The sequence below is a fragment of the Melospiza georgiana genome, chromosome 14 (genome assembly GCF_028018845.1).
Source record: "Melospiza georgiana isolate bMelGeo1 chromosome 14, bMelGeo1.pri, whole genome shotgun sequence".
NCBI classification, from domain to species: Eukaryota; Metazoa; Chordata; class Aves; order Passeriformes; family Passerellidae; genus Melospiza; species Melospiza georgiana.
Genome location: NC_080443.1, coordinates 2094500 through 2163977, shown reverse-complemented (window position 1 = coordinate 2163977; position 69478 = coordinate 2094500). Strand labels below are relative to the sequence as shown.

General features: G+C 46.4%; 5 protein-coding genes and 1 long non-coding RNA gene across 7 annotated transcripts in view; 1 reads left to right on the top strand and 5 right to left on the bottom strand.

Annotated features, from left to right (window-relative positions):
* Positions 1-7151, bottom strand: part of WTIP (WT1 interacting protein) — an 87114-nt gene extending 79963 nt beyond the window's left edge. The window contains exon 1 of the mRNA XM_058033901.1: positions 5648-7151. Within this exon, the coding sequence (XP_057889884.1) occupies positions 5648-7097 (1450 nt within the window). The 5' untranslated portion in view covers positions 7098-7151. The remainder of the gene's footprint in view (positions 1-5647) is intronic.
* An 8763-nt stretch (positions 7152-15914) lies between these two features.
* Positions 15915-32689, bottom strand: UBA2 (ubiquitin like modifier activating enzyme 2). The gene is made up of 17 exons (XM_058033903.1): positions 32545-32689; positions 29103-29186; positions 28770-28840; positions 27582-27646; positions 27071-27171; positions 26806-26927; positions 26080-26147; positions 23724-23845; positions 23022-23121; positions 22321-22481; positions 21359-21452; positions 21155-21267; positions 20646-20801; positions 19989-20085; positions 19335-19440; positions 18433-18569; positions 15915-17226 (listed from the first exon to the last, which is right to left on the bottom strand). Exons 1-17 carry the CDS (start codon positions 32686-32688, stop codon positions 16943-16945), a joined length of 2025 nt encoding a protein of 674 aa, XP_057889886.1. The 5' UTR covers position 32689; the 3' UTR covers positions 15915-16942.
* A 1636-nt stretch (positions 32690-34325) lies between these two features.
* PDCD2L (programmed cell death 2 like) lies at positions 34326-39763 on the bottom strand. Its single transcript, XM_058033950.1, has 7 exons — positions 39653-39763; positions 39383-39546; positions 39145-39214; positions 37771-38162; positions 36646-36759; positions 34961-35109; positions 34326-34476 (listed from the first exon to the last, which is right to left on the bottom strand). The coding sequence occupies exons 1-7, from the start codon at positions 39761-39763 to the stop codon at positions 34346-34348; spliced, it is 1131 nt and encodes a 376-aa protein (XP_057889933.1). The 3' UTR covers positions 34326-34345.
* A 2520-nt stretch (positions 39764-42283) lies between these two features.
* Positions 42284-51382, bottom strand: LOC131089258 (fatty acyl-CoA hydrolase precursor, medium chain-like). Of its 2 annotated transcripts, XM_058033904.1 has the most exons (14): positions 51296-51382; positions 50022-50214; positions 49205-49349; positions 48628-48761; positions 48139-48292; positions 47164-47265; positions 46238-46342; positions 46053-46106; positions 45438-45578; positions 45268-45354; positions 44145-44292; positions 43828-43959; positions 43426-43498; positions 42284-43011 (listed from the first exon to the last, which is right to left on the bottom strand). In XM_058033904.1, exons 1-14 carry the CDS (start codon positions 51366-51368, stop codon positions 42837-42839), a joined length of 1716 nt encoding a protein of 571 aa, XP_057889887.1. In that variant the 5' UTR covers positions 51369-51382; the 3' UTR covers positions 42284-42836. The 2 variants fall into 2 exon arrangements, with proteins under 2 accessions (XP_057889887.1, XP_057889889.1); XM_058033906.1 differs by lacking the exon at positions 46053-46106.
* LOC131089285 (uncharacterized) lies at positions 43500-48294 on the top strand. The gene is made up of 2 exons (XR_009115230.1): positions 43500-43697; positions 48074-48294. It is a non-coding gene; the product is annotated as an uncharacterized LOC131089285 (long non-coding RNA).
* A 7066-nt stretch (positions 51383-58448) lies between the features above and the next one.
* LOC131089280 (fatty acyl-CoA hydrolase precursor, medium chain-like) lies at positions 58449-67423 on the bottom strand. The gene is made up of 14 exons (XM_058033949.1): positions 67343-67423; positions 66184-66376; positions 65364-65508; positions 64787-64920; positions 64298-64451; positions 63326-63424; positions 62400-62504; positions 62215-62268; positions 61616-61756; positions 61445-61531; positions 60323-60470; positions 60006-60137; positions 59604-59676; positions 58449-59189 (listed from the first exon to the last, which is right to left on the bottom strand). The coding sequence occupies exons 1-14, from the start codon at positions 67413-67415 to the stop codon at positions 59015-59017; spliced, it is 1713 nt and encodes a 570-aa protein (XP_057889932.1). The 5' UTR covers positions 67416-67423; the 3' UTR covers positions 58449-59014.
* Positions 67424-69478: the final 2055 nt, after the last annotated feature.

Below are 69478 nucleotides of genomic sequence, written 5' to 3'. Positions count from 1 at the left end.
AATCCTATCACACACCTGAAAACTACTTTGCCAAGTTTGAGACATTTTTTTAATAATAATTTTAGCATTTTTTAAAAATATTCACTTTGGGATTAGGCAAAGTCTCTTCCTTTGAGAGTGTTTTCTAGCACCCAATATCCACACAGCCAAGAGCCATTTACATCCTAATTCATTAACTGTGGATATTAAGGATTTCAGCCTAGACCTGCTGCCATGAAGCCATCAGTGGCAGCACACAAACTTGTACCATTCACACATTTTAGATGTAAAAACTAGACAACTTCAGGGACAAACCAGCACAGCAATGCTCACACCTGCACCAGCCCTTGTCCTGCAGGCACAAACCTCTGTTCTGGAACCTCACCTCAATCAAACACGTGCCAGTTCTTTGGAAGAAGGGTTTTCTCCTTGCCCTCTTACACACAGTGCTTTTAACACTACTTTAACGCTACTTTTATCAGAGTAAAAGCATGAGAAACAAAAAGAAACAGAAAGACCATTTGCTATGAAACAATGTCCCATCCACAGCCAAGTGTCCTGCAACTGAAGACAAGAAAATGTTTGTCCCCATTCATAGCACAGGCTGCCATCCAAGTTACAGCCATCCAAATTCCCATTTCACATTAATTGTACATGTTACATTATCTAGTATACCTAATAAAACAAAACCACACATGCACTCCACAACTCTCCCCTGCTGTTATTATATCAATTCCCAACTTCAAGGAGAGTCACAAGGACTCTCTTCATAGCACATTCAATGCCACAGACAAAATTTCCTTTTCCCAGCTCTGTACACTTGTGTTACCCCATGCATTTTCCATGTAATTCCTTCTACTTTCTGTCCCCCCACCTTCCAACTCCTTCCTCCCTTTGGATGATGTTCCAGCTACACATTTTATCACTCTGACCATGATTTCCTTGCCCCATTCAGGGACAGGCTCACGAGGATGCTGCCACCCCGCAGGGACCCCAGCAGCTCCAGGGCAGCTCCTCTGCCCCTTCCCCCTGAGCACAAACCTCCTTGGAGCCTTTCCTGCCCTTTGGCCAGAAAAGCCTGACCACTCTCAAATCAGCTTCAGCAATGCATTTTCCAGCTGTAGTGGGGAGATTATAAAAAAGCAGAACTCTGAGGTACACAGCCTGTTTGAGCACTGCAGGGACCCCACCGTGGGAGTTCATTTCTGTTTAAGTGTTTGCCTATCAAAGGTTATTTTTTGTCTGGGCAGCCCCAACTGCAAATGCTGAAGGACATCAACTGCTTGCCAACACTGGGTGAATTTCTAAGCCCAGCAAAAGAGAAATAGAAAGTAATTCCCGGACAGTAAACTGCTTATCCCCCCAAAGGATATGATGTATCAATCATTACACCTTTACTTGATGGAAACGGGATGGAAAGAACAGATATTTCACAGAGAAACCTTCAGGAATTCCTAAGACTGGAAACAACTCCATAGCAAATCTCTCAAGTGTTCTGCTCACCAACTGCAAGCTCATCTAAATTTCATTCAAATTTTCAAATTTAATCTCTGTGCCATACAGCTTTTAGAGACTTACCACTGTTACCTGTCTTAATTTTGATCTCACTTGCATAAACACCCTTCCATCACATCAACCTGCACACACAGAACAAGCACAAACATACAGCTCTGAATTCATGAGCATATTGCAGGGCTCAAATTCAGATTTACATGGATGACTATGCACAAAAAGGGCACAGAGGGCCTGGATGGGCCTAGAGATTTATTTCCTCCCTTCACCCAGTCTTCCCTTCCCTCCCCTGCCAAGCCAGAGGCTTTTCAGCACCATGTTATCAGCACTGCTTCTTGGTGCTGCTCCAGCAAACATGTGCTGGTTCTGCTGGATGGCTTTCTGGGAAGAGAGAGCTCCCAAAAGTCAAGGCCACTCACCAGGGCTGTGCCAAGCTGAGGAGTGCATTATTAACAGAATTAATCCAGGCTTTGTGTCCCCCCTGAGACACCCCTGCTTCTGGGGCTGGATTCCATCCCCATGGCCAAGGTGAGCAGAGCCCTGCCTGGGGATGGCTGCAGCACAGCAGGGGCTGCCAGCAGGGACTGCACCCCTGCAGCAGAGTCTGACTGCACCCCTGCAGCCCCCCTGCACTGCTGGCACCACCCCAGCACGGAGATCTGCTGCAGAAATAGCCGCCAAACAGCCCAAGTGCTCAACGTGGGCCTTTCCCTGCCTGGCAGGTGACAAGCCACAGGTTTACAATCATATTGTCATACAGTCCCACAGGGATGCATGATTTGGATGGGTGTGCCAAAATACAACTTTAACTTCACACTTTTTTCCAACACCTAGACATCAGACAAGTATTCTGCAAAGAAACCAGACTTTAAGGCAGTGCTTGAGCTTATGACTTTCCAACACCCACAAATGTCCTGCTGACACCTCAGGATGAACATTCCATTTAAAAAACATGCCTGAAACAACTTTTATCTCACCTCATACCAATGTTCAGCTCAAAAGAGTTATGAAAATGAGTGAAAGTATTTTTTTATTACCTTACTTCCCAGCATCTGCCACTAAACCAAGCACATTTCCCAAACTGCCATACAGGGGGTCTCAGAGGGTTGAGGAGGAAGAGGTTAGGACAGGGAATGCATAGGAAGCAGCTACAAGGGAACAAAGTCTCACAGCTTCACCCAATTCAGCTGCTGCCAAAGGAAGGGTTTGTCTGCACCCTTGGGTCAGCCCCAGCCATCTCTTTGACAAGGATGAGCTGGAGCAACTCGCCAGTCCAGCCCCAAACAACCTTCCCTCTTCTCCCTCCTCCTCTGCAGGCTTGGTTTCTGTCAGATCAGTGAGTGCAGGTGGCTGCAAGGTGTTGGTGGGAGCCCGGGGAGCTGGAATGGTGCTGTGCTCACCTGTGCAACTGGGCAGATGCAGAGCCCTGCTTTTGGCAGCACTGGCATCTCTACTCAGATTAAACCAAGGGTAGGAGGGGGCACCTTCCTTCTCTCTCCAGATGCACTGCAGCCTGGCAGAGGGAAGGGGAGGGTGGAGAAGCTGGAGCAGTAAAACAAAGCTCCCGACACAGCACTGCCAGCCTGCAGAGCAGCACAGGCAGACAGCTGGGAGTGCACCACACCTGAGGGCTGCACCCTGCCTGGCCTGGCTCCCCCAGAGCCCCTCTGCAGATCAGACCCTGCATTTCTCCCCATCTCATGTCTATCTGTCCCAAACTATGGCTCCCTCCCAAAGCAGAGACGGAGGGGTGGGAAAGCAGCCGGGGCCTGCCAGCACCACACTCACACAAAGTGACCCACAGCCAGCATGGATAGGGCAGGGTAGGGCTGCTCCTGCTCCAAGCAGAGCTGGCCGGTCCCTTCACCTCCGTTCCAAAATAGCACACGGCTCCATTTTTAATTTTACTGGGGGTGTGGGGGCAGGCAACGACAACATGATGACAGGACACAGAGCACAGCAAATACCTGGTGTCCTCATATCAGCATTTACTCATAAGACAATTGAATTCATCTAATTAAGAAGCAGTAAAACATCGCTGTCCCCTCTACCTTGCTGGACCATTGGCTCAACACTTCTGCTCTCCACAGGCACCAAAGAACACCCACCACTGCCTCAGGAGTGCCACTCACCAGTGCCATGCAGACGCTTCACAGCTGCAGCATGTGCAAACTGCAGTGAAAGCAAGGCATTTTCCTTGCTTCCTTTTATTATGGCACCCTCAAAGTCAAACTAAAACCAGACTTCTCCCTGTTCTGTTCTCACTCTCACCCGGGGCTGTGGTCAGCCCTGTCAGCCTCTCACGCACTGGCTCAGTCAAAACCCAGCATTCACCCACATGGATCATCCGAGCCAAAAAGATGGGCTCAAATCCACCAGGATTTATCAAAACCTCAGCAGCTCACAGAAATCAACTTTCTCTTCCAAAGCAGCCCAGTTTTCTGGGTTTCATCTGCTTCCAGGGTGGAAGTCACAGCAGTGCTCCTCGGTGCTGCCACAGCAGGAGCCTCCAGAGCAGCACCGAGGCTGCCCAGGCACTGCTCATCCTGCACTGGGAGCATCCCCCCGAGGCTGAGAGCATCTCCAACAGCCAAACTCTGAGAAACACAAAAATCTATCCCCAATCTGCTCCTGGAGCCCCTGATGGCACCCTCAGCTTTCCCAGGCCACTGGAAACCCCTCCCAGAGGCTCAGCACAGGTAACTTGTTCTTACTCTTACATTTTGTTCCTGACCCTGGGAATGTCGAGGGTAACATTTCCTGCCGCAGTTCGTGTGCTACAAGCCCCACACACCTCCTGCACCCTCCGAAGGGAGCCACAGCTGCCCCCAGCACCGAGCCAGGTGCCAGCACTGCAAACATCCCTCGGTGATCCATCAGCTTCCTTATCGGCCCAGGACGGATGAGGGAAGGCAGTAAGCGCTGCATTCAGCCTCCTTTGTCTGGGCACAAAAGCCTGGAGAAACTCTGGCGCTGCAGTTTACAGAGAGGTTTTCCTGCTAGAGAGGCTGCTGCTCACTTAGCTACCTGCACCGGCCGGCCCAGGTCTCTCTCCCAGACAATGAAGGCAGCCCTGGAGCTCCTTCCCTCCCTGCAGAGCACCCGGTGCTGTGCTAAAGCACCGGCCGAGCCAGGGACGGTGACACACGGCTCCGTCCTCACCAGGAACGCACACAAAGCACGGAGATCACCATTCCCTCAAAGGCCTCGGATGGGGCTGGCTCATCCCCACCTTCCCAGGCCTCTCCCTCCCTGCCCTGCAGGAGCTCCGACATCCCCACGCTCCGGCAGGGAACGATCGAGCTGCTCCCGAGGCTGCCCGACCTGTGCAGGAGAGCCAGGGCAGCATCTGCACACCCCGAGATCAGCATCTCACAGGGGTTTTTAGCCTTTGCCATCCAGTACAAAGTAAAGGCAGAGGAGCCTAATCCTAGCTACTGTGGCTATAAAACAAGTGCACTCATTCACATTTCAAGAACATGCACATTTCAAGTTACTTTTCTTTCATAAAAAAAGCAACAAAAATTCAGGTGACCAACAGGCCGACTTAACCTCAGCAAGGGCCGAGGGCTCCTCTGCTCCAAACTTCCCTGCGGTCCCAGGGATGCCCCTGTGTGCTGAGCAGACCCTGCGAGGCCTCACGGGGCAGGGACAATGCTGGGCTGCCACAGGTACTCTAAATTCACACAAAGATTTCATTGAACCAGGCACTAAGAACTGCTCCTCCAGCCATACTCATCATTTACAAAAGTTACCACAGACTGAGGATCGCAAACACCACATCCTCTGGGATGCTGGAGGCTAGCAGAGAAGCTTCAGCAGCCCGTGAGGAAGGGAGACAAACGAGAGTCACTGCAAGCCCCGGCGCACAAGCAGCTCTCCCACACTTCAGGCACTCATCTCCCAGCCGCACGTGGAAAGGGAGGCAGCACACATCCCGGCACGGCGCGTTAGGAACAGACGGGATAGAGTTCACATACCGGGAGTGAACTACGCTGCAAGCGCTTCGGACAGCACACAGGGTCTGTGGCCATGTGAGACTCCAGCAGGCACCTGGTCCAGAGCAGCCCCGGGCACGGCGCTCCCGCCTTCTCCCGGCTCGGCAGGCCCCGCGCACCGCCGCCCTCCAGCCGCCCGCTCCCCCCGCCCCACTCACCGAAGTACTCCTTCTTCATGTGCATCTCCAGCTCCTTCTCCAGCTCCAGCGTCAGCGCCTCCAGCCGCCTCTCCGCCTGGCTGGGGCCGCTCTCCCGGCACGGCGTCACCTGGTAGGGGAGCTTGAATTTGGGAGCCGAAGCGGAGCCTTTGGTGGGGCTGTAGGCGTAGGGGGGCGGCGGCTCGGGGGCGCCGCCCGGGTGCTGCGGGTCGTGCCGCGGCGGGGACTGGGCATGGATGCGGTGGTACACGTCCCCCAGCTCGGGCACGGCGCCGTCCTCGGGCAGGCCGGGCCCCAGCAGGGACGAGCGGGGCGACGGCAGCTGCAGCTCGGGGTAGGCGCTCATGGAGCCGCGGGAGCTCCGCGAGCTCTGGCTGGAGATGCTGGAGCGGGGGCTGACCACGGCGGGGCCGGCCGAGCCGCGGCCCTCGGGGCCGCACAGGCTGGAGCGGGGGCTGGCCAGGGCGAGCCCGGTGCCGCCCGCCCCCTCGGGCTCGGCGCTGCCCGGCGGGCCGTACCTGGAGTCCGAGTAGCTGGAGCGGGGGCTGGCGGTGCAGGAGTGCTGGCTGGCGGTGCTGGAGCGGGGACTGGCGTGGCGCTGGTCGTAGCCCATGCTGATGCCGCTGGTGCGGTTGCTGCTGGGCTTGCTGCCGCCTCCGTCGTAGCCGGTGAGGCTGGCGCGGGGGCTGGAGTGTTTGCTGGTGTCGCTGGCCGTGCTGGCGTAGCTGGAGCGGGGGCTGAGGGCGGCTCCGTCGTACTGCACCAGGCTGGCGCGGGGGCTGCCGTACTTGTCCTGCCCGGGCACCACCAGGCTGGAGCGGGGGCTGGAGAACTTCTCGTAGGGCAGCGCGACCGCGCCGCCCAGGCTGGAGCGCGGGCTGGAGAACTTGCCGTGCTCGGCCGCGGGGCCCGGCGAGGCGGCGGCCAGGCTGGCCCGGGGACTGGCGGCGCCGAACTTGCCGTCCGGGCCGCCGGGCGCCCGCCCGCCGCCCTTGGCCACGTAGCCGCCCTCGTAGGCGCTGCCCGCGGCGTAGCGGTAGCCCTCGGCCGAGTAGCGCTTGCCCTTGTCGGCGAAGCCGCTGTAGCAGGGCAGCGCCACCTCGGAGCGGGTGCACAGCCCCTCCTCGCAGCACGGCGGGCCCGCTCCCGGCGGCGGCTCGGCGGCGGCGCGGCCGTTGGCGCGGAGCGGGGCGGCTTTGCCGCAGGGGGCGGCGGCGGGGAAGCCTTCGGCGGGCGGCGGCGGCGCGGCGGTGCCGTTCATCTTCCGGCCCCGCTGCTCCGCCGTCATGTGGGCGGCGATGACCCGCTTGGTCTCCTCCAGGTCGGGGTGCAGCACCAGGTCCCGGCGGCCGCCCCGGCCGTACGGACCCTCCGGGCAGGGATCGTACAGGGACAGGTCCTCCATGAACTTGGTGGCCTTCAGTGCCATGTCCTCCTCGTACTTCTCCATGCTCTGCCGGAGCCCGGCGACGCGGGGCGGGGAAGGGCGGTGAACTCTCCGCGAAAGCGCAGCCCGGAGCGGGGAAAGAAGAGTTAAAAAAAAAAAAAAAAAAAGCCAAAAACCAAAAAGAAGAAAATTCCCAAATCCGGCAACACAAAAAGCACCCCAAAAGAAAGCCCCTTCCCGCGGTCCTGGCGGGGTAGCGGCGGACGCGGCTCCTCGTCCGGAGAGCGGCGAGGCGGCGGCCGGGCTCGGGCTCGGGGCGGTCACCCGGGCGGCATCCCCGCCGCGGCGCTGGGCTCGGTGCGGCCGGGCTGCCCGGCGGAGCGCGGCCGGCGCAGACGAGGCGCCCCTGTGTCACTTTCCAGCCTTAAATAAGTTGCTCGGTCCAGTCAATGGCGCGCTGCGCGGAGGAATTTGCGCTCGGCGGGTCCCTGCCCCCGCCGCCCCCGGCGGCCGCCCCGCGTTGGGACCGCGGCCCGCCCGCACCCCCGGGCGGGGGCGAAGGCGGCGGCCGGGCCGGAGGGGCTCTGCGGAGCGGCGAGCGCGGCGCGGGGCGCGGCGAGGCAGGGACTCCTTTGTGTGGGGCAGGAATGCGAGGAAGGAGACTGGGCGCTGCGTCCCGCTGGAATGTAGCTAATGCCGGAGCCAAACAATGATTTTCCCCGAGTCAGTCAGGGAGAGGGCGGCCGCGGCGCTGCTCGGCGGCGGGGTCGGCAGCTCCCTCCTCGGCTGGGCCGGCCGCGCCCGGCCCGGGGCTGGCGGCGGGCGGTGCCGCGGGGCTGTCACCGAGCCGGGGGTCCCCGCCGGGGCTCGCAGCGCTCGGGATCCCGGCACGGGGGGGCTCCGCCGCCCGCGCCCCTCGCTGGAAGTTCCCGGCAGGAGCCGCGGCCTCGTCCCGCGTGGGGAAGGGGCGGCTCTGCCCCACCTGCGGCCGGGACTGCCCTCACCAACACCGGCATCCTGCGGGGGCCGAGGGCGGGAGCAGCCCCGCACCTGTGCGGAGTCCCCAGCGCCGGCCAGGTGCCTCCGCTGAAAGGACTTGTGTTTGTAGCACGGCAGCTGAGGGTTGTTGCCAGTTATTTATTAAGTCTTAAAAAAAAAAAAAAAAGGCAGCGCTAAGACATATGATAAACATATTGTGGCCTAAAGCAATCTGTGAGCTGACGGGAGTGTAAAAAAGCAGCTACTGTGCGTGTGACTGCAAGAGCTTCATCTGTTGATCGGTGACGAACACCCCGGCGCCGCTTGCGATTTACATCTGTGTGCTCACGGGGAGGGATGTCAGAAAACAACCCCTCAAAACGGCAAGTGAACGAGACCCCCGGTGCTAAACCGTAGCCTACAGTTTTGTGGGGTTTTTTGGGGTTTTGTTTGTTTGTTTGGTTTGTTTGTTTGTTTTTTGGGGTTTTTTTGCAACTGAGCTGCAGCTCCCTGGCAATCATTTGTGTTGATGGCAGAAATGCTAACAAAGCCCTAACAACAGGTATCTGACGGGTGTCCTTACACTGCTGGGTGCTGACCACCCTGCGAGGAGAGAAATATGGCTCAGGTTTGAGCTATAGGCACTGTGCTGTGCCAAGAACATTTTATTCTGTTATCAGACCTAATTAAACGTTAAAAGTAACTGTGTACTCAAAAAGGTCCCCAGCAGTGGAGGGCAATTCACTGGCAATCTGTTTTCTTGTGTGTGCAGGGGTGGCAGAAAAAAAAATACAACAAACCGTGTAAATGTGCAGGGCAAGACCTGAAAAACAAACCTGTTAGGCATGACAAAGGCAGTCCACGTCCCTGTGGACATACACAAGCAAACACCACCACTCTTGGGAATCAAGTGCCCTTTTCTGCGTTCACGTCTTTCATTGCACTTTTTGCCCATCTCCTAAACAAGCTGTTACCACGTGTGGTACTTGTGGAACAAGTTGCATTTCAGCTGCAGCCCGCAGGTGTGTGATGGTGGAAGGCACCTGTGCAGCAGGGTGTCCTGTGCACTCCCTCGCTGCTCCTGCTCCCGGGATGAGCAGCAAACACTGCCCGGGGAATGTGCCCCAGCTGTGAGGGAATCACAGCAGCAGCTCCAGTCCCTGGAGCACTCAAGCCACAGACCCCGGTGAAGTGGTCAGCACAGACACTGAGCTGTCAGCCGTGGCACACGGACACATCCCTGCCACACGGACACGTCCCTTCCACACGGACACATCCCTTCTACATGGGACACATCCCTTCCACACGGACACATCCCTTCCACACGGACACATCCCTTCTACATGGGACACATCCCTTCCACACGGACACATCCCTCCCACACAGAAACATCCCTTCCACATGGACACATCCCTCCCACACGGACACATACCTTCTACATGGACACGTCCCTTCCACACGGACACATCCCTTCCACAAACAAAGAGAGCTCCCTCCCACTGAGCGCATGGAGACCACCTTTACCTTGAGGCTTCACCTGCCCCACCTGGGATGAAGTTTGTTTGTGGCAGTGGGCACCTCATGACCTGCTGCCCTCCAGTACTGCTGCAGAGCTCCTTCAGTCGTTCCTGGGGCCTGTGTGAGGCTGTTCTCTCCTGTTACCGACTTAGCACCACTTAGTGTCCTTTTTTGTAAGGCTGTCTTCCTGGGAAACTGGGAGAGGCTCATGCACAGCTTGGGAGGTTGGCCCATCAGAGCACATGTCAAGAAAATGTACTCTGTTTTAAGGGCATCTTTCTTATTTGGGGTTTTTGTTTGTTTTTTGTTGTTTTGTTCTCCATTTGTTTGTCTGGTTGGTTTTTTATTTAACCTTACAACATTTGCTAGCTTTATTACTAATCTGACAGAGCGGGTAGGACATGCTGGGAAGCCCTGACCATGTGCTTATGTGAGGAAGCATTTTGGGCAGGTATCCTTACAGCAGGAGCTGCAGAGCTGAAGCTGCAGCTCACACTTAGAGCAATAGTGTCCTTCTGTAGCTCTGTCCTTCTGAGCCACAAATCTGCCCTTGCTCTGCCTTTTGAGGCCGCTCAGCTTCTGTGCTGCTTCTGCTGCCAGCAGGTTTCTGCACTAAGTCTATTGGTACTTGAGTCATGAAAGCATGGAATTTGTTGGGTATGAACTCATGGAAAAACACACTGGGGAGTCTAAGGAAAGAGCCCTTTTTAGTAAGCAGTGTGCATCAAATGGTAAAAATCACTCACTTTTACTGTTAGAAAGCTTACGCTTGGTGAGTAACATCCTGGTCCCGTGTTCCCATCTTGTACCTGCTGCAGGGGCAATGCTCCTGGCCCCTCTTCACCAGGGAGCTGTTCTTGTGTCACACACAGGAGGAAACTCACATTTATGTGCAGCACAGCCCCAGGTGTGGGCCATACAGGTGGAGTAAACGTGCCTGCAGTGGTACACAGCACACAGAGCACTGCTGCATTGCTCACAGAGGACCATCTGTACCAGGCTGTGCAAACAAAGAGTGGAGTTACAGCTGCTGTTGCTGTACTGATTACCCCTATCATTCTCTTCACTGTTAGATATGTGAAAATCCAAAATACTGGGTAGTTACAGCTCAACAATCCTGATGTGGTTTTCTCCCTACCTAATTTTCAAAATACTTGCTCAATTATAGCAACCAGCAGTAACATGTATATACTGCAAAAAGACTGACACTTCTGCAACTAAGAGCACAAGAGTTGTGGGAGTGTTATTAAAGCTGAACCTCATGTCATGGTTTGGTGTGGTTATCCTTATGCCTGATTTTAGGTTATCTCAGTAAATCAGACATTAAGGAAAGCCAGCTGCTTCTGTTAAATAAACTCCATTGTCTAAGACCTAAAAAGGGAGCAAAACAGCCAGGTGGAGTTATTGATCTGTGAATATCAGCCGGCCAGGGCTCCCAGGCAGAGCTCTCCTGGTCCTTGTGATTGCCAGGGTCTGCAAGGGAGCACCACCCGGGCCAGGGGCAGGGAGAGCCACTGCTGGGCCTTTGCTCCCCCAGCTGCAAACAGTGCATTGCCAGCAGGGCAGGGAAGCTGTCAGTGTGAGAACTCCCCGAGGAAACTTTAGCTCGGGCGAAGACAATGGCAAAAATCCCCCGACTTGTGTTGTGGTGTGTGTGTGTTATATCAGACCTGACACAATGCAGGAGGGAGTTCTTTGTCTCACTTCATCAACTGAGCAATCTGAAGCTGCTCTGCAGATTTGCCTACTGAACTGGATGCTACCTGCTTTTTTGCAATTTATTTCTTTGTCTCCAGCATTAAGAAATTAATGAAATTACACCTGTTTTCCACTTTTAAAATTGATCCATTTCTTGGTAAGGAACATAAATGATTATTCTTTTATCTCTGGTCTGTTTTAAGCCTGATGAAAAAAGAAAAAGCAAAACCAAACCCAAACAAACACAAAACCCAAGTTGTGAAATTAATTAAAAAATTATGCAAAGAAGTGTTTATATGTTGGGATGGGAGACTGAAGCTTTGATTTGCTTTGAAGTGGTAGCTGTATTGGGTTTATATTGGTTTGTTTTGCATGTTTGGATCCTGTATGTTAATTTGTGTTGTAATACTTTTACGTACAAGCCAACATTTTGGAATATGAAGTTTGGGCATTAATATGTATTTGGACTTGGGTGATTTGTTTGCAAATCACTCTGTTCTGACCTGTATTTTAAAATTATCATTTGCAGTTGATCGCAGCTTCTAAAAACTGCAATTCTAGAGTGTGTTTTAGAGCACCATCTTCTGGCAGGCAGCACACACTGTATTTGAATGGCTGCCCTCGCCAGGCACAACTATTTAAAATATTTCTGACTAACACCACTCTGCAGGCTTACAGGTCATTTCTCATTCTAAATCTGCAATAAAACACTATTTAACATTTTTTACATTCTTCTTATTCACTGCAAGTGCAGCTATTCACTGTGCTGCACAAACATAGCTTGGGACAGACCCTGTAAAATTCCAGTCACAACAGGCGCTTTGTGAACGTGCTGGGGTAGACAGACAACATCTGTCCAAGCACTTATGATTAATGCACCATATATGTATCTTATTTCTTTTATAGCTCCATCTTCCACTTCTCTTACATATTTCAGATAATCACATTTCTGTCCAGCACAGTTTATGGGCTCATACTTTGGAGCTGCACAGGGCACTGGCCAAAATTCCTTGCACTCACAGGACACAGTCACTGTATATGCCATTGCAATCAGTCAGCAACCACTGCATTTGCATAAATCCATCATTTACTTGGCCAGCTCAGTTAGCAGTGCACCCACTTAGTACTTTTAAGGAAGTCTGAAGTTATACAGCTTCTGATTTAAGAGACCTAGAGGAGCTACACTTTCTCTTGATGCGACAAAGTCCTGATTGCAACCCTGCAAACCTTCATGCAGCAAGGGAATAGAGAGCATTAGTGCACTGAATAAAGGACAGAAACACTGCATGAGGGTCAGGCTGCCAGACACACAGCCCCTTTGCTCTGGTGGTAAGCAGTATCACCCTGACTGCATGTGCCTCTTCATACCCAATAAAGAAATGAGGCAGACTATGAGTACTGACCTCCTGACCTGGCAGCACAACACACTTCAGCTGTGATCAGAAGGTTCATTTCAGAAGGAAGAGGACATTGGTTTGTTGGGAACACCATACATTTCCATTTCATTGTATTTTAGAGGCATTATAGAGGTATCACTCATTAAATGGAACTGATGAATGAATGTGCAAGGATGAAGCTGCTCCACGAGTGTATAAACCAAGCCTGGTCTCTGCATTCTGCATCCTCTGCATCTCCAGCTCGTGGCTCCTCTCCAAATCCCCAATAATGCTGCAGTCCAGTGAGCCCTGTGTCCCAGTCTGACCCTGCTCTTAGCCAGCAGCAAAGGTGTCAGTCCCACACCTCCAAAGCCAAAGTGCAGCCACAGAAGCTGCTGGGGGTCTGTCTCCTCCAGGACTGCAGGGCTGGAATTGCTTCACCTCTGCAGGTATCCTCAAGTGTTGCTGAAGAGGACTGGCAGAGCAATTCCATAAATATCTTCTCTTCTGGAAATTCTTCTGCAGGCTTCTTTTTCTCATGAGAGTGAAGGAGCCTGCCAGTGGGAGAGATAAAGGTAACATGTATCTACACAGCAATTATCTTCTTTCAATGTAACAGATACCAAGCTGTATCTACAAGTACACGTAATTACTTCATCCTGTTCCTCCCTTAAAAGCACCAAGGCCTCCAAATCAAAGCATTACCTCTCTCATGTACATTTGTCTGCAGGTATAAGCTCCCTGTAGTCATTTCAGAAACAATCTCAGGCAAGCAAAAAACAGATTAACTGACAAGTGTACAATTTGCTGTATTATCCTGATCCTAGTTCCTGCTTTCTTGCATATTCTGTATTTTAGATGCACAAAATGGAAGACCTTTTGTCCTTTTAGCTGCAAAGAAAATAAATATGTCTACCAGAGAAACAGAACAACACCAAATCTATTTCCCTTAATTCTGTGTTTACTCAGTTTTCTAACCAAAATTTTAAATTTTGGGGTAGTAGAAGGCTTGAAGCAGATATCAGTGGTATCTACAGACTGAATACAAGCTGATTTTATCTTCTGAAATCTATAAATAGTTAGCAAGAGGCCTTTGTTATAAAGGTCAGAACTTGAAATGGCACATCAATCTGCTCCCAGCTGTCAGAGGCCAGGAAAGGATGCACCTCTCTCTGTGGTTCAGCTATGGAATGGTTTCATAAAGGAAAGCTAAAATGTCACACAGAAACACCACAAACACTAAATGGTCACCTACAAGTTGCAGTGACTCGTTAGGAAACGGGCTGGCACAGGGCTGGCTGTCACCAGGGCCCCAGAGCTCTTTCTCCTGAGTGGTTATCATTTGCCTCATCAAGGTGATTCAATGCTTTGGGAATTCCTTCACCCTCCCTCAGAACAGCTTAATGAATCTCTGGTTAACTGCTGTCAATCATTAATTGTCAATATTCCTTTCCATGCTCTGCTGCAGAAAAGGCATATTGAATTAAAAGCATGCACATAGGTACATTCTGTAATAGTCTGTATTTTCTTGTCCATACATGGCACTCACATTCACTAAGTAAATTAAAAATGCAAGCATCAAGAACTGTCTCTGTAAAAGCAGCCAGAAAAGCTTATCTGCATTAGAGAATTTTGCATGAGTAGAAACAAACAACTTGAGAACCCTGTGTGACAGCAGAGCCAATTTATATCACTGCAAATAGCAGTTTGTAGACTGATTTAATGAGCTGGGCTCCAAAACTGTTAGTGAAGACAGAACCTACATTAGGTTGCTGAGCCAAAGCACTGGGAAGAATTTCTCCATTTTAACATTTAGATCTTGTGCCTTGCAACACTACCTCCTTCCATATGACCATTCCTGCTATTAGAAGCTGAACAAATTGTCATTTGAAAAATGGAGGGCTTTTTAATTACTTGAAAACTTAATTAACACTTCTATTTTTATTTTTTTCTAAAGAGCAAAGGAAAGTTGAAGTTGGAAAATTCTACATTAATACAATGTTGGTGCCTAGCAGCCAATTAAGGACACATACTCCACCAGTTCTGAAAAGCAGCTTTTCACTCTGCACAGCAGCAGTTTGCATTTAGTGGCTCATTCTGTATTGCCCAACTTCCAAAGAACTGACCAGAGCAGCCAAGAGCTGTCCCATGTTCTGTGGGAGCAGCCTGTGGAAAGGAAACACATTAAAAATCCTTCACTGCAAAGGATGTGACAGGAGGGGTGCAGGAGCATTCTCAGGAGCATTGCCCAGGCACGAGCAGCACAACTGCACCTTCCAAATGCATCACCAGGCATGGCTTGTGCAGCTCATTCTGGCCCTGCATGCTGCAAACCAAATGATGGCACAAGGTTAAGAACAATAAACAAGCAATAACTTGAGGAGCAGCCACCCCCCTACTTTTTTCACCCTTGAATCTGTCAGTGACATTTCAGTCCAGCTCATACTCCATTCAACTTCCAACTCACAATCTCAACTTCAGTAAAACCAATGCAGTAAATTACCAGGATTGTAGCCTCTACTGGTGCTTTAAAAAAAGTTAGAAATTGAAATAAAGCAGTAATATTTTTTTTAATAAAGCTTAAACCCAAAATATGTCAGTCTTAATTTTTGGAAGATGTCATTAAACTCTCATGCTTCAGCTGTTTATGGCAAGAAGTTTTCCACTGTAGCATGCAATCTTTTCTCTAACACCTTATTTACATCTTTACCTCAGTCTGCACTCCTGCCAGCCAAGCAGCAACTCACTCAAAAGGATTTCACTATTATGCCTCCAAACAAGCCACTGCATATGACTGTTACTGCCTAAAAGAAGAAATAAAACATTAATTGCCTTGTAGAAGCCGTTTTGCACAGCATTGGCAATTTTAACACAATGATGAGCTGGCCTTTGTTTTTTAACCTTCTCCTGTAAAACTCACATTTGCTTTACAATTCTCTCAGCCTGCAAACTGTAAGAGACTAAATCTTGCTATTCATCTGCTGTGCTCTGGAAGGCTCACTGCACACTCACCCAGGACTGGGAGCACTTCTGGGTCCCTGGCACAAAAGTGGGAGATTCTTTTGGTACAGTGACAGAAATGGCCAATTAATGCATTCTGAAAACCAACAGTGACAGTTTTGAGAGTTACCAACACAAATGCAGCAGGATTTAAGACACTGATTCTAAACATGACACTTTTGTCCTACACACAAGGTGTAATGTATAAAAACCAGTTTTCTTCCTTCTGAAGGCATGAGGTGGTGAAACCATGTATGTGGTGGTGCAGCTGCTGCAGCTGAAGAGCCCAATAACTGATTGTCCAAGAAAAAACATTCACAAAAGTTTTATTAAAAAAATTCCCCTTTCACCTCAAACAAGTGAAGCTTAAGTTCTGTACTACTAGGTTATGTTTAGAAAAATGGAAATAATACAGTAATTTTTGAAGGCTATACATTGTAAAATCCCATAAGTCAGCATAATTTTGGACTGTGCAAGCAAATATAGCAAGTATTTCAGATGTTATTTATTTGGTCCATCAGATGTACAGTATAGTAGTAGTATCTGAGTTTACAAAACATCAAATATAAATAACCTGAAACTGTAACAATACACAAAAATTTGCTTCTTACACTGACATACCAGGCAGTACGAGCTGAAAAACTGGAGTAAATTAACAGTTTTACAGTAATGTACATAGTGCCAGCTGATGTTTAAGAACACTGTTAGAATGTGGCACTAATTTGCTTTGTTGGATTTTCTTTACTTGTTCAGGGTGTGAAAAATGTTTAGGACTAGGCTAAAAATGTTAATTCTTCAAGCATCTGTGATTTTGTGAATGCTGGAGGTGGAGCAGTCACACTTGCAACATGGCCTCAGAAAGGGATAAGCAAATATGCAGGCAGGCCACTGCTGGGAAACTTTAAAGGTAATCACTGAAAAATAAAAAATGTAGTTGCTTAAAATGTGGGCATCTGGTGATGGCCCTTTCACTAAACAAAAGCAGGTTTTTTTTTGTCCTGTTGTACAATACCTAAAAGGTATTTACACAAAAATACCATGCTGTTTTCATGTTTAGGTAAATACTTATCTGTAGGTATTCACAGACTATATTTCCACTACATTTATATATGGAATACAGAAAAACCTTTCTGAGTCTATTGATACGAGAGCTTTATCATCGAGAGAAACAGACACAAATTATTTGGTATCCACTTTGAACCAAGACCTTAGAGTTAGTCTAGTTCTGGACATTTTTCACATCCCAGCACAATCTGCTGTTACAGTATGACATTATGTGAATCACTTTGCCAAGGGGCCTGTGGAGGTTCCCCCAATGCTCTTCATCTTGCTCTTAGCTCAGCACACGCTCTTCGCCCCGACGCACTCGCAGCCTTTCTCTTCAAGTTTCCTCTTGTGGCTCCTGCTCTCCTCCTCGCCCAGGCTGCTGGCAGCCCCCTCATCCTCAGACTCCACGATCATCAGGTCATCCTGCTCCTGCTCAGCCCGAGATCTCTTGGCCCCTCCACACTCACAGCCCTTCTCCAGCTTCCTCTTGCGGCTCCTGCTCTCCGCATCCGCAGCGTTGCTGGAAGTGCCTTCGTCCTCAGAGTCAACAATCACCACGTCCTCCTGCTCTGGAGCTGCAAAAGAGGTGCCTGAGATTCAAATGGATCCTGCAGTGGATGCAGGCTACTCTCAAACCAGTTTTCCTACATAAAAATTGGAGCATTCTTTGCCATGCAACTGCAAGAGTGTCACTGTTGAGTCAGAAATGATACAGAGAAACAAACGAGTGACACACTCCAGGCATTCTCAGAAGGTGCAACCCATTCCTTTTTACACTCTAGTTCACTACAGGTGGACCTGATGGGTCCTTTAATCAAAACACCGTCACCATTGGTTAATTAAGAAACCACCCTTTTGGTAAGCATCCCTATGGGAAAACAGCTTGTTAAAAACCACCTGCAGATTGTTTACAGTTCTTTCTCTCCAGCTCCCTCAGACCCATTCATGGGAAAGCTTATCTCTCTGACCAGACTGTCACATCCACACAAGAGTTTCTTAAATGTGCCTGAAGTTACTATAAAATATGATTTTTACACTGGTGTTCCTTCTTCACTACAGGTGTGGAAAATACTGCAATAAGCCAAAAGTATGGGAAATGCATTAGTTAGCACTTTTTTTTCATTTACAAAGCCAAAGAATTGCTGCTGTCTGCAGCAGTTGCTGGGAATAGAAGTTTTGCACACAGCAAGCTCTAGAGCAGCCTCTCCTTTCCTGACTGCCCTCACAGAACTCCAGGAGAGGCCACATTCCAGGAGAGAGAGGTGTCAGAGAGAGGGAGAAGTGGAAGGGTGAGCAGACTTACAGAGCTAAAGGACAACAATGGAGAGTATGAAGAAGGGGAGAGCCAAATGTGAACTTTCAAGACATTAGAGGATTTTGTTTGGTTTTAAACACAAATTCACTGTAAAAACGTATTAAATTATGCAATTTCTAATACAATTTAGAGGAATTTTTAGCAATACTCTTAAAATTTAGTTTTCCTTCAAACAAGAGGGAAGGAACTACTTACTTTGTGTCTTAAATCTGTGCACGTATCTTACAGGCAAAGAACACCAGGTAAGTAAGAATTTCAAAGTTTATGTACTATACATTTCTGTCCTTCTGTCTCTTTGTAAAAATTGTAAATGTGCATTTTTCTATTTCATGTTAGTTATACAGAGAGGCAACTTAAATGTCTTTTACTGTGTGTTGGCAAAGTTCAATCACACAACTGGAGACAACTTTAACTGGACTGCACTAGAGAAGGACTGCTTTGTTTAATATTGATTACTGCTGATTACCTGTTGATGTTGAGGGCTGTGCTCCATCATCACTACCATTGCTAATGTTCCTGGATGCTGGTTCTGATGGTTTAGGGCCAATTCTTTCAGGGGCATCACCAACAACTTCAAATTCTACATCTTTTTCTAGGTCTTCACTGCAGAAAAATACACATGCTTTTAAACAGCCAGAAAATAAAATCCTGTCTTTTACACAAAAAACAACCCCATTCAAGTATTAGAGCACGCTGCAACTGTGACAAAATGAGAAAACATACTAAAAAAGAGAAAAATCTGTTCAGTCCTCTTTTATAATTTATGCTTTGTCTATTCCTAAACACTATTCCACCCAGGGCTACCAACTCCAAATGCTTAGGAATCAGAAAAACCATTGCCTGAGCTTACCTTTCTTCCCTCCTCCCACTGAACATGCAGTGTGAGTTTCTGTGTGTGTCTGTTACCTCCCCAGGGTTAAACACTCACCCCAGTGAGCTCAGAGGGACTTCTGAACACAGGTATCAAGGAGAGCATCTCTTATCTCAGCAGGCTGGGGTTTTTTTGCCTTTCTAGATTTTAGGGTTTTTTTTTAAATGCCAGTTTCTTGCTTGTCGGTTGCCCCACATGTTAATTTGTTTTTGAAATGTATTCTTATGTTGTGTAACAACAAATTACTGAAATAAATCTCTTTCAGTTATCGCTATAAAAAACAAAACCCCAACCAAACAAGACTACAACAAAAAAGACACAAAACAAAACCCCTTAAACTATAATTTAATAAGAAATAACCATTCCGCTTTTGCCTTTATATTTCCTTTCAGCAGCTTAATCTTTGAACTTTGTTCATGTATTTAAATTGTGAATGAAAAATTCCCTGTGGAACCATTCCATGTATACACACAAAACATTGATTTCAGAATCCTTACCTGTGAAGCACATTGATTAACAGAGTGTAGTCCTGGAGGAAATCATCTGCTTGTAGTCGACTGCCATTTCGAATTCCAAAGTCTGATAACTTCCTGTGGTTATTTGCTACAAAAACAGTAAAAACTTGCAGTGTACAGAGCTATTTATAGAAAGATCTTTACACCTGAATAAATATGGAGTACTCCAGAACTTTTATGTAAGAACATATAATTAACATGTATTAGCTACATTTAAATTAAAAGCTGACATTTAAGCCTATTAGGAGTTGAAGCTACTTATGATGTTTGATTTATTTACTCCTCATGCCATCCTGTTCAAGCACTTCACAATTACTGCATTTGGGAATATTTTGGAGAGGCTTTGTGGCATCATGAACAGAGCAGCACCTGCGAGCTGGCAAATGCAGGGGTGCCTGTTCCTGAAAGGAATCCTGACACACCAGCTGAGCAGTGCTTCGTGCAGGAAAGCTGAGCTGCACATGCAGCTTGCACACAACAGCCCTGGCTGTCCTCAAGCCACTCCCAACACTCACAAACCCTCCTCAAACACTAATGCACAGGGTGAGCACTGCAATGTCTGCTACACACCTACTCTGCAGAGTCTGCTCCAAGGGTTTGAGGACTCTTATCCCAGACCCTCAGGAGCATACATACCTTCTGTTTCACCTTCTTCTGAAGAGATCAGGATAGTTCCCTTTCCATCCTCTATTTGTACATCTGGTGCTACCATAGCAAATTTTTCTTTCAGTATCTGAAAATGTAAATATATTAAAATATATTCAATCTCTGACTTAAAAAGATTTATTAAAAAAACCTCCTGAATTTGTTGATTTTATTATTCTGGCTCATTTTCAGGCATCTACTGAAAGCCTATACTTTTTTGTTCACTTCCACAAACAAAATTGTTATATTTTTGAGCTCTGATACAGGTTCATATAAGCTAGAAAATTTTCTTTGAATACTTCATAAAATGACAGGATTACAAACCAATTGTGACCACAACTGTAATGTAGCTACTGAACACTCAACTGAAATGCAAATTTCATTTTTTTGCTCTCAGATATGAATAGGTTTTAAAACCACCAAAATTTACAAAATACAAACATTCTTTCACAAGACATACAACACAGATGGGCAAGAAGCATATGGCTAATCAGCTCTTCTTGTAGCTGAGAGAAATGTATAGTAAATATAAACAGGAGATGCCAGGTCAAAATACACTGTGTATAATACACTACAGCAAATACCTAATTTTAATAATTTACAGTATTAGATTTGAAATGAAAGCTGTAACTGTAGCTCAAGATTTACCTTATCCTGGAGTGTCAACACAGTAACTTTGTGTGTGTTAAGTTTCACAGTCACTTCTGGCTTACTTGCACATACATAACAATTGGGATTTGGTGGATCCAAAGCACAAGGAACCAACAGCTTCTTCCTGGGATTTGGCTGCTTGTTCAGAAAAATCTTGAGGACAGACAAGAAGAAATCAGGTTATTCTGTAATCAGCAGCATGTCTAAAGCCTCTTTTCCTGCAGATTTCTTGTCCTGTCTGACAGGCTGTGCTGTTTCCTACTCCTCTGTGCTGTGCCTGCTGAGCAGGAGTCTCACAGTACATTTCTATTAACTCACAGGAATTTACAGATCCTTAAGACCTGCACTTCTCTTTTCATTGTGACTGAAAGTTCCCAGCATATTCAGAATCTACTGAAGCAACAAGTGAGGGACAGTAAAACTACACAACAGTGAAAAAATGTTAAATGTAACTTTTAAACAAATAATAAATAGCAGGAAAGCAAAAGCATTTTATTCTCACTTACCGTTCTACACTGATCTATTTTCCCCGATAAAATCTTCAAACCCTCCAGCACTATCAGCCCAGCAATCACTGCATTGGTAGTGGCTATAGCTGGGATAATATTTCCTGCCATTGCTGCAAAACAAACCAGTATGCAGGTTTTTAACAGCAGAAGAAAAAAAGAAGATTGTAATTTAAATAAAACAATGTTCCATTTTATCCTTACACTTGATATCAAATCTGCTCTTCATGTTCATTCCAAACACATGCATCCTGAGGTTTGCAGCAGCAGTGACAAAATCCATGGCAGAAGGGTCATCCTAAAAAGAAGTCAATACAAAAAGCATTTAAAAATTTAAAAATCAGATTATTCATTAGAAAGACTTTGCTACACATGGTTCCTAAAACCTTAAAAACCAGAACTAAAAAAAAACAAAAAACCTGTACAAAATTCCATTTCAAAGTGAATATACTTTCTCTTTCAGATGGGGTACTCAGAACAGTAGCACTTTAAATACTAACTACAGATTCTAAACATGTATTTCAGTAGCAAATTAGTATATCTGTACTAATAAAATGCCTTGTACATTATAAAAATGTTTAAATCGTAAGTCTTACAGTGTTTCAAATATTTTCCACATTGAATTTTAACTGTGAATCAGTTTCAAACACCGGGTGTTTCAGAGAGAAGTATTTGTACTATTGTTTGTAATAATATTCTAATATTTTGCCTCCCCCCCATTTACAGACTGCTTTTTCTTATGCCAAATGATAACTGACTGAAGTGATACTGTGTGTGGTGATAAAAGAGAAAGTTCTTGTCTTCTTCAACAGAATTTGTGTTGCACACCCATCATCAGCTGATTGCTCATAACCTCAGTAAACCCCCAGCTACTGACACCTGGCTAAGAGCATGCACTGGAAACAGACAAGGGAAAAATGAAGCTGCATTATTTAAATATTTTCAAAAATCAAAACACGACAAATACTTGTGAATTTGTGCTTTTATGAGCTGGAGAATTTGGTGAATTAAGTTACTCACACCACAGCAGTTAATCCCTACCCTCAGTGACTGACACAATATAGCGTTTAAAGAATGAATTTGTTTACACATGGAAACTGTTTCCATAAGGTGCCAGATAGTTTTGTGTTAAGTAGTATCACTTGTGAAGAACATTGCAAACTAACCTTATCCCATATAAGGGCTTCTCCATCAGCCTTCTCAGCCAGGTGAAGACTCAGGGTTTTAACACTCTTTGAAAACAGGTCTGCATAGCTCCTGACATTGAGAACCTGCTGATCCTTCAGCACTGCAGAGCTCTCATTCTGCTGGTCAGGTACGTTTTGCTCTTTGGGGAAAAGGAGAAAAAAAAATCAGGAATATTTGTAAATTCCACAGAAGTTATCTCAAATAACTTTCCAAATTCAGCAGAATTCAATATTTTCTAAATTGAAGAATAATATCCTTAACCAGCAGTAGCCCAAACATTTTATAACAAATCTGCTTTTAAAACTGAAACTACAGCTGTGCTATCAGTCACCTAAACATGCACAAATTACAGCAAACATAAATTTTCAACCAAACAACTTGCAGAGATAAATCTTTTAATTGCTTACAGTAAGGTGTCCTAGAATAAGCTGACATAATGTTATTAAATGTGTATTTTCTACTGCCAATACTGAGCATCTAAAACAACAACTGCAAAACAGTCTTAGAGAAAGTGTTGTCTATACAGAGAAAAAATTGAAATCTTTAGGAAATGTAAAGAATTAATATGTTCATTATCAGATCTCAACTGTGGCAGTAAAAAAAAAGTAAATATCACAGAGATGCATTAATAAACAGCAGGTATTATTTACAAATGTACAGCAGGAGGAGGGACAGTTACCTTGCTTTTGTACCTCAGTCCAGTCCAGTGGCACTGGAGGCTTTCTTTTCCTCCACAGCTTATCCATTGTCAGCAGATATCTAATGTCATCTTTGAAAAGCTGGAAACATGAAAAAAAAAATCAAATTAAAGGGAGGAAAAAAGACACTGAAAAATCAGCATTAGATTGATGAGGTTATGATTTTCTCCTTGACAGTATTTTCAATTACATAAAAATAGATTCTATAATCTTAGTCCCTACTCTCTAATACTCATTGCATAGAGTAGACATAGTTCTGATTAATCTGGGGAGGAGTAAAGTGAAAAATCAAGAAACAGTAGTTCAAAGAGTGGTTTACCTGTCTACTGAAGCCATCCCTACAGTTCTTTGTATGCCCTCTCTGAGACAAATGAATGAACATGCCAATGAATTCCCAAAGAAAAGTTATTGCTACCTATGAACATTACATTCAAGCTCATTTCTTCTACTTACCCACTTTCAGTAACTATGTAGAACAAAAACAACTAAATCAGTTTGTCTTTCCTTATGCCAGAGCCTGATATTGCACAGATGACTGACAACTTTTAGGTCATCAGATTGGTTCTGATTATGCCCACTGCAGACAGACCCTTTCCCATGAAAAGTAATGCTCAAGTTTGATTCAACTTTACACAACCTCATGCATTTCAAATAAAGACATTTATTTGGTGTAAAGAACATACCTTAGTAAAAAGTTTAACTGGATCATAGCCAGTGGATTTAGCCCACTCCTTAGTTGAAACACGTTTAATCTCACCATCTTCATTGGATGCTAATGCTCTGGCTTCTGCTTCTGCTGGCTCCCCTATTAACAAAGTGATAACCAATATTTTAAATTTAAAAATAAATCCTATCCAAATATTACCCCCAGAGTCGATTACCAAAATTATGCAGGGAGCATAAAATGGCTTTATTGCACCCAACAAAAGCTGAATTAGGCACAGTGTGTTTGTTCCTCTTTGCCTCTGAAACTGCAACTCACTGACTTAACCTGGTATCACCCAACTCCTTTATTGGCAGAAACAATGAACAATTGTTTCCCACTATTTTTTTCCACATAATGTTGCTACTTCAGAAATGTCTTACCAGTCCTTTTAGCAGTCTCTTTTCCAGCTAAAGAGTCTTAGTTTGGTTAGGTTTTTAAAACAAACAAACAAAATCAGTTTCCTATCTCTGGTTCTTTTTAAACAAAAAAAATCTCTGTAAAGACACAAATAATTTTCTTTCTTTCCTAGTCACCTCCAACAGTTGCTATCATGATTTCTAATAATCAGATTGATGTTTTCATAGAACTATTTATTAACATCTTGACTGAATGAGAAAAATCAACTCAGAGACCATCACTTTATGTGTAAATTTGGGAATGTTTCCTCTCTTTCACCAATGCATCATTTGCATTATTTCATATTCATCTGCCTCATCTACCATTGCCCAGTTATTCTGTATTGCAAAGCATTTTACTACTTTTTGAAGTTAGGTCTCATCTTTTTGACTCTGAGTGACTTTGCCTAATCATCTGTGCTGAACAGCACACATCTCCCATCTGAGACTCCTCCAATCACCATTTACCTTTATCATTCAAGTAGTTTATCCACTTCAGGATCTTCACCTTTTTTTGTCCCCTTGGCTGCTTATGTCCCTCAGATTCCACTCAACAGTTTTTGGGTCTGCCCCCTGGACATTCAGAGCAGCCTAAACCAGACACACTCTACACAGGCTTGCTGATTCCTTCCAGGGACCCACAGAGCCCTGCTGGGCACAACTTCCCTTATAGATGTTGCATTAAGTCTTCCCTGGATGTCCTGGTTTGGGCTGGGAGAGAGTTAATTTTCTTTCTAGTAGGTGCTGTGTTTTGGGTTCTGCAGGAGATAATGTTGGTAACAGGCTGATGTTTCAGCTGCTGCCAAGAGGTGACTCCAAGTCAGGGACTTTCCAGTTTCCTGTGCTCTGCCAGTGAGCAGGAGCACAAGGAGCTGGGAGGGAGCAGAGCCAGCACAGCTGACCTGAACTGAGCACAGGGATATTCCAGACCTCAGAACATCCTACTCAGCACATCAGCTGGGGGAGTTGGCTGGGAGGGGCTGATCTCTGCCTGGGGACTGGCTGAGCAGCCACTGGCCAGTGGGCAGTCACTTGTTTGTCTTGAATTTTATCCCCCCTCTCTTTATTCCAGTTGTGATCAATAGTATTACACATTTGTTCCCATTATTAGCTGCTCTTACCCCAGCCTGTGAGGCTCCCTAATTTTGTGTGGCTCTCCCTGCTCTGGGCAGGGCAGTGAGTGAGGGCTGTGCAGTGCTGAGCTGCCAGCTGGGGTCAAAGGTGGACAGTGCCACCCTGTGTGACCACAGCACCCTGACCACGGGCAGTCTGTCACTGCAGACACCAGGCTCCAGCTCAGCACCCTGGAACTGCCCTGCTGTCTTTACTTAAATAAGTGGCATTGCATTTGCTACCTGTCAACTACTTCAGCCATTGCTTTGAGTGACTTTATATTGCCACTCTTGTTAAGACTCACCTATTTCATTCTGCACTTCCTGTAGGAACAACCTGTCCAGTGATCACTATCTGATGCTCAAAGCATTTGAAGAGTCGGAGGATCCTCTAAGCTCCCCCTCCCAAGTCCATTCATCTATCAAAGGATCCAAAAGAAGCAACCAACAATGATGCTTATTCACCTCATAGGAACTATGATAACTGTCCTTACAGAGAAATAATGAATAGCTCTAAAAATATCACTCAAAATGGACACACTTCCTATGTAGATTAATGCTCAAGTGTTGCAGGCTAGAAAAGCTCAAACACAATTCCTGAAGTTTCCTTGCAAACCCTCAGCAAGGAGTGGGAAATGCAGAGTGACTACAAATATCACTCAGTACTCTGTTCCAAAAACAAGCCTCCCAGAGGCCAGAAACAGAATCTTCTTTAAAGAAAATTGAGCTGAACTCTCTAAGCTTAAGAAATGTACAGAAAGGAGTTATAATCTCTGAAACAGAATGTTTCAGTAACAGGGTAAGCCACCAGTTATATCACACTCACAGGCAGCTTCAGGATCAGCTCTGTCAGGTGAGACTTCTTGATCAGCATCTTCTTCTCCAAACAACTGGCTATATAATAATTAAGAACAAGACCAGAATTTCAGCATATGTGGTTAAAGACTCATATATTTGCTAATGGATATATATTAATTTTATGATTCTTGCTTTCAGGCAGACTGCCACTTCATACATTGCTTTTTAACATGCTGGGATTCATCACACGTGGACTTAACATGGGCAACACAAAATGCCCAATATGAAAGTGAATTCAGCAAAACAGTTTTCTGTATAATTCACTCAGTAGCTCACCCAATATTCAGCCTAACATTTACACTGCAGTACTAAATGCATTTTTAGAACCTCTGGGATATCCAAAATTCCAACAAACTTGTTAAAACATGCATTAAACTGAAAAATGTGCTTACTTCATACAAAGATGAATAATAAAGCAACCTTAACCTACACTGCTGTGCCAAACTACTCTGCCAGATTTTTTGTGCTATTAGAGCAAAGCCCAAATACTAATCAACCTTCCATCTTTATAACCACCCCAGCACCCAGGTCAAGGAACTGGAGGTTTCACCATAATCTATCTAAATCAATTTAAAATTAATTTAAAATCCATTATAATAATTTTTTTAAAGTGTGTCAATTTTATTTCTTTCTCTGTGTGTTTAGAAACCAAAAGAATGAACCACAGCACCTGTTTCTTTAAAAAAGTACTTACTTGAACAAATACTTGGCCCACACAATGCAATGGATAGGCTCTGAGGGCGTGTTTCGGATGGTGCAGCCTGGGAAAGTTTTCTGAGTTGGTTTAGGCTGACATTCATAACATTCTGTCACTCCCTGTGAAAAATGAAGCATTTACTTGTCACTCTGAGAAGGCTACTGATCATTTGGGCTATTAACAGATGAGCTGTAACTCTATCTCCAAACACCCCCTCCCTGTTGTCTAAAATAGCCAATGGCAAGGGTGACACCCCCCTAACCTTTTTGATAACAGTTACTTGTCCCAGGTAGCCTGCAGTTCCACTCTCTATAAGAGGAATATCAGCAGCCAGACACATCCTGTTCACATGGTTACGGGCAGCTGCAAATCAAGAGGGTTTTAAAGAAAAAATTTGAATAGTTAAGAAAAAAGAAGTTTTGCTTCTCCAAATTCAAACTAGCATCCTATGCACTTATCTTTAACATACCTTGTTTCTCTATAGAGCATTTTCACAAAGCCCCATTTCCCATTCTCACATGGACATTAATAAACACAGCAAACCAGCTGATTACAGCCACCCTGCACCCACAGTACCCAGCAAGTCCCATGAAGCAGAATTAGCAGGGCACATTTCCTTTCACCTGCACAAGCACTAACCACCCCTTCACTCTCTAGCAAAGCCCACAAGGCTCAGGGCAGCTGCAGATGGGTTAGGAGGATGCCTGTTATTCAAAGGACACTGCAGCAGGGAAGGAGCTACATGTGCAATATAAAATCAGTGAAAACTTCACCTCTGTTATCCAGAGCATTCATAACCAACGTAAACTGGCGGAAGAACTCTACGTTATAGTCAGGGCTATGGAAAACAAAAACAACATTTCAAATGCCACATCCAAGCTCCTGGTTACTACTGCACAACAGAAACTCTACACATGCAACCAATGTGATAAATTGCACATCTTACACATTTATAAATTTAGCTACCCTTTAACTGCCCCATTTGTCTTCCACCCACTTTAAAGCTGGGTGAAAGCATGAATTTTATGCTGCTGGAAGGAAGCTACTGCAATTAGTACTAATTTGACCAATGAAACAGGCAGACAAGGAAAAGTGATTAAACTACTCTGACCTAATGAGTAAATTGGCTGAGCTGTGGTAACTGACCTTAAAAACCATCAGCTGTAGCTAAAACATGCACACTGTAATTACCACAGCCCATCAGACTGTGCATAATTCATTGTGCTGTGATAGCTCCACTGGTTTGACTGTGTGGCCATACCCTGAGGAGCCAACATATGGCACCTTAAATCCTGACACTTCAGTTATCTTTATGGTGCATTTTTCTGACTGAAACAAGAAGGTGCAGAAGAAGAGAGAGAAAAGAGGAAACAGGATTAACAGTTTCAGGAGAAGGAAGCAGTGAGTCAGTGTTTCACTGGCTAATAGCAACATCAGAGTTCAAACTTCCATGGTACAGAATATTAACTCTTTTAGAAACTGGGGCAAATATAAATTAAAACATGAGGAACAGCTAATGGAAACCTACATAATCTTGTACTCTACTCATTGGTTGCAGCTCATAAAGACTAAATTTCAACAGCTTGGGGCATATATAAATGACAGTTACCTACACACACACAGAGGACTTAATTTTGTTAATCACACTCTCAAGATTCACATGTCTCTTAATTTAATTACTGCTCAAGACTTCAGGACATCCTTACAGAGTAGAAACTCATATGGCAAATGTTGCCAATAAAATGAAAAACAGACACAAACAAATTACTAGAGCTTACTACCAGAGCTTAAAACCCATGCAAAAGCCACACTCCCACTCAAGTGCATGGTAGTTCACATTTACAGCTATTTCTCCTTACTGAGGAAGCTTTGCAAAATACCTTAAAGCACACCATTGCAGCATTTAAATAACACAGTACTTGCAAATCAAACATGTAATTAGAGCTTAAAACCAAACATACTTCATGATGCTATCATGGTAAGCTATAATATTAGCTTCTGGACAAAACTGTAACACGCTTTCCTTGGCAACCTAGAAACAAAACAAAAAAAAAAGAAAACAAAAAAAACACTTATTATTTCTTCCTTCCTTCTAAAAGACAGAATTGATACCAGCTGTGTATTGAGTAAGTTGACTACCTTAAGAGATTTAAATACTTTAATAAAGAAATGCTGTGGATAGCCATGATCAGCCAACCAACACTTACCTCCTCCCAGCAGAAACTAAATTGTGACATGTTTCTAACACTATCTATAAAATAATACTGAGTAATGAGCTTTCACTTTTTCCTTACCTGTGATTTTGATCTTCCAACATGTTTCTTCTGAAACAGAAACTGTCTGTTGAGATTGCTGACATCAATAGTATCCAAATCAATCTACAAACACATAAGAGAGGCATTTCACTTTCATTGGTACAAAAGGAACAAAACCAATAACACAATTTGAAGAAAAGACAGTTGGCCAAAATGCAGAAACTTTACAGACCCCTTCTCAGCCCTTTCAGGTGTCACATCAGACCTACAGCACCTGAGGGGGCACAAGTGGTCACCTCTGGCTGCTGGCAGGGGACCATGACAGAAGTGCAGAGCTACACGAGAAGAACAAACTTTCTGCAGAGAGCCCAGCTGAAACTGCAGCCCCACACAGTGAGCAGAGCCACCACCCACGGCCCTGCTCACACAGGGTGGAGATTTCAGCAGCAGCTCCTGAGGAGCAGAGCACAAGCTGGGTGGGAAATGCAGAAATCCATCAGACAGGTCCAGGCAGCCCCTCCCAGCCCAGGAAAGGCCCCACACCAACTGGTCCTTCCACCCTACAGAGCACAGCTCTGAGCACCTCAGCCAGGGAAGCCAGGGCTGCTCAGCCATCTCACACACACTGCAGGGCAAAAGCTGCCACTGCCTGCACCCAGGATAACAGCCTAAGTGCACATTAACAAATGATAAAGTCCACTTATAAAAGAGAAATCCAATCACACAATCCAGAAGTTTAAAAACACACAGCACAGAGCACACAAAGGATGACATGACTGCAATTCCCCTAAGAGCTATGCTTCCACTCATTAATATATACACAGGAACAGCAGAAATCCCACAAGAATTAAAATGATTTAACTAGAACTCTGACATTTATTCCTACCTTTGTTACCACCACTTTTTGTGCAATTAAAGATTCTTTGATCAACAACTCTTGTTAGAAGTCGTCTCCTGTCCTTAACATTTTAATGAGGGGAGTGAGAGTTTTTCTGAGGTATTTCAGAGATTTTTCTGAGATATATCAGAGATATCTCTCCCAAATTCCCCCAGGTGATGCTGACATACTCAGCACAGGAACACCTTCAGCTACCCAGAGAGCACTCAGAGTGTGCAGGGTCAACTTTAAACGTGACTGCTCAGGCTGTTCTCACAAGCTCCTGACTTTATTAACTCAGGTTTAACCAAACCTGAGTTATGAATAAAGCTCAGTACACACTCAGTGAACACCTCGGCACCAGAGATCCAAATCCCAGCATTAATCTACCTCTTTTCTCAAGGGAGTATTTTCAATTGAAGGACTAAGTTTTAACATAACAAAAACTGCAATAGCTACAGAGTTTTATTTCAACAGTTAATAAAAGCACCTGTGGATATAGAGCAAACAAAAAGATACAACGTTTTGAAAATATAGAGCGGAGAGTGTAAACATTCCTACCACTGTAACACAGTAACTATCCACAGTCTGGTCTCTTTTCATGAAAATAGTATTTGCATAATTCACATTTCTACCTCTGCTCCTTCCTCAAAAGACACACAGCTTGCTTAGTCCAAAGCCAGAAAGCCCAAGAACTTCAAGGGAAAACAATAAAGTGCAAAACTCTGTTAAAACCTTCACTACCCAGAAAGCTTTGAATATTTCAACTGGAGAAGATGACAAGCAACATCAGCTCCTGCTGAGAACAAGAATTACAACTAAAGGGAGCAAAGGGAGTTCTCCAGAGGGAAAACTTGAGACCACTAGACCTCAACAGAAGCTTCAGTCTAGCTGAGAATGATGAGAATTTAACAGCTCACTTATAAGGCAACTACACTGCTCCCATTTTGGTAACATGGAAGAAAAGGCATCATCACTTAAGAACTTTTATTCATGCTCTTAATTCAGACCTGGATCTGAAAAAACATAATTTTGTACTTCATTCTCAGGACAAGGGGATGCCTTTTGACACTACATTTAAGTCCCATATTAGTTAGTTGTCTGGCATTAAAAACTACTGATTTTATTTTTAAAAAAAAGCACAACTTACTTATAAAAAGTATTTTTAGATCTTCAAGTTTGTTAATATTTAATAACCGAGGCAAACTCTCAACAATATCACAAATGCTGCCAAAAGCACTTTATTCTGCTAATAGCAAATTCCCTCTTTGGGTAACAAGTCTTCTTTTGCTCTCACCTTGCCTTGTACCCACCTGTTATCAAAGCATTATTTCTGTGTTGCATGGAACACTGCCAGCAATATTGTCACATGAAGGCAGATCAGACGTGTATTTAAGTTAAGGGGGTGCCTCCAGTCAGCCTGGAAAGGCAATGCCAACCCCCAAACTATAACAAGGGAAACAAAAAGCACAGCCCGATGAGATTTATGCCTAATGACTAAATGGAAAACCAGGAGCTTTAAGCTGGGCTGTAATGGACTGCAGGAGTACACGACTGACACAGCAGAGCAGGGGAGAAAAGGAGAGGAACAGTGCAGAAAATGCTTCCACTCCTCTGCAGTTATTTATTTCCCAGGTGCAGTGTTCACATTGGATAGGCTCTCAAACCAAAAGGGAAATTTGGGATTAAGCATATTCTACAAATTCAAGAAGCATTCCAGTAGGAAAGCCCAAGCTGTAAGAAGAACAAAGCAAACCAGTAACTGTTTTCTTCTAGAAGCTGATATGGTTTTAGATACGAGCTGCTCGGCTCAACAAGTCTGGCTGCAAACCCAAACTCCTCACAACCTGTCACAAAACTGTCAGATGTGACTCCCGGGCACGTTACTAAAAAGGTATTGAAGGAAACAGACCTCTGCTCTAGCGGGATGTAAAACCATTTGCTCTTCTTTACTACAATAGAGGTGTGGACACCACGCAATCATAGTTTCACCAACAGTATTTCTCTCGATCTCTTTTCATTACTACCCTCTCACATCTGCCCTTCCCGCACGCGTTCACAGATTAATATCTGGAAGCAAAAGTGAAAGCAGGAGCCCGCGGGAAGCGCCAGCGCTGACGGGTTTACAGCCCGGGATCTGCAAGCGCAGTTCACCCCTCCGGGGGTTCCTCGCTGCGATTCCTCCCCGTCCCGCACCCCCAGCCCCGGCAAAGGCGGCACTCGGCACAACTGAAGACTTCCAAGATACCGCCGGCAGCGAGCGCGGCACGGCGCGGGGTCCCGGGCGGTTCCACCCGCGGGCTGGTTCGGCCGTGCAGGAAGGGGCCTGAGCTCGGCGGGGGAAGGAGGAGCTCCCAGCCCGGCGGGAGCGCGGCCCGAGGGGGGCGGCGATGGCGCGCAGGCCGCGGCCCCTTTGTGGCGCCCGGCCCGGCGGTCCCGCGGCGGCTCTGGCGGGCCCGGGCGCTTTCAAACCGCGCACGCACCGCGGCGGCGGAGCGGCCCCGCCAACACCGCGGCCCCCGAGCGGCACCGCGGCCCCGGGCTCGGCCTCCCTCCGCCCGCCAGCCCGCCCGCCCCGGCTCCCGCCCCGGCATCGACCCGCACCACGTAAATGTTGCTGAAGCCGGTGAGCACCAGGTTCTTGAGCAGCTCGCAGCCGATGCCACCGGCCCCCACCACCAGGACCCGCGCCTGGGACACGGCCTGCGCCAGCTCGGGGCGCAGCGACCCCGCCAGCGCCGCCGCCATGACGGACACGGCGGCGGCTCCGCGCGCCTCCTCACGGGCCCGCCGCGACTGAGCGCCGCCCACGCGCGCGCAGCGCCCCCTGGCGGCCCGGAGGGCCCCGCGCTGCCCGGGAACACCGCGGCGGGGCCGGGCCGGAGGGCCGCGGGTTCGAGCCCCGCTGCCGCCGAGAGCCCCGCACGCCTGCTGCAACAGCAGATTCTTATTTGTTTTGCTAATTTTTAATACATAACAATATCATATTGAACTATAATATTGTAGCTTAATATTATATCATCATTAAATTAAATATTTTATATATTAAACTATAATATATAAACAATTTTAATTTTGAACTATATGTAATATAGTGCCCCGCACTCCTGGTGCAACAGCAGATTCTTATTTGTTTTGCTAATTTTTAACATATAATATTAAACTGTAATATTATATTATTATTAAATTAAATTAAAATTAAATATTTTATATATTAAACTATAATATATAAACAATTTTAATATTGAACTACATACACTATCATTCAATATTAAAATTGAATTATACATATTAAATATATTTATATGTTTAAGATTTTTTAATATATTATATTATTATGAAGAGAGCTCAAGTAGGATTTGGAAAATGCTCCCAAGCACATGACAGGATTCATGGGGTGTCCCGAGCAGGGCCAAGACTTGAAGATCCGGATGGGTCCCCTCCAACTCAGCATATTCTATGATATTTTTAATATATTTATTTCTAATGTATTTTACGTTATTATATTTGTTTTTACGACTTCACTTGCCCCCAGAAGTTGACACGGTAAGCTACAATTCTTCCTTAAAAACACAGTTTTGCCAGCATTCCATCACTCGCGTGGAATTTCCTCTCCTGCCCACTTCCCTTTATTTTAAACCCACAGTTTTAGTGCATTAATTTATGTTGTAGCGTTAAACCTGTACAGAATGCTCTATGGAAACTGAAATTACTTTTCCTTCAGTCAGTGAAGATTCTGCAGTTCAGCCTAAGCCAACAGGGAAGGCACAGGAGAATGCAGATGGTTCCAGCCAGAGCTGCACAATCCCCCTGCACAGAGGCAGGAGCTGAGCCCGCCCCAGTTCTGTACCTGTGAGAACACAAGGGTTATCTCACCCCTGCACCTTCTCCCCACACAGACCCATGGCACTGCACAGCTCATTCCAGCACACAAATGGAACCTTTCCTTCACTGGAGAGACACAGAAAAGTTTCATGTTGGACAGCTGCAGGGACAGCAAGGCCCTTCATCCACCGAATTTCCAATCCATGGTTAAATTAACACAGAATTGCTTTTTAAAATCAGGCTGGCATTAAGTTCTCACTGCTAAGAGTTTCTAAAAACTGATTCTGTGTGGCTGATGGACACTAATAGTATGTGAGAAAGGTTTTCTCCTTTACTTCTTTCCCAAATGCTAAGAGTAACTAGAACTGTAAACAATCTCTACACTTCAATTTCCATGGGTAACTGAAGTGTGTAAATTTTACCACACATTTTAGAGGCATGCTTATATCCTTCAATCAGTTATTCTTGGAATTTAATTTTTCATCACATCTGAGGGAAATTCTGTTATGCAATTACACACTTGTAGTAAAAGAAACAAAAACACCCCAACAGACTTTTGATCTATGCAGAGAAATACAATTTATTTAAATAATCTCTGATCCGGGTCTTCTTGTACAAAAATAAATTCTTCAAGAGGGGTTTGATGATCTGTCGGCCAACAGCTTCTCTCACACGTGTAAACTATAACAGTTCCAAATTCCACTGACAGATCTAAAAACAAAGCAACAGAGGTACATAAGGGTATGAAAAGTAATAATCAGGGGCTAGTGCTTACCACTAGACTTCAGTCTTTGCACAAATTAATTCAGTCTCCTATGTAAACAGCTTTTTTCTAATGTTAAACATTTTAAAGGCAGCCAAATCAGAATTTTCAAAGGGATTTTTAAATGTCTGCAATCTTATCTCACAGCATTTATTATCTTTCAAGGCCTCCTTTAAGAGGCAATAAAGACAGATACTCCCATGGCCATGGAATTATCCCTACTGCAGTTAGTAAAGCTCACTAGTGAGCAACTCAAGCTGTAATTAGTCTCCATGTAGAAGAGTTGTCTCTTTGCTCACTGAAATGGAGACAGCAGATTCTCTGAACTGTGGTTAAGCACGTGTGGGTAGCTGGAAACAACCCAAATTGCAGTTCACTGCACTTTCCCAAAAAGGAGACTGCTGGAAACATTGATTCAGCCAAGGCAAGCACCTGAGTCACTCTGGAGCATGCTGACCAGCGTGGGCATCAGCTGGAACTCAAACACTCTGCTGCTCCCACAGGCACTGCAGGCTGGAATACCCTGCTCCAGGTTGGCTGGAGGACATGTGATGAATAAAGGCTGGCCACCCCAAGAGTATCTGAGAGAAGACAGGGAGGAGAAAATTATCATTTTTTAAATATCTAAATTTGATAGGAAATCTCTGAACCTGCTTCAAGCAAAAACATGGTGGTGAGCCAGAAGCTTCAAAGCAGTCATGAACCAAAAAATAAAGACAGGGTGAGGCAAATATTTGGTAGGTTAACACTTGGAAAATCTTAAGGAAAGAGGTGGATAAATGCTTTGAATGTACACCTCCAAAATATGCTGTACCAGAATAATTTCATTAAGCAAATTACACTTCCCTGAAAAATGGAATCCTAAACAGCAGCAATAAAATATAAAATTCAACAAGATTTAACACCAAATTGGTCTCAAAACCACTACAGCTATGGCTCAGAAGTGATGGTTAATTTGTAAGAGCTATCAGAGCTTCACAGCTAGCAGGAAACAAAGACCAAGGATGGTTTCCACTGAATGCCAAGCAGGAGATGCTGTGCTCTGCAGGCAGGGGAAATGGGAGTCACCGACAGTGCCCAGGGAGGGCAAAGGGAGCCTGTGGAAAGATTGTAACCAGGGACAGCCCAGGGACTAGCAGAGCTGGTGTTTTAGAGGAATGGCAAATTCAAAGAGCACAATACTGCAAAGAGACAGACCCAGTGAAAAGCTGTCTGAAAATGCTACTTGCACTCTGCATTAGAAAATCTCCTGTATAATCTTTGACAATGAATGAAAGTTTCTCATTTTTCATTTCTGTCTAAGCAGCCACTCAGACTTTTAGCTCCTCATCAAAAAGGGCCCAGTTAGTTCCACCTGGTACTGGAAAGCTGGTGAACAAAAGCCCTGTCACTACACTGAGACAGCCTGACCAGACAGGCAGCACTGGACTCCCTGGAACAGCTGGTGTGATCCATGAAAAGCTGTATTTTCTGGTACTATGAATGATTTATGATTTACTCTTCACTATATCCCATCCAGAATTAACTCCTCTCTCAGGAAGAGCAGCTACTCTGCTCTGAGGTTACACCTGCTTCTGCTCTAGGAAAAGCAGCAGATGTACAAGACCTGAAGAGCGCTGGGTGCTGAGGGGACTCCACAATGAGCTGCAGCTCCAGGGCTTTAAAACAAGAAATTCCCTGCAGGACAGACATTAGAAATTCCAAACAGATACCAAAATTTCAGAGGAGCAGATAGCCTTGGAAATGTATCACAACAGCACAGCACTGTGTTACACTTCCACCCCAATACTGCCTCATGGAAACCTCTGTGCCTGGATTTCAGTGAGGCTCCAAAGACACTCAGGGCCTCTCCTCCTCAGGTCTGATGCCTAAAGCCTCCCACAGCCAGAGCTGTGGTCCCTGATCCTGCTGGGCTTTTCATCTACTTAAACTTTGTATGAACAAAGCCCAACCAGGGACTGAAGGCAGACCAGAGACCTGGCAACAGCCTCCACGGCAGCTTTTTTTTTAATTAAGGAATTAAAACATACACCTATTTCCAAATAATTTATTTTGATGTACCAATCATCCATGCCAATGATTTGTATCTCTCTGTTACAGCCAGATTATCAACGTACCTTAAAATCTGTTCAGGACATAGAGATATTCTTTTCATGAATTTATGGAATGTGTGGTCCCAGTTTTTGACTTCACTCTTCTCATATTTTTCATTACCATCTTCACCTGCAAAACTTTGTGAAAACAAGAAACAAACTGTTCAGTAAGGTTTTCAATAGGACATGTTTTAAATAGGAAATGGTTACTATAAACTCACATTAAATTATACTAAATACACTGAAAAAAGATATACCTATGAAGAGAAAATTCCTGTTAGAGGTTGCAAGTGAGCATTTTGCTTCTAGTTCTTTGGTTTCTGGTGACTTACAATTACTAACAGTGTTTTCAAATATCACATGGGACTCAAATCCACCAGATATCTGCTGTATTCCAGTAAAACCCCCTTCCTCTAATAACTTCTCAAACATTTTTGTGCTTCTTAAATTATGATGTTGTTATTTTCAATTTTGAATCAAGCATAATTAAAGTTCTACAATTTTGTTATTGTCAACAAAAATCGACAGGACCCGCGCTGCTGAAAAGTCTTCTATGCAGATTCTGCAGTTGACAGCAGCTTTAGCTACAAACAAATCCAATGCTGTCCCCAATCCAGGCACAAGAGGCCAGAAGTCCTCACTGTAACCCCTTAGGTAAATATTTTACTAAGAAAATATTTACAGGAACCATGCACAACAAGTGTTTTTCAGGCAAACTTTACTAAACCTTCAGGTGTCTTTCCATCAGCCATCTCTCTAGACAAAATCCCAAAAAAATTAAACTCCTAAAAATGCAACTGAAATGGAAGAAAATCTTTAGGCCTGTAAAGGAAAAAGCATGGAATATCATGGTCTAAAGTCCTGCCATGTGGCACAGATCTTGTTTCAGGGATTAACCACCCACTGCACCTCCTGGAGCCCATGAACACTGCTCAGTCCCTGAGAAACAGCTGAGCTGAAAGCACCTTGGAGTAACTGCAGCTTTGGCAGCACTGGGTGCACTGCACAGCACCCCAATGGTTCCTAAAGGAGCTTCCAGACAATTGTCACCAGTCAGGCTTAGTGAGAGTGCCATTGAGATTCTCAGCCAGCATACAGGAAAGCACACAATTCCTTCAGTTTCTCCATGAACTGCAGACCTGTTCTCACCTTTCTGACATCATCTGCTCCAAATCAAGGCACTCTCTCTGCTGATACTCCTTCAGTAGCTTATCTGCATGATCCATATCAAGGAAACCCATGTAATCTTCCTCATCCACAACATTGATGTAGAAGGGCTGGAACACAGGAGCTGAAGCAGCCATTGCCATCACCACGTCCTCACTGGCTGCAGGAGGTGTCTGCTGGGCACCTGGGCCATGGGCAGGCTCAGACAGGTGGAGCTGCTGGAGCTGGGATGCACACTCCACCTCGCTGCTCACAGGTTCCTTTAGGCCAAGCAGCTCCAGGGAGGCACATGCAGGAGCCTCTGCTCCATCACAGGCTCCCCAGTCATCTGCATCCTCGCACCAATCCTTTGCAGCAAAGGTCGATTCTTGTTTCTGAGAATAAAAAAACAAAAGGGGGAAGAAAACACTGCCAAGGTCTGCCACCCTGATGCACTTCAAATTCAGCTTCTCACAGATGGAGAACTGAGACCTTAGCCTAATGCTCAGTGCTATTGCACCTACTCTCCTCACCATGGTACTTCCCAACACACCACGTTTACGCCCCACACCAGCAGTTATGGCAAAACCACCTCACGCTGGAGAATCTGAGCAAGAATTCAGCAGCCTCTGAGTGGCCCTGGTACTCCTGCTGCCATGCCCTGGCTGTGGCACAGCCCCTGCCAGCTGAGGGGCAGCTCCTGCTGAAGCAGCTCCTGCACTCAACAGGAATTCTGCACCCAAAGGGGCAGAGCACAGAAGGAAATAACAATAACACCACCATCATTTTACCAGAGTAAAAGCCCATTTACCACAGGCCAAGATTCCACATTGCAAATACACCACCTGAATAAACCCTCCCTGCCCACCCCCACTAGTTTGGTGCCACTCTACTCTTCCAACCTGCTTTAGCCAATATGCAGTTTTTCCTCACAAGCATATTAATAATTATTGAGTCACATTAATTCAAAACCTCATGTTAAATTTAAAGAGGTCAATTTAAAAGAGAATACAAAGAAAACAGGTTAAAAATCCAAATCTAAACAGTATAGCCCAATCCACTTGAAGTGAGAAAATAAAGTTTAGACAGCTGAACTAACTAGAGTATAAAGTATCACTTTTGGCCATACAGCTGGACTGCAATGTCCCCTTTAAAATCAGCCTGGCATAGATCACAAACAGTAGCTTAAACACTCTTTAACTAGTAAACACTGCAGTGCAGTGACAAAAACTCAGTGCCCACGACTTCCCCACACAAGCCAGGACGTGGCTGGAAACCATCACAGAGAGCAGCTTCTGGAGGAAGGTCCCGGTTATTGAAACAAGGCGATGCAGGGTGTGCAGAGCGTCCCCCCGGGCAGGCAGGGCTGAGCTGTACCTGTGTGACGCTGAGAGCTCGGCTTTGCTTGTCCTGGACCTGCGAGTACTGGGAGCGCAGCACCTTCCAGCTTCCATGTGCCGGGCAAAGAGAAACACAGGGTGAGGGGGACAACTGACCAGCGGCAGGAACAACAACCACAATAACAGCAATAATAACATAACAACCGCAACAACCACGATACCGGCAATGACACCAGCAATAACAATGACAGCGCCGATAAGCGGCCGGCGCTCACCTGCGGGCGGCTCCCCAGCAGCGCGGCGCGGCGCAGGCGAACACGTGGAGCGCGCGGTGCGCGGGGCCGCGCTCCAGCGGGCAGTACACCTGCACCAGCAGCAGCAGCGCGCGCCCGCACCGCGCGCACCGCGGCGGGCCCGCCCGCACGGCCGGCACCCAGTCCTGCAACACCGACACCTCCGCTCAGGCCCGGCCGGGGCGGCCGCGACCCCCGCGCCCCGGCCGGGCCCCGCCGGCCCAGCCCAGCCCAGCCCCACCCCGGCCCTACCGCGGTGCCGCCCAGCTTGTTGGTGGCCCACGCCGGGAGCGGCCCGGCCGGGCCCGGCCCCGCTATGGCGGCGTCGCGCAGCCCCAGCAGTACGGGCGGCCCGCCCGCCATGGCCCCGCCGCCGTGCGCGTGCCCGCCCGACCCGCCGTGCGCGCGCCCGCGGGCCGGGTGTTCCCCTCACGGCAGCTCCGGCCGGGGGACATGGGGCAGGCCCCGGACCGGCCCTTCCCAGCCCGGGTGACACGGGGCCGGCCCCGGACCGGCCCTTCCCTGCTCGGGGGACACGGGGCAGGCCCCGGACCGGCCCTTCCCTGCCGGAGTCCCAGCACCGATTCACCCACACGGCTGCGCTGAAAGGCACTGGGTGGCAAATCCACGAAGCGAGCGGCACGACCGGCCAAACTTTCCACTCTTTACAGCTTTTAGCAAACAAAGACATTAATGTGCATTGGTTACGAGGTACGTAGTTCCCCTATTAATTAGTATTTTCCCTTCTATTGGTTAATAAGTGTTTCGCTTCTTCTGCTAATCCCTGCCACGCTCTCCCTCTCTCCGCCTTTGGCTCGCTGCTCTCCTGTGGGCCGCTCCAGGAGTTGGAGCTCCTGACCTGCCCCTGCAAACCTGCCACAACACGGCTTCCACCACAGCTTTTTCCACGGAACCAGTCTTAGCCTAAAGCACTCTTTGCTGCCTAGGGTTAGGCTTTTGAAACCACAAAGCCCAGAGCTCCAGGCACACTGCAGCTGCAAAGGGCATCCCAATGGGAACAGAAAACTGCCACAACATGGCTTCCACCATAGCTGTTCCTTGGAACCAGACTTAGCAGAAATTCCCATTTACCCGCTCAGAGCTGATTCCACACAGTTACTGAGTGGCCTTGCTTTGTTCCTTGTCCTCGTGGCTGCCGAATTCTGCATTTCTCGTGTATCAGTGGAAATCCTTCTCCTGATCTCTATTAACCTCCCGCGGGGCTGAGATCATCGGAACATGTCCAGCCCCAAACCTTAACAAGGCAATGCTGCTGACCAGGAATTTGTGTTTCTAACAGATGGACATCACTTAGAGCTTGTTGGCTGCTCTGTTTCACTGATTAAATCTCCCTCCTTGTTGATCACGTTTGCAAGTTACAAAGATCAGACAGCAAAGAACATGCTATCTTAATAAAAATTTGCATATTTCACACTTAACAACAAGATGATCTGAGAAGCAGGACTGGGATAGAAAAAACATACTGACCACCTTGGAAAGGCAAGTATAGTAATTATGGATAATTAATAAACTTCAAAAAAAAGATTAAGGTTTTCTTGACAGAATGTGAAAAACAGAACAGGAGCAGTTCTTCCTGAATGGTATCAGTAAATATACTGCTGAGAATTTCTTCAGCTATTGGTGCAGCTGTGAATCTGAACCAAGTGACCATGAATACTAAAGCTATGAGATAAAATGAGGCTTGGGACATAAGGTAAGGATCTGCTGTTTAAATGTGGCCTATTCACTGTGGCCGTGGTGTTATTCCTTTCCCAGCTGTTTGACTGTGTGTACCAGTCTTTATATTTGGGGTTTAAAATCCACAGATGGACAGAACACTTCCTCTCACACAGCCAGAAACTTCTTTGTAATCATGTGTGCCTAATGTGTGCCTCCCTTCTTCCCAGGAGTTGTACTGATGGCTCTGCATTCCCAAAGACACAGGATTCCTTCTGTCTTGTTAGGATAATGATTTTTGTGAATGTGCAGAGACAGTCACATTGATTCAACAAACACACCACTAATGGACATAAAGGCTGTGCCAGAGCAAAACAAGGGAAGGGGTAAGAAATGTGTGACACAACTGGCAGCATGGTTGCTGCAATTAGCTGTTCCTGATTGCCACAACTGGAGTTTTTCACAAGTTATGGAAAATGCAGAAAAGGGGGTGGCCAGGTAGTGCAGAGGACACTGCTTGAGATCCACAGGTGTGCAAAAGCAAGTGAAGCCAGGGGAGAGGAGGAAGAAGAAGACACCTACAAAGGGTCACCAGCTGGAGCAGGAGCTTGGGCTGTCCCTGTGAGAGCCCCCAGGTGCTGTGGGATGTGGGAGCTGGGCACCAGTGCAAGGGGGAGTTGGAGTAGGGCTGTTTGTTTGTTTGTGGCCATGAGGAGAGCTCTCCTGGCTTCCTGGATTCCCACATTGTCCCTTTGTGTCCTGCTTGCCATGTAAGTTGGCAAAAAAGCCACTTCCCTCCCGGTGTGCCCTGAGCCCTTCCCCAGCTGGGGGAGGCTGGGGGTGCACACTCTGCATGTCAGCAGATCTCCTCTCTGGTGCTGCTGAGCCAACAACGTGCAGGGAGCACCACCAGCCTTTGCTCCCCCTCTGCCTCTGTGGGCTCTGTCCTGCCAGCACTGCGTCCTCCTGCAGCCCCTGCACCGGGCATTTGCCAGGAAGGGGTGAAGGACACACAGTCACAGCCCAGAAGAGGCTGTGGAAGAGCCTTAAGCCTCAGGTCCTGCACAGACACCTGCAAAGATTCATACCTGAAACCATTTGGGTGGAAGAAAGAACCTGGGCACGTTTCTGGCTTCTCACGTGTGCCTTGACCTCTCGGAATGAGCCTCCATCAGTTTAGTGAAAGAAAAGGAAGTTCCAAAAATCAAAGCACCATTTATTTAGAACAATTCAGACAGCAATAGAACAGGTAGAGATTTTCTGTCCTCTTTTGTGAGATGTCAAGCTCACCTCACAGACTTTGTTTGATGGATGCTCTGCTGCCTACAAGCTATTTCCAGTTAAAGAAAACAGAGTCTCTAGGAAGGACAACTGACCATGCCCTTCTGAAAGAAGAAGGGAATAAGCATATAAAATTGTCTGACATTTACAGTATATTCTATATATATAATTTCTTACAGATTTCAGTTCATGTGCCCATTCCCACCTCAGTATTCACTTTTGATATGCACTGAGTCGGTACCGTGGTCTGTCTTCACCCAGAAAGATTGTGGGGTTTTTTTTCTGGTTGCTTCATTAAATAGTGATTTTCAGTCTGACAAACATTCTGAATGCCCCTTGTTTCTCTCCCATCACTGTGATTAGGCCAGCAGATTACACAACAGTGAGTTACAAGGTGATTATTACTCTGTATGCTGACAAATTCATTTTGTTTGACTTTCCTTTGGGTTTTAAAAGCAAACTGTGCCCCCCACAGATCTTATAAATCTGTGTGTTTTCTCCTTCCAGTCTGACTTTGTTTCATGAGCTGTGCCCAAAACTCCACTCTGTGTTCTTTCAGTTTCTCTGCTGCCTTTTGCTCCAGGTCTATTCCCAGGTATTTTTCCTCCAGGTCATACTGAGGCCAATGGACCAAGCCCTCCCCGTTGGGATTTCTGGAAATAACAGAAGGAAAAGTTAGCTCTCCATTTGCCAATCCATTGCTGTCTGCTCAGGTTCAGAGCATTTCAGAAAACCAGCAGGTGAGCCCAGCTGATGTGATTCTGGTACCTGAATAAATGGACAGTATTTTATGAAAATGCTCATCAGTGGAACAGCAAAAGTGTAAAAGTTGCCATTCATTTTAAATCTAAAACTCCATTGCTGATGGAGTAACTGCCCTTAGATTTTTTTCTTCCTCATGTCTGCAGGTGCTTTAAAAAGACCTTTAAGAAGAGAAATTGCTTCAATATTTCTCTTCAATTCTGTCAAATTTTGGGAAGCACCATATAAGTACTGCTTCAGGCAGGTAAGTACGTTCCGGGCAGCACAGACTGAACTTGAGCTGTAATTAGCACTGTGATTCTCACCCATTTTTAGCAAAGTTGGTCCAGTATCTCATCACAGTTCTGCTAAGTTCATTTTCTTCTTTTGTAGCACCTCCTGCAAAGGGTGAGAGGGAAGGGCCACATTAGAAAGTAACTAATGAGTATCAGCTGTATCATTGCAACACCTCTCCTGGTTGCCATGAGCTGTTGGAGGTTTTTCTAGCAGAGACCTGCAGATGAATGATGTATTGCAAAGTATCTGCTAGTGAAGACAGAAGATGCTTATGCTCATAATGAGGCGTATGATATATAAGGTATGCTAATAATAGACATAATGTTTGTAATGCTTATAAAGAGAGAAATTCTATTCTAAAGCCATGCAGTAATTGAAATGAGAAGTAATGAGGGTCTAAAAGGAAGATGGAGGAAATATGGGTACATCACCAGCTAAGAATGGCTTTCCAAAGACAAAGGCAATTTCAGCTCCATGATCTGCTTTTACAAACTCTGGTAGAAAACCTTCCACGGAACTCGGCCGATGTTGGAATTCATAAAAGTAGACTGGGTTGCCAGCATCTAGAGGACACAGAAAAGTGCTGGTTTGAGAGCTGAAAATACTGCTCCAGACATGATAAACTTTCATGAATACCTGTTTTGGGTAAATAAAACCACTACCAGTTCTCTGGATAGTGAAAAGTGCTGCACACTGTCCACACCTCCCCCAGACAGAATTGAACAGCTGTTCTGAAGCTGCTGGGTACCTCTGTGGGATCTGGCCACTTCCACAGAAGAGATGACAAAGTAGATATCTCCCAATGCATCCAGGAGGCCATCTCGGACCTGGGCAGGGCTTTCTGCATCTCCCATGTACTCCTTGTACACTCTGTCAACAACTTCAGATGTAAGGCCCTGAAACAGCAATGAAAAGTATTATAATGATGATGAATATTGTAAGGAGCAACAGCAGTGGGTGAGTGTGGCCTCTGCACATCCCTGGCTAATCCCCACCAAGAGCTTTCAGAGAAAATCCCCAGCTGTGTCAGAGTGTGGCTCAGAGCTCAGAGCGGAGTTACACAGCTGTGGGTACAGGTGATCTTGGGGACAAGAGGGATGCAAGATCAAAGGATCAACCACCTTTAGATAAGCAGCAGTCAGTGATGCTGACTCTTCTCTCTTCTGTGCAAACACCTTCACAAGAGCACAGAAATCCTGCTGGATTTCATCAAATCCATTGATTGTTGTCGATGACCATAATTTCTCCTGTTCAGAACAAGCCTGGGCTCTGCATTTCCAAGTTCATGGTGAATGTTTGTGTCATTGATTGATCCTTGCAAGTACTGGCCCTGCTTCTGGGGTCCTTAATTCTTACCTCATAATCTGTACTTTTCTATGGAGTAGCTTCAGGAGAGCACAGAGGCACCACAAAGCCAAGAGATTTGTAAATTACAGGAAGCAAAACCTCGAGAAACCTGAAGGAATGCGTCAGTGCACCTCAAACCTCTCGGGGTTTCGTTTCCAGTGCCCAGCTACTGCTTTAGGAGGTTGTGTCCCATAGGTCTCCTGCCAGACCTGCTGCTACTCTGCATCTCTTGCATGACCTGGGGGGATCTACAATGTCCAAGCGACCTTGTTTAGGTACCTGCATCACTCCTGGATTCCCACAGAACTCCTTTTGAAGAAGAGGGGCATTTAGGCTGCGAATGCAGAGAGTATTTCCAGTCACTGGAGGTAACAGGAGTGCAGCACCTGTGTGCCTGTTTCTGCCCCAATTCAGGGAGCTGTCCAGCACAATGGCATTTCCCTGGGAAATGTGTCCCTCCAGGAGTAAAACCAGGCAGACCAGCCAAGCAGCACCACTGGGTTATTCTGAAACTGCTCTCTTACCTTAATGAGTATTGCTAAGTTGCTCTGTAAAATTTGACGTGCAATATCTTTATCCAGACCATCCACAAAAGGAGGATATTTCATCATCTGTGTGAAACAGATAATTGTACTTACTAAAACAGACTCTATTTACAAAATGATGCTTAAATATCAGCATTTTAACATCTTACCATAGGAAGTACATATCCAAATTCCCAGTTATTTACTCCTATGATGTATGGGACAGCATTCATTGATTTTTCAGAGAGTAATTCCATGGGACTCTTTGGAAAAAATACACCATCTACACATGCACTGATGAAAAAGAAATCCTGAACAGAAAGGGAAAAAAGAAAGCTTCATTAGTGCATTCATTTTACTTCCTAAAGATGTTCAGATTTTAACTGCAGTTCCGAAATGAAACCAAATGAAAATACAAAACATAATGGTAACCAAGCCATCTTAACATTTTCTCTGACAGCTGTTCTGCACTAGGCAGGAGGTTCTGTGAAGATTAACATTATATTTCTAATGTTTGTGAAGTAGAAGTCATTATATTGAATTAATATCTTTCCTTAGTTAATTATGGCCATGGATGTGTGGAACAGTGGGGGAAAAACCACATCCGTATTGAAGTTTCAGAGGCACATAAGTATGTTGATAAGAACTTGTAAGTAGGACATAACATATGATTTGATTTTCAGGTTCTCCAGAATCATCTGTGCCATTTTTTTTTCTTTGCCCTGGTTGAGCATGACAGCAAGCCACAGGTAGCTCCAAGTGCATGCAGAATGAAGGGCAGGAACCTGTTTGCACTTCTCAGGCGAGGTCTCATTGCAGATCTGCAGTGCTGTCATGTCCTGAAAAAGTCAAGAACGCCAGATTTTACATCCACTTCAGGTTCTCCTAATTTTACATCCCACCAAGGGTATTCTTTGGGATGAAAAAGTCTGAGGAGTCACTTAATTGCAAGAAGAATTATTTCACCTACCATTTTCTGTGTTATCTGTAGTAGTTCTTCTTCAGTTTTTCCTCTCAAGCATTCAACCATTGCAGCTGAACTGGATTTTTCACAGCCAGCGACAGCAGCAATTTTCTGCAAGCAGTGAGAACAAACAGTTTTGGACACATTTCCTCTGTCTGGCTCTACGAGACACCGAGTGCAGCAGGAGCAGCCAAAGCTCCTGCACAAAGGATGCTGGAGCCTGGCTTGTCCCAGCTCCTGAGGGAGGGCACTGGAAGCCCTCATAATCCTTCACGCCACGGGCTGGGCAGGAGGGGAAAACCTCTGCCTCCAGTTTTTCTTGATACAGAAATATTCTGAGACAATGCTGGTAAATAACAGGCTGGGCTGAGAAGGCTGGGTGACATAAAGGAGTTAGAGAATAAACCATCTGCAGGGCAACAGAGAGCACATTCTACCACTCTTGGTGATGTCTTTTTGGCTGGAGCAAGAGCTGCCATTAGAGACAGCTGTCTCTTTGATGTCCCAGCTTCCAGGTTCTGGAAATTGTTTCTTGCACTTGAAGAGAAAAGAAAGGATGAAACCATAGTTCTCAAAGTAAAAAAAACCTGAATAAAGTCTTGTTTATTTGTACAGTACAGGCATCAAACAGGAGGGGAAGAGAAGAGTATTCAGAGTCTGATACTGTTTTCCTGCCAAACAGTATATGTTGAGTTTTCTTAAAGACCCTACATGTTACAATATTCCTTGACTTTACATTTTTCTCTCTTTGTGGATATTTCGGGGTTTGATAAGCAACGCATCATTAAACATGTACTATTTGCACACAGAAATACTGCCTTTAAAGACTGCCTTCACCCACAAGAAATGTGAATTCATATGATTCAATATTTTGGACTGAACAGTTTAAGATATACCTGGAAAAAGGAATTAAAATTACCACAAGTACCCACCTGTGCTTCCTCCTCAGGCTGGTCAGTGAACAAGTCCAGGGTTGCAGTGCCACTCTCTGAAATGGCCTTGTGGAACAAGCCCTTGGCCAGGGGAGATAAGACCTGTGAGAAAGCAAGGACAAGCATGACAAGCAGTGTGTTCTCCCCTGGGATTTTGGGTTTCAGTGTCAGCAGTGGCCATTGGGGGCATTTTGAAAGCCCATGTGCTAAGAGTGCCCCTGTGCAGCCTCTGGCCACAGCCCAGCTGTGCAAAGTGCTTTGGCAGCGCTGGCAGGGATGGGGAGCTCAGGGCCTTTCCCTCCCCTGCCCTTTGCTCCCAGGGCCTCCCAGCAGCACCCTGCAGGGCAGGTACACATGGGATGTGCCCAAGGCAGGCTGGCTGTGCTGCAGAAGGGCAGGAAAGAGCTTTTGGCCACAGGAAGCAGGGATGTGCATGCCAGGTACAAGGAAGCCTGGCTGGGCTGTGTGAGCTGTACCAAAGTGGGAGCGACTGGAGAAGGAGAGAGTCACAGCCAATGTGCTCCGTGTTGGAGTAAAGATTTTACACAATCACAGGGTCACAAACTGCTGGGCTGCACCAGCTGCCAGAACTGTTCACCTCAATCACTTTGCACAAGTGGCTGTCAAAGCTAACAGAAATTGGGCAAGAGTGCACAACTCCTCCTAAAGGACTTTTCTCATGAGATTAGACTTTGACAGCTGTTATATTGGGAAAAAACCCCAAATCGACGAAAATTTCATTCAACAGATGAGTAATAACATTCTGTTTCTTAACCACAACATTTGAGTATGAAAAGGACAAATTATTATCATTCAAAATGTGTGTTGTTTTGCCTTGTTGTGTTATCAAAGACCCAGGTGATGTGTCACCGTAACCCCGTCCCTTTTCTCTCACTGACTTCCCATGCAGATACTGAAAATGGATGGAGGGGTTTTCCCCTAAGTAATTACAATTCATGATTACTGGGAACTTACAAGAGCAGAAACACTGATTCCTCCTGCAGATTCTCCAAAGATAGTGACAGATCCTGGATCTCCTCCAAAATGCATGATATTTTCCTGAATCCAGCGAAGAGCCGCCACTTGGTCTAAATATCCCCAGTTACCCCGGGCATGCTCATCACCAGTGCTGCAGGGACAGAACAGATTTGCTCAAGTGCTCAATGCAAGCCAAGAGGCAGAGGAAAACACAGTCTGTGGTGTGAGAAATCATCTGCCATTGTCTACACAGAACTTCCCTCCAAGACTGACAAATGGATGGCTCGGGCATCCCTGAGACTGGAGCAGCAGCCCCACAAGAACAGACCTGGAATCTGCCTTGGCACTGGAAATTGTCCCCAGGGCTGCAGGTGCAGTTCAGAAATGTTTCTTTGCATAAGCAAGTCTTCTGCACTTCTCTTTACAAAGGCTTTGCACACATCCTTTTGGAAATCACTTAGGAAAAACTGACATCATCCAACTCACCTAAAATATCCAGCAATACCGAGTCTGTACTGAATTGTTACAACCACCACGTTGTCAAATGCTGCAAATACTGAGCCATCATATGATGAAGCTGCTCCAAAAACTAATCCACCTCCATGGATCCATACTAGGACCTGGAAAAAGAAACAGAGGATCAACCCAGCTCAGGTAAGAGCCCCCACTGAGAAAAACTAAATGTAGCCCATGATACAACACTATCTGCTATTTCACTGCTATTCTGTCAGAATACATTTCACAAATTGCAGAAATCTTTCAAATCTGAGGCCTGCAGGGCTACAAAATGGCACTGCTTTTGTTAAATGTTTACACTGTGTCAGTGCCCTGTGACTTTGGACTGATCCTTTGGATTAAATCAAGCACTGCTTAGCTAGATGGCAATACAATTTTACTTGTAAAATAGGATTTTGTGCCTCTTTAATTCCAACTAATATTTGCTGGGAGAAAGCATGTAAGTTGTTCATCACTACAAAAGTCCCCCTGCATGTCTGCTCATGGCAGAGGTTGAAGTTTTCCTGCCAGATAATTTTGCTGAAGTTGTTATAAAGGTTTTGCTTACAGGCAGCTTCTCCTTTTCTCCTGTCGAAACAGGTGTGTAGACATTTAGGTACAAGCAATCCTCAGACACTTGCAGAGCAACTTTCTCTTTTCTGTTGGTAATCAAGTCTGAAAAATTCTGTCCTTGTACTTGGTCCTGTAGACACCTGAATAAATGCAAAAGTAACAGGGTAACAGGGAAGAGATTTCACTACATCATGAAAGCCGTGAAGAGAAACATTTTTGTACTTCAACAACAAAGTGCCAAGCAGAAACTGATCTCCAGCACACGTTTAGATTGGTATGTGAAATACATATGCAAATCTAAATGAATTATTTGAAGTCTCCAATAGCTTTTTACTTTGCAATGGTAGATATTAGCCTTGAGATGCTAAATAAGGGAAGTAGGACAAATCAAGGGAGTGAGACATTTACAAGGTAGATTGGCATTGCTGTGCATTTCCCAAGTGCCCTTTTAAGCACTTGACTCAGCAGTTTCCCGCTAACGTTGTGCCCCAACATTTCCTCAGCTCCTTTCTGTCCCTGCTCCAAAGGTTTCCAGTGATTGGTAAGGGCTGGCCAAGTGCCCCCGAGGCAGAGCATTGTCTGTAGGTGCTGCTCCATCTCAGCTCTCTCTGATGCCTGTCAGAGAGCAGCTGCTGGCACAGAGAGCAGCTCCCAGAGTGTCTTTAGAAATGCATCCACTGGGACAGCTGCAGGTGCAACGAGGGGGCACCAAGGAATTTGTCTTCATGGATGGCCCTGTGAGCACATCAGAGTCCTGGAAGTGCCCAGAGTTTAACATCATGACAGGGTCAGTGGTTTGGTCATGGCCTTACATTGGTGGGTAGGAAGTGGCATCTCTGACACCTTCCCATGGCTCAGGTGGCTGGGGTTCAGAAAACCTCAGTGATCCAACAGGAGGCTTAGCAAAAGGAAGCCCCAAAAAGACATTTACAGTCCTCTCAGCTGTGTCCACGTGGAATTGGTACCCTCGGACTCTCCCGTATTTGGTCTCTGCTTCTGGTTGTTCTGTGGGACAGCAGCACGGAATCACATCACTGCTCTGGTTGTAAGTAATTGCTACATTTGCTACTTAAATGTACACCTTTTGTGCACTTAGACAAGTAGTTTTTGTACATAAACTTCCACAAACTCTCATCAGCTTTAATAGTACACTATCTTAATATGCTATTATATTTTACTATTTTATTTTACTAATTTGATTACAAGTGTTTACTCAATTAAATTTTACTAGTGTTTACTCACTTAAATTTTAATTGTATTTTTAAAATTTAATTTTCCATGTATTTACACACTTTCACTTGTATCTTTATTAAATCATTAGAGCTGACATATCTCAGCCTTCCTATTGATTGGCCTGTATGTCCATCTCCATCAGGTATATAATTTGCGCTGTCTTACATGCATTGGAGGTGGCATAAAGATATTAATATTTTTTGTTTACCCTGGGTTGTTAGATAAAAACCCATGTCAACATCCGTGTGTAAGGTCCAACATCAAATACATATCTGGTACTGTGGCTGCTCAGACTCAGCAGGCAAGATTTTGGGACAGGGATTTTGCAAAGAAGGCAAGTAAAACAAATCAGTGAAAGCAGATTAAAAAGTGAAATGAAATTTTTACTACTGCAGCTCAATTTGTGTGCCCAGCTCAGCCCAGGCTCTGTGCCCATCTCTGCTCAATGGTTGTACCTGGCTCAGCCCAGGGATTGTGTCTATATCAGCCCAGGGCTCTGCCCAACCCAGCCCAGGATTTGTGTCTATAGCAGCCCAGCATTTGTGCCCATCCCTGCTCAGGGTTGTGCTCATACCTACCCAGGGTTTGTGTCTATATCAACCCAGGGTTTGAGCCCATCCCTGCCCAGGGTTTGAGCACATCCCTGCCCAGGGTTTGTGCCCATCCCTGCCCAGGGTTGTGCTCATCCCTGCCCAGGGTTTGTGCCCATCCCTGCCCAGGGTTGTGCTCATCCCTGCCCAGGATTTGTGCCCATCCCTGCCCAGGGTCTGTGCCCGGCTCTCGGCTGGCCCCGGAGGCAGCTGCAGGTGCCCTCTGTCCTGCAGCTGCCCCGGGCCGTATCCCCGGTGTTTACCTGTGGCCACCAGCGCCGCGGCCCCGAGGCAGAGGATCCAGGCCAGCCGCGCCGTGTCCCTCGCAGCTGCCATGGTGCCACTGGGCCCCAGCCCGCGGGCCGGGCCTTTATAGGCTGGGCCTGGGCCGCCTTACGCAAGGCAAAGCCGGCTGAGGCGAGGCAGCGCTCGGGCTGCGAGCCAGGCCGGCACTGCCGGGCCCGGCCCGGCAGCGGGGAGCCCTCCTGCCCGCGGGGCTCCCGCTGCCTCCCCAGCGCTCCTTTGCCGCGGCAGTGCCGCAGTCCCGGGCACCGCGGCCCCCAAGCGCTTTGCAAACGGCCCGGCATTGCCGGGAGCGCTGTCCTGCGGCTGCAGCACCTCCGGCTGCGGCCCCGGGGGAGGCTTTGCTCAGCCTGCCCCGCACACACCCGCGGGGCACCTCGGCTCTGCTCGCTCCCATTCACTGCCTCTGGGACTGAGATCTGCGGGTGGGAAACACAGCCTAGCCGGGACCAAACCAGAGCCCTGCAGGTGTACTTTCACCGAAGTAAACGTGGAGTTATTTCTATTCTCAGAGAAGCATGTTTCTGACAAAAACACCAATACTAGAAAATCCCCAGCTTTTACATGCAGGGTGCAGGAGGCACCTGTCACTCATTTCTGTGTGTTCAGGGGCCTTTGGAGTTGTGTTGCAATGCAGTCACAAGCAGAAAGAGATTAATGATTAGCTTTTGTCAAGTGGGAGCAATATTAAAGTGTGGTATTTGGGTGGTAACTCTATCTAATGCCTCTGAAAAATCCAGAGGATTTATTTCAATACATTGCACACCCATAATTGAAGCATGATATGAAAAGGAGAGAACAGAATAGCTGAGTAGAGATTTTCTTCTCTCATTAACTTAGAGCTTGTGTTGGTTTTATGCAGGTATAAGGCTCTGCCTTTTTCTTTTTTTTAAATTCTGACTCAATACCTCTTGCCCAAGAGAGACAGTTTTGCAATTTCTGATCATGTGAATTCTCAGTTTTCAGAAAGAGCATTTCAAAGAATCTGATGCAATTCAAAAGCTGATGTGATCACAGAATGGTTTGGACTGGAAGAAACCTCCAAGCTCTACTCATGCCACCTGTGCCATGGGCAGGGACACCTTCCTGTCCAAGCTGGCCTTGGGCACTGCCAGGGATGGGGCAGCCACAGCTGCTCTGGGCAGCTCTGGGTGCCAGAGCCTCAGCACCCTCAGAGGGGGAAATCTCTTCCGTGCATCTGATTTAAACCTGCCTCAGTTGGTTTGAAGCCATTCCGTTCCCCCTTGTCCTGTTGCTACATGCCCTTGGCCAATGCCCCTCTCCATTTTCCTTGGAGGCTGCCTGGAGCTCCTGCAAGGGGCTCTGAGGTGTGCCCAGAGCCTTCTCCTGTCCAGCTGAACAGCCCAGCTCTCTCAGCCTGTCTCCACAGGAGAGGGGCTCCATTTCTCCACATCCAGTCCTGCTCACACCTCTCTTTACAGCTCAGTGGCTTACGAGAGCCAAAGTCTTCAAATTAGCTCAGCACATCTCTTTTGCTCCTGGTAGTGCTGAGTGATGTGGCTGTGCTTGTGCACTTTACTCCAAATGCTCCTTGTGCACTTTACTCCAAATCTTGCCCTGTGTACGTGCACAGGTGTGATTTACAGTGCCTGGAGATAAACCCCAGCCAGCTTTAACCTGGCTGCTCGCAGGGCAAACCGGTGGCAGGCACTGCAGGTGACCCCAAGCAGTGCTGGCTGTGTCTGCAGCCTGTGCTGGGTTTGTGGTGGCTCCAGAGCTCTGCCCCAGGGCCCTGCCCGCCCTGCCAGGCTGTGCTGGGTGCAGCTCCTGAGGCTGAGGGCACGGCCAGTGCTCACTGTGCCCTGCCAGATGGGCAATGCTGTGAGTCTCACCTGCTGAGAAAGCTATGAGGACTGTAAACTCACTTTAAATTATAGTAAAATCACTGAAAAAGATGTACCTGTTAAGAGAAAATTCCTGTTAGAGGTTGCATGTGAACATTTTGCTTCTATTTCTTTGGTTTCTGATGACTTACAATCACTAACTTCCACACGGGACTCAAATCTACCAGATATCTGCTGTATTCCAGTAAAACCCCCTTCCTCTAATAACTTCTCAAACATTTTTGTGCTTCTTAAATTATGATGTTGTTATTTTCAATTTTGAATCAAGCATAATTAAAGTTCTACAATTTTGTTATTGTCAACAAAAATCAACAGGACCCGCGCTGCTGAAAAGTCTTCTATGCAGATTCTGCAGTTGACAGCAGCTTTAGCTACAAACAAATCCAATGCTGTCCCCAATCCAGGCACAAGAGGCCAGAAGTCCTCACTGTAACCCCTTAGGTAAATATTTTACTAAGAAAATATTTACAGGAACCATGCACAACAAGTGTTTTTCAGGCAAACTTTACTAAACCTTCAGGTGTCTTTCCATCAGCCATCTCTCTAGCTAAAATCCCCCCAAAAAATAAACTCCTAAAAATGCAACTGAAATGGAAGAAAATCTTTAGGCCTGTAAAGGGAAAAAGCATGGAATATCATGATCTAAAGTCCTGCCATGTGGCACAGATCTTGTTTCAGAGATTAACCACCCACTGCACCTCCTGGAGCCCATGAACACTGCTCAGTCCCTGAGAAACAGCTGAGCTGAAAGCACCTTGGAGTAACTGCAGCTTTGGCAGCACTGGGTGCACTGCACAGCACCCCAATGGTTCCTAAAGGAGCTTCCAGACAATTGTCACCAGTCAGGCTTAGTGAGAGTGCCATTGAGATTCTCAGCCAGCATACAGGAAAGCACACAATTCCTTCAGTTTCTCCATGAACTGCAGACCTGTTCTCACCTTTCTGACATCATCTGCTCCAAATCAAGGCATTCTCTCTGCTGATACTCCTTCAGTAGCTTATCTGCATGATCCATATCAAGGAAACCCATGTAATCTTCCTCATCCACAACATTGATGTAGAAGGGCTGGAACACAGGAGCTGAAGCAGCCATTGCCATCACCACGTCCTCACTGGCTGCAGGAGGTGTTTCCTGTGGAGTGTGAGAACCTTGGTAGAGTTGAAGCAGGGGTTGGCAGGGTGGCTGTGGGGCTCTGCTGAGCTATGTGGGGTAGCTGGTGTGTTGGTGTTGCTTTGGCTGGTGCTGGTAAATTTTTTCCTTTGCCTCTTCAGTGCCCACGCTCAGGAGCTGCTGGTTTCCCGCTGGGCTTGGTGAGAGGGTGTCCTGCTCTTGGCCACCGAGTGATGGTGTGCCATGTGGTCAGCACCATTTTTTGGGCAGGTTTGTTTGCTACAGTCCCACGGTATAACACTCCTGCATGATTTTCCCTCCACCCTTTGCTTGGTGGGCCCCCTGCAAGGGCTCTTCCCACACTCTGGAAACTTACAATTGGCGTTTAGAAACGTGGGAAGGCTCTGAGAGGCTGTGCCAGTGGCAGGGTCAGGGAAGGCTGTTGGCAGCAAGGCATCTGTGGTGTGTCACAGCGTGTGCCAAGCAGCCACACGGTGCTGCCCTGCCAGGTGCCACGCTGCAGGCTGCAGGGGACACTGCCCCACGCTCAGGGTGCACAGGGGCGGCTAAGAGAGCACAGGTGAAGGAAGGGAGTAGGAATTCAGAGCATAGTTAGTGCAAAGCTTTATTAGGAGCCATGAAGAGCCCCCAGCCTCAGGGGTTACAACTCCAAAAAGCCCCCAAACAAGAGGAGCAGTATCTTGTATTCATGGCCGGTACCAAAGGAGGGGTTTAACTACCCACCAATAGAGGATCAACGGGGAGGGAACTGGGAGACAATTGACAACTAGAACAACCTTTCATGAAACTTAGTGGGAGGGATCCCTGATCCTTGACCAATCACTCAATGTCCTTCATGGAAGCTTCTAGAGATGGGGGCGGAGAACCAAGTCACAGACAAGGCACTGCGGAGGGGATTTGAGGATAAACAAGAGAGGTTCCAGTGGAATGGGTGGAGCGGGGATAGCATTGACATTGGGGAATGGAAGGTAACTTAGGGTGCAACTACAAACCGGGGAGAAATCAGGAATGACCCAAATAACAGAACACAACAGCAGTACCCTCATGGTGTTCTGCAGGGGGACGATGATTCCTTGTCTCTCTGGAATGCTTTAACTCTGGCAGGGGTTTGTGCTGAGGGAAGAGTGGTCCCACTTCTAGGTATGACAACTGCAGGAACTCCTGGTGATGTAATTCCAGATCCATCCATGGAGGCAGTGCCAGGGGCAAGGCCACACTTGCAGTGATGCTGGCTTGGGGGCCGGCCCTGCCCCCTGATGTACGCTGGATTGAGGGAGTAGGTATGTTCCCCCAGTGGAGGCACGGCCATGCTCCATGGAGTTGGGAATTATCTTTGGGGCCAGGGCCGGCCACCGGCCGGGGCACTGCCTGTGCACACCGAGGTATCGGCTCCACGCGGGCTCTCGCTGCCCGCCGGGATTCAGCTGTGCCTCCAGCCCTCGCCACCCCTCTGGGATGTTGTGTAATCTTCCCTGTGGCGCCAGTTCAGCGCCTCACAGTGCGGCGTGGCCGCTTTTCCCAACACGCGGTTCTCGTCACACATCTTGGTTTTTATCCATCTTATTAAATTCCATATCCGTTTCCAAGGTCTTAGGATTTTAATTGCATTTCTGTCGCTTTTGTAAGCTGCATATATTCACCATTTTATGTCCTTGTATGAATCTTTGATGCATTCTCTTTGGTAGGTTCCAATGCCTGATTTTTACTTCATAATATCCAATCTAATAAATTCTCTTTTTCAAAGTCATTCCTTTGGAAAATGGGTCCATATGTGCATTGCTGGATGTTCTTCCATGGAGACGGATCCTCCCATGCTCTCCTGTGGAGTTTTCTCTATTTAAAAGGGGAATATAATAAGAATTCCAGATTCTTAGAAGCTTTTCGCCACAAAACAGACCTGCCCACTGTATAAACTGGGTGGATCTTCACGCTCACCTCTTGTTATATCTGGTTATTGGCTGGCCTGCACACTCTCTGCACTCACCTTTTGATTCTTTCTTCATCCTGCCTGCTGGTCTGTCGGGTGCTCTGCCTGCACACCGGCCTGCCTGCTCCCATTGTAGCCACAGGAGCTGGCTGAGTCGTGTCACGTCGGGGTCACCACAACTATGTTGGCATCCACGTGTTCTGTGGGGTCGGTGGTGAGACAGGGATGACACAGCCCCAGAGCTCCATGTGACAAACTCTGTGCTTTATTGCTTACAGTCTTCTTATTCAGGGAGTCTAAAACTCCCAGGTGTAGACAGCTCATGGGTCTGAGTCTCACAGAGCCCAGCTCCTGAGCAGTGAGGTGCCTGCAGCCCAAGAGGGAAGGTGATCAGTGAAGGTCCCTGTCTGTAAACCCAGGGACTCCAATGCCACAGAGCTGCTGGAGCTGGGAGCACACTCCACCTGCTCACAGCTTCCTTTTTCCCAGGCAGCTCAAGGGAGGCACAAACAGCTCTGTTACCCTCCCACGGGGCTGAGATCATCGGAACATGTCCAGCCCCAAACCTTAACAAGGCAATTCTGCTGACCAGGAATTTGTGTTTCTAACAGCTGCACATCACTTAGAGCTTGTTGGCTGCTGTGTTTCACAGATTAAATTTCCCTCCTTGTTGATCAGGTTTGCAAGTTACAAATTATCAAACTGCAAAGAATATCCTATTTTAATAAAAATTTGTATATTTCACACTCAGCAACAAGATGATCTCAGAAAAGACACCGGCACAGAACAAACACAGTTACTCACCACATTAGAAAGGCAATTATAGTAATTATGGATAATTAATAAACTTCATAAAAACAAAGATTAAGGCTTTTCTTGACAGAATGTGAAAAACAGAACAGGAGCAGTTCTTCCTGAATAGTATCAGTAAATATACTGCTGAGAATTTATTCAACTATTGGTGCAGCTGTGAATCTGAACCAAGTGACCATGAATACTAAAGCTATGAGATAAAATGAGGTTTGGGACATAAGGTAAGGATCTGCTGTTTAAATGTGGCCTATTCACTGCGGCCGTGGTGTTATTCCTTTCCCAGCTGTTTGACCGTGTGTACCAGTCTTTATATTTGGGGTTTAAAATCCACAGATGGACAGAACACTTCCTCTCACACAGAAACTTCTTTGTAATCATGTGTGCCTGATGTGTGCCTCCCTTCTTCCCAGGAGTTGTACTGATGGCTCTGCATTCCCAAAGACACAGGATTCCTTCTGTCTTGTTAGGATAATGATTTTTGTGAATGTGCAGGTACAGACACATTGATTCAACAAACACACCACTAATGGACAAAAAGGCTGTGCCAGAGCAAAACAAGGGAAGGGGTAAGAAATGTGTGACAGCAACTGGCAGCATGGTTGCTGCAATTAGCTGTTCCTGATTGCCACAACTGGAGTTTTTCACAAGTTATGGAAAATGCAGAAAAGGGGGTGGCCAGGTAGTGCAGATGGCACTGCTTGAGATCCACAGGTGTGCAAAAGCAAGTGAAGCCAGGGGAGAGGAGGAAGAAGAAGACACCTACAAAGGGTCACCAGCTGGAGCAGGAGCTTGGGCTGTCCCTGTGAGAGCCCCCAGGTGCTGTGGGATGTGGGAGCTGGGCACCAGTGCAAGGGGGAGTTGGAGTAGGGCTGTTTGTTTGTTTGTGGCCATGAGGAGAGCTCTCCTGGCTTCCTGGATTCCCACATTGTCCCTTTGTGTCCTGCTTGCCATGTAAGCTAGCAAAAAAGCCACTTCCCTCCCGGTGTGCCCTGAGCCCTTCCCCAGCTGGGGGAGGCTGGGGGTGCACACTCTGCATGTCAGCAGATCTCCTCTCTGGTGCTGCTGAGCCAACAACGTGCAGGGAGCACCACCAGCCTTTGCTCCCCCTCTGCCTCTGTGGGCTCTGTCCTGCCAGCACTGCGTCCTCCTGCAGCCCCTGCACCGGGCATTTGCCAGGAAGGGGTGAAGGACACACAGTCACAGCCCAGAAGAGGCTGTGGAAGAGCCTTAAGCCTCAGGTCCTGCACAGACACCTGCAAAGATTCATACCTGAAACCATTGGGGTGGAAGAAAGAACCTGGGCACGTTTCTGGCTTCTCACGTGTGCCTTGACCTCTCGGAATGAGCCTCCATCAGTTTAGTGAAAGACAAGGAAGTTCCAAAAATCAAAGCACCATTTATTTAGAACAATTCAGACAGCAATAGAACAGGTAGAGATTTTCTGTCCTCTTTTGTGAGATGTCAAGCTCACATCACAGACTTTGTTTGATGGATGCTCTGCTGCCTACAAGCTATTTCCAGTGAAAGAAAGCAGAAAGAGTCTCTAGGAAGGACAACTGACCATGCCCTTCTGAAAGAAGAAGGGAATAAGCATATAAAATAGTCTGACATTTACAGTATATTCTATATATATATTTTCTTACAGATTTCAGTTCATTTGCCAATTCCCACCTCAGTATTCACTTTTGATATGCACTGAGTAGGTACCACGGTCTGTCAGGACCCGGACAGATTGTGGGGTTTTTTCTGGTTGCTTCATTAAATAGTGATTTTCAGTCTGACAAACATTCTGAATGCCCCTTGTTGCTCTCCCTTCACTGTGATTAGGCCAGCAGATTACACAACAGTGAGTTACAAGGTGATTATTACTCTGTATGCTGACAAATTCATTTTGTTTGACTTTCCTTTGGGTTTTAAAAGCAAACTCTGCCCTCCACAGATCTTATAAATCTGTGTGTTTTCTCCTTCCAGTCTGACTTTGTTTCATGAGCTGTACCCAAAACTCCACTCTGTGTTCTTTCAGTTTCTCTGCTGCCTTTTGCTCCAGGTCTATTCCCAGGTATTTTTCCTCCAGGTCATACTGAGGCCAATGGACCAAGCCCTCCCCGTTGGGATTTCTGGAAATAAAAGAAGGAAAAGTTAGCTCTCCATTTGACAATCCATTGCTGTCTGCTCAGGTTCAGAGCATTTCAGAAAACCAGCAGGTGAGCCCAGCTGATGTGATTCTGGTACCTGAATAAATGGACAGTATTTTATGAAAATGCTCCTCAGTAGAACAGCAACAGTGTAAAAGTTGCCATTCATTTTAAATCTAAAACTCCATTGCTGATGCAGTAACTGCTCTTAGATTTTTTTCTTCCTCATGTCTGCAGGTTCTTTAAAAAGACCTTTAAGAAGAGAAATTGCTTCAATATTTCTCTTCAATTCTGTCAAATTTTGGGAAGCACCATATAAGTACTGCTTCAGGCAGGTAAGTACGTTCCGGGCAGCACAGACTGAACTTGAGCTGTAATTAGCACTGTGATTCTCACCCATTTTTAGCAAAGTTGGTCCAGTATCTCATCACAGTTCTGCTAAGTTCATTTTCTTCTTTTGTAGCACCTCCTGCAAAGGGAGAGAGGAAATGGCCATATTAGAAAGTAACTAATGAGTATCAGCTGTATCATTGCAACACCTCTCCTGGTTGCCATGAGCTGTTGGGGGTTTTTCTAGGAGAGACCTGCAGATGAATGATGTATTGCAAAGTATCTGCTAGTGAAGACAGAAGATGTTTATGCTCATAATGAGGCGTATGATATATAAGGTATGCTAATAATAGACATAATGTTTGTAATGCTTATAAAGAGAGAAATTCTATTCTAAAGCCATGCAGTAATTGAAATGAGAAATAATGAGGGTCTAAAAGGAAGATGGAAGAAATATGGGTACATCACCAGCTAAGAATGGCTTTCCAAAGACAAAGGCAATCTCAGCTCCATGATCTGCTTTTACAAACTCTGGTACCAAACCTTCCACCGAACTCGGCCGATGTTGGAATTCATAAAAGTAGACTGGGTTGCCAGCATCTAGAGGACACAGAAAAGTGCTGGTTTGAGAGCTGAAAATACTGCTCCAGACATGATAAACTTTCATGAATACCTGTTTTGGTTAAATAAAACCACTACCAGTTCTCTGGATAGTGAAAAGTGCTGCACACTGTCCACACCACCTCCAGCCAGAATTGAACAGCTGTTCTGAAGCTGCTGGGTACCTCTGTGGGATCTGGCCACTTCCACAGAAGGGATGACAAAGTAGATATCTCCCAGTGCATCCAGGAGGCCATCTCGGACCTGAGCAGGGCTTTCTGCATCTCCCATGTACTCCTTGTACACTCTGTCAACAACTTCAGATGTAAGGCCCTGAAAAAGCTATGAAAAGTATTATAATGATGATGAATATTGTAAGGAGCAACAGCAGTGGGTGAGTGTGGCCTCTGCACATCCCTGGCTAATCCCCACCAAGAGCTTTCAGAGAAAATCCCCAGCTGTGTCAGAGTGTGGCTCAGAGCTCAGAGTGGAGTTACACAGCTGTGGGTACAGGTGATCTTGGGGACAAGAGGGATGCAAGATCAAAGGATCAACCACCTTTAGATAAGCAGCAGTCAGTGATGCTGACTCTTCTCTCTTCTGTGCAAACACCTTCACAAGAGCACAGAAATCCTGCTGGATTTCATCAAATCCATTGATTGATGTCGATGACCATATTTCTGCTTTTCAGAACAAGCCTGGGCTCTGCATTTCCAAGTTCATGGTGAATGTTTGTGTCATTGATTGATGCTTGCAAGTACTGGCTCTGCTTCTAGGGTCCTTAATTCTTACCTCATAATTTGTACTTCTCTATGGAGTAGCTTCAGGAGAGCACAAAGGCACCACAAAACCAAGAGATTTGTAAATTACAGGAAGCAGAACCTTGAGAACCCTCAAGGAATGTGTCAGTGCACCCCAAACCTCTCGGGGTTTCCTTTCCAGTGCCCAGCTTCTGCTTTAGGAGGTTGTGTCCCACAGGTCTCCTGCCAGACCTGCTGCTGCTCTGCATGTCTTGCATGACCTGGGGGGATCTACAATGTCCAAGCGACCTTGTTTAGGTACCTGCATCACTCCTGGATTCCCACAGAACTCCTTTTGAAGAAGAGGGGCACTTAGGCTGGGAATGCAGAGAGTATTTCCAGTCACTGGAGGTAACAGGAGTGCAGCACCTGTGTGCCTGTTTCTGCCCCAATTCAGGGAGCTGTCCAGCACAATGGCATTTCCCTGGGAAATGTGTCCCTCCAGGAGTAAAACCAGGCAGACCAGCCAAGCAGCACCACTGGGTTATTCTGAAACTGGTCTCTTACCTTAATGAGTATTGCTAAGTTGCGCTGTAAAATCTGACGTGCAACATCTTTATCCAGACCATCCACAAAAGGAGGATATTTCAATGCCTGCATGATATGGAGAATCACGCTGAGTTCAAAATCTTCTCTTCACAAAATGATGTTTAAATATCAATACATTTAGTTCCTTACCATAGGTATTACCCATCCAAATTCCCAGTTATTTACTCCTATGATGTATGGGACACCATTGATTGATTTTTCAGAGAGTAATTCCCTGGGATTCTTTGGAAAAAACACACCATCCACACATGTGCTGGTGAGAAAGTAAACCTGAAGAAAAAGCAAAAAAAGAAAGCTTCATTAGTGCATCCATTTTACTTCCTAAAGATGCTCCCATTTTAACTGCAGTTCCAAAGAGAATCCAAGTGAAAATACAAAACATAATGTTATCCAAGCCATTTTCTCTGACTGCTTTTTTGCACTCAGTAGAAGACTGGGAAGATTAACATTATATTTCTAATGTTTGTGAAGTAGAAGTCATTATATTGAATTCCCATGTTAGTTAATTATGGCCATGGATGTGTGCAACAGTGGGGAAAAACCACATCTGTATTGAAGTTTGAAAGACACATAAGCAATGAGATAGGAACTTGTAAGTAGGACATAACATATAATTTGATTTTCAGGTTCTCCAGAATCATCTGTGCCATTTTCTTTTCTTTGCCCTGGTTGAGCATGACAGCAAGCCACAGGTAGCTCCAAGTGCATGCAGAATGAAGGGCAGGAACCTGTTTGCACTTCTCAGGCGAGGTCTCATTGCAGATCTGCAGTGCTGTCATGTCCTGAAAAAGTCAAGAACGCCAGATTTTACATCCACTTCAGGTTCTCCTAATTTTACATCCCACCAAGGGTATTCTTTGGGATGAAAAAGTCTGAGGAGTCACTTAATTGCAAGAAGAATTATTTCACCTACCATTTTCTGTGTTATCTGTAGTAGTTCTTCTTCAGTTTTTCCTCTCAAGCATTCAACCATTGCAGCTGAACTGGATTTTTCACAGCCAGCGACAGCAGCAATTTTCTGCAAGCAGTGAGAACAAACAGTTTTGGACACATTTCCTCTGTCTGGCTCTATGAGACACCGAGTGCAGCAGGAGCAGCCAAAGCTCCTGCACAAAGGATGCTGGAGCCTGGCTTGTCCCAGCTCCTGAGGGAGGGCACTGGAAGCCCTCACAATCCTTCACACCACGGGCTGGGCAGGAGGGGAAAACCTCTGCCTCCAGGTTTTTTTGATACAGAAATATTCTGAGACAATGCTGGTAAATAACAGGCTGGGCTGAGAAGGCTGGGTGACATAAAGGAGTTAGAGAATAAACCATCTGCAGGGCAACAGAGAGCACATTCTACCACTCTTGGTGATGTCTTTTTGGCTGGAGCAAGAGCTGCCATTAGAGACAGCTGTCTCTTTGATGTCCCAGCTTCCAGGTTCTGGAAATTGTTTCTTGCACTTGAAGAGAAAAGAAAGGATGAAACCATAGTTCTCAAAGTAAAAAAAACCTGAATAAAGTCTTGTTTGTTTGTACACTACACGCATCAAACAGGAAGGGAAGAGAAGAGTATTCAGAGTCTGATACTGTTTTCCTCCCAAACAGTATATGTTGAGTTTTCTTAAAGACCCTACATGTTACAATATTCCTTGACTTTACATTCTTCTCTCTTTGTGGATATTTTGGGGTTTGATAAGCAACGCATCATTAAACATGTACTATTTGCACACAGAAATACTGCCTTTAAAGACTGCCTTCACCCACAAGAAATGTGAATTCATATGATTCAATATTTTGGACTGAACAGTTTAAGATATACCTGGAAAAAGGAATTAAAATTACCACAAGTACCCACCCGTGCTTCCTCCTCAGGCTCAGTGAACAAGAGCAGGGGTGCAGTGCCACTCTCTGAAATGGCCTTGTGGAACAAGCCCTTGGCCAGGGGAGATAAGACCTGTGAGAAAGCAAGGACAAGCATGACAAGCAGTGTGTTCTCCCCTGGGATTTTGGGTTTCAGTGTCAACAGTGGCCATTGGGGGCATTTTGAAAGCCCATGTGCTAAGAGTGCCCCTGTGCAGCCTCTGGCCACAGCCCAGCTGTGCAAAGTGCTTTGGCAGCGCTGGCAGGGATGGGGAGCTCAGGGCCTTTCCCTCCCCTGCCCTTTGCTCCCAGGGCCTCCCAGCAGCACCCTGCAGGGCAGGTACAGATGGGATGTGCCCAAGGCAGGCTGGCTGTGCTGCAGAAGGGCAGGAAAGAGCTTTTGGCCACGGGAAGCAGGGATGTGCATGCCAGGTACAAGGAAGCCTGGCTGGGCTGTGTGAGCTGTACCAAAGTGGGAGCGACTGGAGAAGGAGAGAGTCACAGCCAATGTGCTCCGTGTTGGAGTAAAGATTTTACACAATCACAGGGTCACAAACTGCTGGGCTGTACCAGCTGCCAGAACTGTTCACCTCAATCACTTTGCACAAGTGGCTGTCAAAGCTAACAGAAATTGGGCAAGAGTGCACAACTCCTCCTAAAGGACTTTTCTCATGAGATTAGACTTTGACAGCTGTTATATTGGGAAAAAAACCCAAATCGACGAAAACTTCATTGAACAGATGAGTAATAACATTCTGTTTCTTAACCACAACATTTGAGTATGAAAAAAACAAATTATTATCATTCAAAATCTGTGTTGTTTTGCCTTGTTGTGTTATCAAAGACCCAGGTGATGTGTCACCGTAACCCCGTCCCTTTTCTCTCACTGACTTCCCATGCAGATACTGAAAATGGATGGAGGGGTTTTCCCCTAAGTAATTACAATTCATGATTACTGGGAACTTACAAGAGCAGAAACACTGATTCCTCCTGCAGATTCTCCAAAGATAGTGACAGATCCTGGATCTCCTCCAAAATGCATGATATTTTCCTGAATCCAGCGAAGAGCCGCCACTTGGTCTAAATATCCCCAGTTACCCCGGGCATGCTCATCACCAGTGCTGCAGGGACAGAACAGATTTGTTCAAGTGCTCAATGCAAGCCAAGAGGCAGAGGAAAACACAGTCTGTGGTGTGAGAAATCATCTGCCATTGTCTACACAGAACTTCCCTCCACGACTGACAAATGGATGGCTTGGGCATCCCTGAGACTGGAGCAGCAGCCCCACAAGAACAGACCTGGAAGCTGCCTTGGCACTGGAAATTGTCCCCAGGGCTGCAGGTGCAGTTCAGAAATGTTTCTTTGCATAAGCAAGTCTTCTGCACTTCTCTTTACAAAGGCTTTGCACACATCCTTTTGGAAATCACTTAGGAAAAACTGACATCATCCAACTCACCTAAAATATCCAGCAATACCGAGTCTGTACTGAATTGTTACAACCACCACATTGTCAAATGCTGCAAATACTGAGCCATCATATGATGAAGCTGCTCCAATAACTAATCCACCTCCATGGATCCATACTAGGACCTGGAAAAAGAAACAGAGGATCAACCCAGCTTAGGTAAGAGGCCCCAGTGAGAAAAACTAAATGTAGCCCATGATACAACATTTTGTGCTATTACACTCTTGATTCTTTCAGAATACATTTCACAAATTGCAGAAGTCATTATAATCTGAGGCCTGCAGGGCTACAAAATGGCACTGCTTTTGTTAAATGTTTACACTGTGTCAGTGCCCTGTGACTTTGGACTGATCCTTTGGATTAAATCAAGCACTGCTTAGCTAGATGGCAATACAATTTTACTTGTAAAATAGGATTTTGTGCCTCTTTAATTCCAACTTATATTTGCTGGGACAAAGCATGTAAGTTGTTCATCACTACAAAAGTGCCCCTGCATGTCTGCTCATGGCAGAGGTTGAAGTTTTCTGTCAGATAATTTTGCTGAAGGTGTTATAAAGGTTTTGCTTACAGGCAGCTTCTCCTTTTCTCCTGTCGAAACAGGTGTGTAGACATTTAGGTACAAGCAATCCTCAGACACTTGCAGAACAACTTTCTCTTTTCTGTTGGTAATCAAGTCTGAAAAATTCTGTCCTTGTACTTGGTCCTGTAGACACCTGAATAAATGCAAAAGTAACAGGGTAACAGGGAAGAGATTTCACTACATCATGAAAGCTGTGAAGAGAAACGTTTTTGCACTTCCACCACAAAGTGCCAAGCAGAAACTGATCTCCAGCACGCTTTTAGATTGGTATGTGAAATACATATGCAAATCTAAATGAATTATTTGAAGTCTCCAATAGCTTTTTACATTGCAATGGTAGATATTAACCTTGAGCGATTAAACAAGGGCAGCAGTAGGACAAATCAAGGGAGTGAGACATTTACAAGGTAGATTGGCATTGCTGTGCATTTCCCAAGTGCCCTTTTAAGCACTTGACTCAGCAGTTTCCCGCTAAGGCTGTGTTCCAACATTTCCTCAGCTCCTTTCTGTCCCTGCTCCAAAGGTTTCCAGTGATTGGTGAGGGCTGGCCAAGTGCCCCCGAGGCAGAGCATTGTCTGTAAGTGCTGCTCCATCTCAGCTCTCTCTGATGCCTGTCAGAGAGCAGCTGCTGGCACAGAGAGCAGCTCCCAGAGTGTCTTTAGAAATGCATCCACTGGGACAGCTGCAGGTGCAACGAGGGGGCACCAAGGAATTTGTCTTCATGGATGGCCCTGTGAGCACATCAGAGTCCTGGAAATGCCCAGAGTTTAACATCATGAAAGGGTCAGTGGTTTGGTCATGACCTTACATTGGTGGGTAGGAAGTGGCATCTCTGACACCTTCCCATGGCTCAGGTGGCTGGGGTTCAGAAAACCTCAGTGATCCAACAGGAGGCTTAGCAAAAGGCAGTCCCAAAAAGACATTTACAGTCCTCTCAGCTGTGTCCACGTGGAATTGGTACCCTCGGACTCTCCCGTATTTGGTCTCTGCTTCTGGTTGTTCTGTTGGACAGCAGCACAGAATCACATCACTGCTCTGGTTGTAAGTAATTGCTACATTTGCTACTTAAATGTACACCTTTGGTGCACTTAGACAAGTAGTTTTTATACATAAAGCTTCAACAAACTCACATCAGCTTTAACACTATACTATCTTAACATGCTATTTTATTTTACTAATTTGATCACTAGTGTTTGCTCATTTACATTTGTTTAATTTAAATTTAAATTTTAATGTTTTTAAATGTAATTTTAAATTTCTTCTGAAAATTTTTAATTATACCTTTATTAAATCAGTAGAGCTGATATTATTTCAGCTTTCATTTTGATTGGCCTCATTTTCCATCTCCTTCAGGTATATAATTTGTATTGTCTTACTGAAGACACATTAGTGGATGCATAGAGATCTTACTATTATTTTTTTTGCCCTGGGTTGTTAGATAAAAACACATTTTAACCCCATGTGGGAAAGTGCTACCACCAAATACAGATGTGGTACTGTGGCTACACAGCCTCAGCAGGCAAGATTTTGGGACAGGGATTTGACTTATTGCAAAGAAGGCAAGTAAAACAAATGACTGAAAGGAGATTAAAAACTGTAATGAAATTTTTACTACTGCAGCTCAATTTGTGTGCCCAGCTCAGCCCAGGCTCTGTGCCCATCTCTGCTCAATGTTTGTACCTGGCTCAGCCCAGGGATTGTGTCCAGCTCAGCTCAGGCTTTGTGCCCATCCCTGCCCAGGGTTTGTGTCTATATCATCCCAGGGTTTGAGCCAATCCCAGTCCAGGGTTTGTGCCCATCCCACCACAGGGTTATTGCCCATACCAGCCCAGGGTCTGTGCCCATCCCTGCCCAGGGTTTGTGCCCATCCCTGCCCAGGGTCTGTGCCCGGCTCTCGGCTGGCCCCGGAGGCAGCTGCAGGTGCCCTCTGTCCTGCAGCTGCCCCGGGCCGTATCCCCGGTGTTTACCTGTGGCCACCAGCGCCGCGGCCCCGAGGCAGAGGATCCAGGCCAGCCGCGCCGTGTCCCTCGCAGCTGCCATGGTGCCACTGGGCCCCAGCCCGCGGGCCGGGCCTTTATAGGCTGGGCCTGGGCCGCCTTACGCAAGGCAAAGCCGGCTGAGGCGAGGCAGCGCTCGGGCTGCGAGCCAGGCCGGCACTGCCGGGCCCGGCCCGGCAGCGGGGAGCCCTCCTGCCCGCGGGGCTCCCGCTGCCTCCCCAGCGCTCCTTTGCCGCGGCAGTGCCGCAGTCCCGGGCACCGCGGCCCCCAAGCGCTTTGCAAACGGCCCGGCATTGCCGGGAGCGCTGTCCTGCGGCTGCAGCACCTCCGGCTGCGGCCCCGGGGGAGGCTTTGCTCAGCCTGCCCCGCACACACCCGCGGGGCACCTCGGCTCTGCTCGCTCCCATTCACTGCCTCTGGGACTGAGATCTGCGGGTGGGAAACACAGCCTAGCCGGGACCAAACCAGAGCCCTGCAGGTGTACTTTCACCGAAGTAAACGTGGAGTTATTTCTATTCTCAGAGAAGCATGTTTCTGACAAAAACACCAATACTAGAAAATCCCCAGCTTTTACATGCAGGGTGCAGGAGGCACCTGTGACTCATTTCTGTGTGTTCACGGATGCTTGGAATAGTGTTGCAGTGCCGTAAAAATCAGAAAGAGATTAATTATTAGCTTTTATCTAGTGGGAGCAATATTCAAGGGTGGTATTTGGGTGGTAACTCTCTATCTAATGCCTCTGGAAAATCCAGAGGATTTATTGCAATACATTGCTCATCCATAATTGAAGGATGATATGTAAAGGAGAGAACAGAGTAGAGATTTTGTGCTCACATTAACTAAGAGGTTGTGTTGGTTTTATGCAGGTATTAGGCTCTGCTTTTTTTCTTTTTCCTAACTCAAAAGCTCTTGCCCCAGAAAGGCAGTTTTGCAATTTCTGATTATGTGAGTTCTCAGTTGTCAGAAAGAGCATTTCAAAGAATGAGCTGATCTGATGACAGAATGGTTGGGGTTGGAAGAAACCTCCAAGCTCTACTCATGCCACCTGTGCCATGGGCAGGGACACCTTCCTATCAAAGCTGCCCTTGGGCACTGCCAGGGATGGGGCAGATACAGCTGCTCTGGGTGCCAGAGCCTCAGCACCCTCAGAGGGGGAAATCTCTTCCGTGCATCTGATTTAAACCTGCCTCAGTTGGTTTGAAGCCATTCCGTTCCCCCTTGTCCTGTTGCTACATGCCCTTGGCCAATGCCCCTCTCCATTTTCCTTGGAGGCTGCCTGGGGCTCCTGCAAGGGGCTCTGAGGTGTGCCCAGAGCCTTCTCCTGTCCAGCTGAACAGCCCAGCTCTCTCAGCCTGTCTCCACAGGAGAGGGGCTCCATTTCTCCACATCCAGTCCTGCTCACACCTCTCTTTACAGCTCAGTGGCTTACGAGAGCCAAAGTCTTCAAATTAGCTCAGCACATCTCTTTTGCTCCTGTTAGTGCTGAGTGCTGTGGCTGTGCTTGTGCACTTTACTCCAAATGCTCCTTGTGCACTTTACTCCAAATCTTGCCCTGTGTACGTGCACAGGTGTGATTTACAGTGCCTGGAGATAAACCCCAGCCAGCTTTAACCTGGCTGCTCGCAGGGCAAACCGGTGGCAGGCACTGCAGGTGACCCCAAGCAGTGCTGGCTGTGTCTGCAGCCTGTGCTGGGTTTGTGGTGGCCCCTGAGCTCTGCCCCAGGGCCCTGCCCGCCCTGCCAGGCTGTGCTGGGTGCAGCTCCTGAGGCTGAGGGCACGGCCAGTGCTCACTGTGCCCTGCCAGATGGGCAATGCTGTGAGTCTCACCTGCTGAGAAAGCTATGAGGACTGTAAACCCACCTTAAAAAATACTAAATACAGTGAAAAAGATGTACCTGTTAAGAGAAAATTCCTGTTAGAGGTTGCAAGTGAACATTTTGCTTCTATTTCTTTGGTTTCTGATGACTTACAATCACTAACTTCCACACGGGACTCAAATCTACCAGATATCGGCTGTATTCCAGTAAAACCCCCTTCCTCTAATAACTTCTCAAACATTTTTGTGCTTCTTAAATTATGATGTTGTTATTTTCAATTTTGAATCAA

Excerpts from the sequence above, each read along its gene's own strand:
- UBA2 (XM_058033903.1), bottom strand. The coding sequence starts at position 32,688 with ATGGCGGCGGCGCTGGCGGGGTCGCTGCGCCCCGAGCTGGCGCAGGCC. Across the intron at positions 26,928-27,070 it reads AAGTAACTGTTATCAAAAAG|GGAGTGACAGAATGTTATGA; the intron begins GTTAGGGGGGTG and ends CATTTTTCACAG. Across the intron at positions 21,268-21,358 it reads GAGCAGATTTGATATCAAGT|CAATGGCAGGAAATATTATC; the intron begins GTAAGGATAAAA and ends TTTGTTTTGCAG.
- PDCD2L (XM_058033950.1), bottom strand. The coding sequence starts at position 39,763 with ATGGCGGGCGGGCCGCCCGTACTGCTGGGGCTGCGCGACGCCGCCATA. Across the intron at positions 39,215-39,382 it reads TGCTGGGGAGCCGCCCGCAG|CTGGAAGGTGCTGCGCTCCC; the intron begins GTGAGCGCCGGC and ends GGCACATGGAAG. Across the intron at positions 36,760-37,770 it reads GAGCAGATGATGTCAGAAAG|TTTTGCAGGTGAAGATGGTA; the intron begins GTGAGAACAGGT and ends GTTTTCACAAAG.
- LOC131089258 (XM_058033904.1), bottom strand. The coding sequence starts at position 51,368 with ATGGCAGCTGCGAGGGACACGGCGCGGCTGGCCTGGATCCTCTGCCTC. Across the intron at positions 48,293-48,627 it reads GGTATTGCTGGATATTTTAG|CACTGGTGATGAGCATGCCC; the intron begins GTGAGTTGGATG and ends CTGTCCCTGCAG. Across the intron at positions 46,107-46,237 it reads TACAGATAACACAGAAAATG|GACATGACAGCACTGCAGAT; the intron begins GTAGGTGAAATA and ends TGACTTTTTCAG.
- LOC131089280 (XM_058033949.1), bottom strand. The coding sequence starts at position 67,415 with ATGGCAGCTGCGAGGGACACGGCGCGGCTGGCCTGGATCCTCTGCCTC. Across the intron at positions 64,452-64,786 it reads GGTATTGCTGGATATTTTAG|CACTGGTGATGAGCATGCCC; the intron begins GTGAGTTGGATG and ends CTGTCCCTGCAG. Across the intron at positions 62,269-62,399 it reads TACAGATAACACAGAAAATG|GACATGACAGCACTGCAGAT; the intron begins GTAGGTGAAATA and ends TGACTTTTTCAG.